At 42.5% G+C, this 72,089-nt stretch overlaps 1 protein-coding gene across 1 annotated transcript; it reads left to right on the top strand.

Annotated features, from left to right (window-relative positions):
* Positions 1 to 38,366: 38,366 nt before the first annotated feature.
* Positions 38,367 to 55,428, top strand: Prokr2 (prokineticin receptor 2). The gene is made up of 3 exons (XM_034496546.2): positions 38,367 to 38,554; positions 41,853 to 42,441; positions 49,316 to 55,428. Exons 2-3 carry the CDS (start codon positions 41,861 to 41,863, stop codon positions 50,010 to 50,012), a joined length of 1,278 nt encoding a protein of 425 aa, XP_034352437.1. The 5' UTR covers positions 38,367 to 38,554; positions 41,853 to 41,860; the 3' UTR covers positions 50,013 to 55,428.
* Positions 55,429 to 72,089: the final 16,661 nt, after the last annotated feature.

Raw genomic sequence — 72,089 nt, 5'->3', positions numbered from 1 at the left:
GGCCTAGCTGTGGCCTCCACATCCTCTTAAGACACATGATAGCGTGTCCCACCCCATCATGCTAATTGTTCATGTGTGTATTGTACAAAGCACCCAACACAACGAAGGCTTAGTTCTGCTTCTGACCCATTGTGTGTCTTTTATCAGGTTTTTTTTTTTTTTTTTTGTTGTTGTTGTTGTTGTTGTTGTTGTTTTTCAAGACAGGGTTTCTCTGTGTCGCTCTGGCTGTCCTGGAATTCACTCTGTAGACCAGGCTGGCCTCGAACTCAGAAATCCGCCTGCCTCTGCCTCCAAAGTGCTGGGATTAAAGGCGTGTGCCACAACCGCCTGGCTTTTATCAAGGTTTTTAATGACTCTTCTTCAACTTCTACATGTATAAGATGGAAATCAAAGATTATCTCCCCAAAGGCCATGGACAGGGATTAGTACAAATAAATGCTGACGTGCAGGTAAATCCCAGTTACTACCCAACCGAATTTCCTGACCGAACTCATTATTTCCACTCTACATTTTTTATCATGGGAAATTCTCAGCCCAGCGTTTGTGTGGAATAATTAGTACTCTCAAGAATTCTTTCTGTTCTCTGCCATTCTCCCATTAAGCCTTACCACAATAGGAGAATTGGTCATAATTGCTAACAGTGGGTAATTGAATATATCTACGGGAGTGCAAATTCTTATTAATAATTTCTGGTTTGGCTTCTTTTGCTCTCAGGAGACTGGAGACCTGGCTAGCAGTCAGTATCTCACAGGACCACCAAAAAGATTGGGAACAATACCAGTGAGTATGGAACGGAGGCCAGCTCATGCCTGAGGCCTGACCAGACAAAGATCGGCCGATGGGATCAGGAAACCAACTCACCCCTCACTTTAGAAGCAACTGTGAAACAGAAGGGTTGTTCACTAGGCATAATAGAAACGCTGCACTGAAGAATCACGAAAAGCAAATAGATTTATAATGCTTGTACATTGTGACATTCTGGGACTGCTGACCAGCTTCGTTCAGACAGAAGTCTTTCCATAATGGGAATGCATTTTTAGCATAATAAATGGAGCAGTATTTCTTGCCCCCCACCATGGAAGAACAAGGACCCACTAAGTTGGAAGGAAGAGCCAGAGCTCCTTCACCTCCTTAACACTAGGCTTCCCTAGATGGAGCCTCTAACGAGAGGAAAGAAGGGCAGTAGAAGACCAGCAACAGAAGAGTCCCATCCCTTACTCCTAACTCCATGGAGTCAGAGGAAATCCCAGCTAGAAAAGGAAAGAAATATGGCTTGCCATCATGTGTTCTGCATGATTATGGCTGATGGCCAGAAAGAATGTTTGATACTGAAATCTATCAGCACACTAGACATTCAAAGCATAACATCAAGCTATGATAACATTAACAGTTGCCTTTTACTGACTCCTTCCTCTGCTCAGTGCCCAGACACTAAGCTATATCCTCTAAACATTCTTTAATTCACCCAGCCCACTAGGTGGTATATTAGCTATTGTGTTGCATTATAAATTAGCCTGATATTCAACATTAAAACAACAAAGATTATCATCTCATGAGGACTCCAGGAGTCAGGAATCCTGAAGATGGTGGGGCTAATGGCTTGGGCTCAGATGCTGTAAAGATAGTAGCTTGGAGCTTCTGTCACCTGATAGAAGACCCATCCTTTCATGACTATCAAGATAGTACTGGTTCTTGGCAAGAGATCATAGTTTCTTGTCAAATGGCCTGTGAGGAAGTGGGGATACCTATTTGTTTCCACAACATGGCAGCTGGCTTTATCTAGAGGCAAGAGATCCAACTCTATACACTATCCATGTGGTGAGCTAGCCTCAGAAGCCACATTCCCTCATCTCTATATTCTGTTGCTTCCATGGGACTCTATTTGTGAAGGGAAATTCCCGAGGAAAGAGAGTCACTGGGGACTATCTAGAAGCCATAAACATTCCCATTCACAGCAGAAGAAACTGACACATGATTGAGTTGCATTGCTAAGATTCACAGCTGGTCTTAAGCAGAGCTCAGGTCCGAGACTCTGGCCTCACTGGCTCCAAAGCCAGGCAAAATGTAGTAATAACTTTTCACATCACTTTGACCAAATACCTGCAGTCACAACTTAAAGGAGGAAAGTTTCAGTGGGATTATTCTTTCAAAGGAGTCTGTCCATGGTTGCTTGACCCTATGCCTTTGAGGAGAGTATCCTAGAGGAATATGGGTATTGTGGAACATGTCCTTTCCCATTGGGCCAAAAGGAAACAGAGAAAAGGGGACTTCTTTCTCTTTTCCCTCATCATTCTATTGTAATGGTGCTTCCCTCATTTATGTTGGGTCTTCCTCCCTCAACCAATCCTATCTGGAAAACCTCTCATAGACATATCCAGAGCTGTGCTGTTTCAACGCACTAGGTGCCTTCTGAATCCAAGCATAATGACAGTGAAGATTAGTCATCACACAGAAACACTGTTGAAGCCTGAAGTGTGACTGTGCAGAAACAAGTTGGAGCTGTTTAGTCACAGTTTACTGCGCTGAGTATCTTGGGTATTGGCCTCACAATTCAACCTCAGCTTGTAACATTGCTTTCACAGTAGAAATAACACTGAAAGAGTAGACAGCATGAAACATCCGGGCTAAACAACTCAGGGCTAAAATTAATGAAAGAGAAACAAAAAGAAATACAAAGAATCAGTGATATGAAGAGTTGGTTCTTTGAGAAAATCAGCAAGATTGACAGACTCCCAGGAGAAGTAACTAAAAGATAAGAGAGAAAATCAAAATTTATAAAATTAGAAATTAAAATGGAACATTACAATAGACATCAAAGAAATTTTAAAAAATCGTAAGGAGGTACTTTAAAAACATATACTCCACCAAACTGGAAGACCTAAAGGAAATGGATGAATTTTGTGATATACACAACCTACTAAAGTTAAATCAAGATCAAATATGCAATTTAAATAGACCTAGAAACCTTAGTGATATAATTAAAAATCTTCCAACCTCCCAAATTTTAGGACCAGATGGAGTCAATGCAGAATTAGACCAGACATTCAAAGAAGAATTAACACTAATCCTCTTCAAATTATTATTCCACAAAATAGAAACTGGTGGAACATTGCTTAATTCTTTTTACAAGGCCACTATTAATCTGATTCTAAAACCATACAAGACCCAACAAAAACTACAGATAAACTGAATCCAACAAGACATCAAAAAGAAATCATCTACCATGATGAAGTGGGCTTCCTCCCAGAGATTTTGGGCTGTTTTAATATATGTAAATTGATAAATGTAACCCATCATACAAACATACTAAAAGGTAAAAAAAAAAAAAAAAAAAAAAAAAATGTGTGATCTCTGGCAAAATCTAACATCCCTTCATGATAAAAGCCCTAAAGAGAGTAGGGATACAAAGAACATACCTCAGCATAATTGCCTTAGGTACTTTTCAATTCTGTGAAGAGACATCATGCCCAAGGTCTTATAAAAGAAAGCATTTAACTGGGGGCTTGTTTATGGCTTCAGAGAGTGAGTCTATGCCCGTAATGGCAGAGAGGGAAACATGGCAGCAGGCAGTCAAACAACACTGGAGGGAGTGGTAGTTGAGAGCTTACACATTGGGACAACAACCACAAAGCAGAGAAGGAGGAGACAGCCAGAGAGAAAAGCTCACTAGGAATGGCTCTGGTTCCAGTAGACCTCAAAGTCCACCCCTAGTGACACGCCATCTCCAGCAAGGCACACTTCCTAACAAACATTCAAATGCACAAGCCTGTGGGGGTCAGTCTTGTTCAAATCACAATAATAAAGACAATTTACAGCAAACCCACAGCCAATATCAAATTAAACAGAGAAATTCAAAGCATTTCCATTAAAATCAGGGGCAAGACAAGGATCTCCACTCTTGCCATACTTATTTAACATAATGTTTGAAGTCTTAGCTAGAGTAATAAGACAACTCAAGAATATCAAAGGGAGACAGATAGGCAAGGAAGAAGTCAAAAGTATCTTTATCTGCAGATGATGTAACTTTATTCATAAAATATCCTTAAAACTTCTCCAGGAAACTTTTATATCTGATAAAGTATATCAGCATGATACAAAATCGATATGCAAAATTGTATATACAACTACATACAACTGACGAACTGAGTGAGAATTCAGAGAAATAATACTTTTCACAATAGCTTCAAAAATCATATTTGATTTCTCCTTAGGCCAATGACTTATCTAGCCTCAGATCCTCTGCCACTTTAGCGGTGTTGGGTATGACTCCATCTCACAGAGCAGACCTGACAGCCAATCAGAAAAAGCCATCACATTTGTGCCACTCTTGTTCCAATATATCTTGCAGGCAGGCCACTGTAGTAGGCTGAAGGGACTGAAGCTGGGAGATGGTGATACTTGTCTTTCTCCTCCAGTAGCCTGCAGACGACTTTCCAGGACCATGAACGTTAGTCAGCAGGAATGTACTTTCTAGTTACATACCAGCTCTGAGTCAAATTTTTTACTGGGTTATTTGTTTTCTTGATGTCCGGGTGTCTTAGCTTTTGTACATTTTAGATACTAAGCATCTGTCAAATGTAGAATTGGTAGATGTCTTTTCCCACTCTGTAGGCTGTTGCTTTGCCCTAATGCTGGTGTTCTTTGCTTTACGTACATGTTCAGCTTCATGAGGTCCCATTTACTGTTGGTCTTCGTGCCTGTGCTACTGGTGTCCTGTTCAGAAAGTCATTTTTCTGTGCCAGTGAGTTCAAGCATATTCCCCACCTTCTATTTTATGAGATTCAGGTGATCTGATCTTATGTTGATGTCCTTGGTCTATTTGTAGTTGAGTTTTGTGCAGTGGTAAATATGTATCTATTTCCATTCTACATACAGATGGGCAGTTTGACCAGCACCTTTTGTTAAAGGTGCTATCTTTTTTGGGGGTAGGAGAGTGTATAGTTTTGGATTCCTTGTTTAAAAAATGTCCGTTGGCAGGGGTGGGGGGTGGGAAACCTGTGCAGCCTCAACCCTACACAGAGAACTTCAAACGACTTGGGAATGCTGAAAGTAAGTTAGATGAAAATCTAATACGATTGTTCTGCTAAAGAAATACAGCAATGGGATGGCTCCTAACAACATTTGGAGACAGACATCCATGGATCAGGGCCTTACTCAGCTTACAAGCTTCTTCCTGAAGTAGATGGGAAAAACAGGGACCCATAACTGACAATGTGAAGAGAATGAGAGCCTTTGGAGCACCCAGACCTACCTTGTCAGTAGCTGGGAATTGAACCCAGGTCCTCTGGGAGAAAAGCTAGTGCTCTTAACCATGAGCCATCTCTCCAGTCCCTAATATCTAACTTTTTTGAAGCAGTCTTCCTATGTAGCTCTGGATGACCTGGAACTCACAGAAATCCTTCTGCCTCAGCCTCTTAAATGCTGGGATTACAGGTGTTGACTATCACATCTGGTTTGTTTTGTTTTAGCTTCAAGGAATCACAGATAGAACACTCAAGAGATAGAGAATATACATAAAAAGATGATAGAAATTATAACAGAATTGATATTTAACAACATGCTTTTAGAAAGTGGCACCTTCATTTTCCCTTAAAGGTCAAATTAAATTTTCCACTATTCATGTCTTAGGCAGAGATTGGAGCATCTGGATTAAATACAACTAAGTAATTGTTCATATGTATATGCATATATATATATATATATATATATATATATATATATTAGTTTCCAAAGCACATCAAATTCCATGTGATATTGACACAATTCTATTAGCTTTGGCAAATCAGGAAACCCCAGGTATTGTGTGTCTTGGAGTCTTTCTTATGAATGCTAATTATCATTACTTTATAGGTATGCAGAAGTGATTATTCAGATAAGCACAATGGCAGAAAAATGAATTTTTATTGTGTTCAGAATGGAGGCTGGGGAAGACTGGAAAAAACAACAAAAGTTATCTAAACCACTACAGGAGCATTTCCACCAAACCAAGGGGCGCTGTGCAGGATTCTGAAGTGCACGGAGTCCAGGGGCATTTGGAGGGTTTTCTAGTTCCAGTTTTCATGTCTTCACGTGGCTGTCTTGGTAACAAGTCACTTTGTAGATTTATAGAAAACAGAGAAGTGATGCATGACGAGATTAATGTCTAGTGACCAAAGACTTATCCAGGGGATCAAGTGCCCTCTTCTGACCTCTGCAGATACACATAACCCCATGATGCACATACACTCATGCAGGCAAAAAACAAAACACTCATATACAGAACATAAAATGGAAAACAGTTAGATATTTATTTATCACTAAAATGTAATGAGACAGAATATGAGGATAGCTGAGACTACAGACAATTTGATAAGTGCTATATTTTATAATTAAATGTGTGGTATGGAAGACACCTTAACTCATCTGTTAAGCCACCATGATGTGTATTCTCTCGGTTTGGTCCTATGCAGCTTGTACATGGAGTCTTGGACATTTTTATTATAAACTCACTAAAAATTTCAGAAAAACTCTCTCCCCTTGCTTCCATCTGGATGTGTTCTCCAAATCTCATGTCTTGAAATTTTCCCTCAGGTGAGAGTAGATCATAAGGATGAGTCCTCCTTACAAGGGGGACTCAGGCTGTCTAATTTGCATGTTTCACTATAAAAACAACACAAGAAAATAGGAATAAAAGAATGAACACTCATCACACAGAATCTTTAGAAACTTGGCTTTAAAAAGCTGTTCTTGCTGGAATATACACAATACCATATAAGAAGTATGCATGGGCTGAGCAGTGGTGGCATACACCTTTAATCCCAGCACTTGGGAGGCAGAGGCAGGTGGATTTCTGAGTTCGAGGCCAGACTGGTCTACAGAGTGAGTGAGTTCCAGGACAGCCAGGACTACACAGAGAAAAACCAAAAACAAACAAACAAAAAAAGAAGTATGCACGTGTAATAATTATTCCTGTGAATTAATATGTATGAATTTATCCACTCATCATTTGTATCCAAACTTTATATTTATAAAAGTCTAAAACTAGTAAATTCCCCCATCTCACACACACAAAACAAAACACCACCAATAATCTGTTTGTAGCCAGACATTGGCTTCTTTGTGGATTTCTGTTTTTTTCATTCTTCTCCACCTTTTCCTACCTTTTCAATCCCCTGACACTAGAAAAGAGAGAAAAGGGATAGAGAGGAAAGAAATCCCTGAATAAAGTCAGGGTTTTGAAAGGGAAAACAATGTTATCATTAGACTACTTCCTGCTGGTTTGGACATCAACTTTCCTTGGGGCAAATTTGATCTTCACAGTCAGAATATCTAATTTCTTCTTGTTGTTTCCTCTTTGCACATGACTACTTAACAAACCACAATCACCACAGCCAACAACCCACCCCACCTCTCAGGGCCCCATTTATACACCCTCTGAAAAGTCCCCCAGAGCTCCAGATGTCACACAATAGCAGAAACTATTTGCATCTGACAAAAATCACACCCCGTCCCCAGAGCAAGAGGCAAATCATAGCCCACACCTGGGATTAAAACAAAAACATATTAAAATATCCCTGTGCTTTTTAAAGAAACCAAAATTCCAAAACTGTCACTACATCTGTTCACATTGATGTGGTCCTTTGGTTTGTGAAGACCTGGACATGTTCCTGGACATTGGCCATTTTGGACATGTACCATTCAAATACTTTGCAATTTTTTGTTTGGATGCCCAGCTTTTCTTATCAATTTATAGAATTTTCTTTAAATATGTGTTCTAGACACCAGTCCTTTGGAAAACATAAACATTGAAAATAATCTTTTTATATTTTGTGGCTAATTTTTCGCTCTCTGATGTCTTTTGATGACTGGAAATTCCAAAATTTAATGTAGTCTGATTTTTTTAATATGTGACATGCTTAAGAAGGTCTTTCTAATCCCAAAGATGTAAAGATATTTCTGTGTGTTCTCCTAAAACCTTTACTGATTCACCTCTCATATTTAAGTCAGCAAATTACCTAAAGCCGATTTTTCATGTGACATGGGAAGCTAAAATGTATTCACCTTCCATTTCTGTGGGGGCAGTCAATCAACACTCTGCTCCATATTGGCCAGTGACAGCCACAGCACTGGGCTCTTCTGAAGTATGTGTGCTAGCTTCTTCGGAGTCAGAATGAGTCACAGAACTGTTGGCTTTTTTATGTCTTTCTCAGAGGCTGATATTTGGATTTTTGTCTTAGAAGACAAACAGCATTGAGTAAAGGCAACCAGTTTACTGCAGCGCTTCCCAATGTGTAGGCCTGACTCTGTAGAATATAAGCTTTGCAATTCATGAGAGCAGTTCACTGTAGAGGGCAAGTTAATGGCCACCAATGGCCAGTATAGCAATGATGACCAAACCTCTACCTGCCAATCATAGGCAGACTGTTAACCTCTCTGAACTTGTCATTAGGGCAATGACCTCCTCTCTCCTGACATTGTCTACAGGGTTTCATCCCTCGGCTACATAGGAGAAACTGTAGGTCTATACATTATACAAGATAAGGGGGCTGATGGAGGCATGAAAGAGCTCTGGTGCACAAAGCATGAGACCCTGACTCTAGCTCTTCTGTGTCCATACCAACCATAAGACCTTGAGCAAGTCATGGGCTTTCTGACTTGTTTTCTCTTGATTTTGAAACAAGTTGGCTGGGAAATCTCAACAGATCTTCCCATATTGTCTGATTCTGTGAAATTCAAAACAACACTGAATTCACACAGTAATTATGAAAAAAAAAATGTGTCTTAAAATAGCAACAGGACTTTGGAGAAGGCCTTCAGAGCATGATGGTTGCTTTTTCTCAAATCAGCAAGATAATTACAACATAGGATTTAAGGTAATAAGAGTGTCTAATGCCCACACAGAAATACCATGTTCAATTCTTTTTAAGTAAAGAAACTCGGGTCCAGAGAAATCATAGGCTAATTTGTGAGTGAACCCTTGTCCTCTGGGTGCTCCAGACTCTTTGAGCTCACCCAGCTGCATTTAGTTAGTCTCCCAAATGGGCAACTTGGAGGATGTGAGATCTAAACTTGTCTCTCTTAGTAAGAGGCACTGATGATGTGGCCTCTGACAGCCTTAGTCATCTCTGTATGGAGCTTCCACGTTATTTCTGAAATTCCGGAGAATGCCCTGTATTTTACTCCTTTGTAGCTACCCTTTCCTGGAAGGATTTGAGGAAAGCAGCCAGCTGATGAGTTTTCGAGCTCCTTACCCATCTCAGACTTGAAGCCAAGAAAGTGGGGACATAGTTGGAATGAAAGTTTCCACCTTTTACTGGTGAGAAATTGGATGGTATGGTAGTAAGAAAAATGAGATGGAAAAGCAGACAGACTGATATCAGTAGACTGAGACTGCTTTATTGGGAGAGTGAGGACCCCAACTTTTCCATGGGATGAAGGGATTCACTTAGAGGGGCTGGGGGACATTATATATACATATGTATATATATGTATGTATGTATGTATGTATATATATATATATATATATATATATATATATATGCAGCTACCAGGAAGTTACAGGTATTTATTGTAGTTTGCCTGGAAGCATGGTGGGTTGTTTTCAATATCCAGGGATATTGTTTCTGCTGATGACTGGTGAGGCTCAGCCTGAGCCATTTGTTTTGGATTCAATACAGCCTGATTCAATTCCTCATGACCCAAAGTATCCCAACTCTGGAAGAGTAAAAAGAAGAGGGGAAAAAGGACATAGTTTCAGGGAGTCTACTCCCTGCTGGAAAGAGGCCAATAGTCCCAGTGGTGCAGTCGGCATGTAGAAGTCCCTTCTAGATGGGGTTAGGGGCTGGTAGGTTTTGGCCATGAAGAACTCAGTGACCCTCTGAGCTATGAAAGCCTGTAGTCTTTGTTGGAGGAACTTGCTGAGACAGCTGAAAAGGCAGGGACCACAGAGTAAAATTAGTACAATCATAATGACTGAGATTGCCGAGAGGGCAGTATGCATCTCCACGCAGTCAGATTTCCTTCCAGGAAGTGTTGGCCCTTCCTCTGTTTTTAATTCGCTCTAATAATCATTTAGCATTTTCCTGTACTAGGCCAGATTAGTTTGTGTAATAACAGAGCAAGCATCAAGGCTAGTCCTCAGAGGACCACAACAACCAGGGAATCCACTCGATTTTGTAGGGTGATTATGATTAGAAAGGTCAGGTTCTTCCTAATCTGATTGGTCAGTTGGCTGTACTGTACCTTTTGGAGCCCTAGTGCTTTTGCATGGGTGGCTGTTGTAGGGTGAAAGCCATTTAGAAGGCTTATGTGCAACCTTTTGCTTGTCTATAAGGAGAAGCTCAGTACTTAAAAGGCAAGGTAAATTTGCCTGTCAACTCCCCTGAAAACACACCCAACAATGGTTAACTGCATTTAACACTCTGTGCTCCATTTCCTGCCCCGTAACTCTGCCTGCTTTCCCAGAGGCCATGCAGACACCATGAACTCTAGTCCATGCTGGTAATACGGACCCCAGGAGACAAGTTTAGCACACAAAACTTTGGAGCCCTCACAAGCCACAAGAATTCAGCGGATTCATCCTACTGGACCTGAAGACTCACTTGTCACCAGAACCCCAGGCCACTCAGGTCAGAAGACACAGAGGAAACAGCAAAGGGGGAAAAAATCCAACAAAGATAAACTCATAAAATCATCACCTGAACCTATAATAATCATGAAACCCAGATGACCAGAGGCCAGCATAACAATACAATCAAGGATGTTAAACTGATCAGAGATTTCTCTAAGGCTTTTGAGCACTGGTGAGACAGGAAGGTTAACTGACATAGAAAAGGCTTCGGTGTGCTTGTTTTAGTTTTGAGATCCAAAACCAATGTCCAGAGTGGCAAAAGGGGGGATGAGTTGGATGGAGTGGGATTCCCCAAACTATAGGCTATTAAGATACCATAGGAAACTCATATTAGGGTTCAAACATTTTAAAACTACCACTAGTAGTTTTTAAATTTTTATGGAACTATAGGGGCATAAATAGAGAAAAGCACACAAATGTACAACCTGGTGCACTTTTCTTTTCTTAATTTTATTTTGTTATTTTCTGTGTTAGTTTTTTGCTGTATGTCTGTGTACCACGTGCATGCAGTGCCCAGGAAGCCAAAAGAAGGTATTGGATCCCCTGGGACTGAAGTTACAGATGGTTGTGAGCTGTTATGTGGATGCAGGGGTTCAAACTTGGGTCTTCTGAAAGAGCAGCCAGTGCTCTTAACTGCTAAACCATACCTCCAACCATGTATTATATGGCTTTTATATATTTTTTTATTTGGTTTTGATGTGTATGAGTATTTTCTCTGCATGTATGTCTGTGTATCAGGTGTATGTTTGGTATCCATAGAGGTCAGACAAGGATATTAGATCCCCAAGAATTGGAATTAAGGATGGTTGTGAGCCACCATGTGGGTCCTGGGAATTGAACCTGGGTCCTCTGAAAGAGCAACAAGTGCTCTTAACCACCAAGTCATCTCTTCAACCACCCAACCCTATATATATTTTAATAAAATGGATATATCACTGTCACAAGCATCCATAGCAATATTAATCAGCTTCTACTTTCCTGGACGCACAACTCTCACTAGGTGACATATGAAACGAGTTGACAAGGACTTAAAAGTTACAGTTAAGGCGAGAGTGAAATCTAGACAGAAACAAAGTCAGACCGTGAAAGGGACGGCGTCCTTGAGAGGTGAAATATCTCCTGCAAAGCCTGACTAACTCACCAAGCTTTGTGCTCCAGATAAGGAATTTCATGCCTGTCCCTTTTCATTCAACATTTTGCCTGTAGCTGTAAATCCTTCACTCTCATGGCTATGTCCCTGCTGTGAATGTCCTTTCTACACTGTGTTTACCATTCTTTGTCAGATTGATACTATTCCCAGTAGAGCTGCCCCACAAGTGTTTTTTTTTTACCAAAGGATTACATTTGGCATGCCAGAGATGTTTGCCCAGTAGTTTTGAAGATAAATCAGTGGCACATAACCAATAAACGAGAGCACTAGTCCTCGAATGTCAGTGTGCACTGAGAGCCCGTGGAAGACTTGCTGGAAGAGAGATTTTTAGACTTGCCCCAAGAATGCTTGGTTCAGTGGGTCTGTGGTGAGCTTGAGAACCCTCGTTCCTAACAAGTTCCCTGAGGACCATCAAAACGGCTTGTTCAGTGGCCACAATTTTTCCTTCTTTGGTGCTTATCAGTGTTGATTAATGCATAAAATGGCAGGCTTCATTAATTTTTGTTGGGAGCCGACTTTAGTAGAAAGCGGCTAGATCAACTTTGCAGCCATCTGGAACCATATACCCTGATGAAAGACTTGGTTGTCAAAAGCCTGTAACAGCTGAAGCACACTCTGATAAATATATTGTTTATCCCACATAGCTTGTTTTGCTGTTTAGTGACCTCAGCTGTATGGTGCACGTGGTAAAGTGTTTTCACCTGTGTTCTCCTGCTTGCGTATATAAATACTTTAGAATTCCCTTCAATAAGAGAGACTTGAGAAAATAGCAGAGAGACTTGAGAAAATAGAAGAGAGACTTAATCACACCCTGTCTTGTCTCTATTCTTCGCATCTCCTGCCCCAAGAGCCCCACTCTCTCTCTCTCTTTCTTGACCAGAGCACTTAGCTCAACCAAAGCGTTGAGGCAAACCGTTGAGGAAGAATAAAGGCTGCAACAAATTTTCATCCATGTGATGAGGGTACATTGATTGTATTTTACCTTCTCTATCACCCAGGTTATCCTCCCATTCTCCAGTCCCCTTCCCACCTTCCTGTTCCTAGTAATCTTCTTCTATTTCTATGCCATTGTCCCTTTTTATATTCTACATGAGAAAAATTCATGCAATATCAGTCTTTTCTCATCTGTTCACACACACTCACACACACACACTCACACACACGCACTCACACAAACAGACATGACATATGTTCTCTATCGTTCGTTCACTGGTGGGCACACAGATTGGTTTTGTGACTTGGGCTTTGTGAATAAATACAATAAAGATGAGTGTGCACATTTCTTTGAGAATCACGTAACTAGAAAGATGCACAAAGAACCGCTTCTGTAGAATTAGCTACGATGGAAGCGTGCTAGCCGTAATGAGTCGCACCAGTGGCCTCCAGCAGCCTTCAATCACCAAAGTCATTCTCAAAAGCTCTGCAGCTTTGTAGGGCTTTTAGATAGAAATTATTCCTTCCCTTTGGGAAGAAGAGAGAGGTTTTTTTTCAGATTGCAAGAAGCAGGTGCCAGCCAGGTTTCCTCAGGTGAACTGGCGGAGAGAGACTAGAAAGGTAGGCAAACTTACCAGAGGCTCTCTCTCACCGAGGCCTGCTGCATGTCTGCTTGCCTTGCCTAGTAACTGAGTTGCCCAAGAATCTTGTGAAAATGTAGTTTCTGAGTCTGGAAATTGAAGGTGGAACTCAATCCCCTGTAATTTTTTTCTATTTTTAATTCGTTTTACTTATTTATTTATTAGCATACAAAGTAATGGATTTCACCACCATGTCTTCATATTTTGTTCTCATGCACTCTTTTCCCTTTTGCCCTCCTTCTCCCCTCACCCCCCTCTATCTGGTTCCCTTTCCTCCACCAGGAGGTTCAAACGTCTGCATTCCTGCTCCATGTTCTTGACTATTACAACTTCTACCCACATTAAGATCTCTTCCTCCCACCTTATAACCTCTTTTCTAGTTTCATGATATCTACACAGAGACAGACAGACAGACAGACAGACACACAGACAAGGACACAGACACCACAGACACATGAACATGGATACACAAACAAAGACACACACACGGGGACAGACAGAAGGATGGAAAGATGAACAAACAGACATTTTTAAAATGTGGATAATATACATGAAAGCAAACACAGTATCTGTCTTTCTGAGTGTGATTTATTTTGTTGACATCATGATCTCCAGTTCCATCCATTTTCCTGCTAGGAGAAAACCAAATACTATTGTCCTACAAAAGGAACACAGCAATAAAGTGACTCCTAGTGACATTCTGCTACACCCATAGCAGTGTCTTGCTCTGCCATCATCAAAGAAGTTTCCTCTTGCAGTAGATGAGAACCAATACAGAGTCCAACAGCTGGACAATGAGCAGAAAGTGAGAGATTTTGGATAACTGAGTCCTAAATTGGATGTCTTCACCAAACTCCTCCCTTCAGAGCTCAGGGAACTATATGGAAGAGAGGGCAGAGCAACTGTAAAAGCCAGAGGGAATGGAGGTACCAAGGAAAGCATGTCTCCAGACACAGCAGGACTGACACACACAAACTCAAGAGACTGTGGCAGCAAGCACAGGGCCTGTGCATGTTCAAGCAAGACAGTGTCCCAGTACTGAGAAAGAGAGAAGTGACCAGGCTCTCCCAAACCAGGAAGCCACCTCCAACTGACAGCTGCTTATAAATGAAAAGATAGTTTTTTCCTATGGAGTCTCACTGGGTATACAAAACATCCTTAATGGAGGTCCCATGCCCAGCAGTAGATGGCTGGGCATCTACTCAAAACAAACTCAGTGTCATTTTTGGAGATGTTTTGTCTCATGATGCTTTGTTTGGGCATTTTTATTGGTCCTTTGCGTGTGTGTGTGTGTGTGTGTGTGTGTGTGTGTGTGTGTGTGTGTGTGAGAGAGAGAGAGAGAGAGAGAGAGAGAGAGAGAGAGAGAGAGTTGTACTTTCTCATTGTTGTGGTTTATTATCTATTTTATTCTGGTTTGTTTGACTTTTATTTGCCTCTTTGTTTTTTTAAAACAAGAAATAAAGAAGGTATGGTGTTGGATGGTCGGTGAATGCAGAGGGTCTAGGAGGAGAAGAGAAAGGGGCAATAATGACCAGATATATTATATGAATTTTCTCTACTCCCCTCTATATTTCTTTTTTTTTTTAATTCTTTTCTCATACAATACATCTCAACTGCAGCCTCCCCTCCCTCTACTCCTCCCAGCTTCCCAACACATACCTCCCCTCTCCCCCAGACTGAGTTCTCCTCAGTTTCCCTTCAGAAAAGAGCAGGCCTCCTAGGGACACCAATTTGGTCATGGCATATGTTCTTCTTAATGTGTCCTTGATCAATTTGTAGGAATTTACTGAGATGTTTTGCAGCTCTGTTCATCAGGAAAACGGGCCTATACTTTTCTCTCTTTGCTGTGTTCTTGCTTCATTTTGGTATCAGAGTGATGCAATTTCTGTAGAATTAGTGTAATGGTTCTTCCCATTACACCTCATGGAATGGGTTGAGCAGAACTGACATTAGCTCTTGTTTAAAGATTTGGTGATATTCATCAGTAAATTCATTTGGTCTTGGGCCTTTCTTGCTTTCAGACATTTCTTTCTTGTGTTATGCCCAGATCTCTAGGTCCCCACAGATCACCAGAGACCATCAGGAGTCCAACTCATATGTAAAAGCAAAGAGTCTTTATTCAAGCTTGAGCTCTGACCCTCCAACCTCTCCAGCACAGTAGAAGGTGTGGAAGGTGCTGAGCTGGTACAAGCCTTGCCTATTTATCATGGTAGCAAGGTGAGGGACTTTCCAGCTTGGAAGTTACAGGATTGGTTGATATTTGCTTGGTGCACTTCTGTTGGCTAGTAATAATTTTAGCTTGGCATGAACAATGGATGCCAACTTAACCTACTTTAGTCATTAGGTACTTTGCTCTTAAGAACTCATTGATTGTTGCTAGGAGTGGAGTGGCTATTTGCCCAGGGAAATTGTGATTGTTACCAGGGTGACATGGCTCATGGAACAAGTCGGTGTTTTTCCAGTGGCTGAGTTCATTCGGAGGGCAAGTTAATCATAAAATGGAGTCTTAAAGCAAAATGGAGTTCGTAATGTTAAGCTGGGAGGTTCATTTGTTACTACTCCAGTCATCGACTGCCATGGGTGTTTGAGTTCTCTACGTCATCTCAATTTAACTCTGCTAAGTCCTGTGGCCAGGAATTTATCTATTTATTCAAATTGTTTCCATTTTTCTAGAATATAGGCTTTTAATTACTCCCAGATGATCCTCTGTAGTTCTTTGGAATCCAAGAGAACATCTATTTGCTTGTCTCTGATTTTCCTACTTTGAGGGCCTCTCCCTTTCTTTTGGGTAGTTTTTCTGGGACTTTGTCAAACTTTAATTTTTCAAAGAAACAAATCTTTCATTGTCAATGTTGTCAATTTCTGCTCTGAGCTTTATCATCTCATGTCATCTACTGCTGCAGGGTTTGAATTGTTCTTGTTATTCTGGGACTGTAAAGTACAACATTATGAGAGACGGTTCTGGTTGTTAAGGTGAGCACTCATAGCTCTAAGGTTTCCCCTTAGAACTTGCCTTAGCCATGCATTAGTCAGACTTCTTTCAAAGAGCAGAAATGGTTCTGGGGGTTAGGTGGGTGTGGGTGGGTGGGGGGATGGGGGAGTACACTCTCAGAGGTAGAGGACTGAGGTAAAAAAAAATTCTTGAAGGGGTTACCAGGAAAGGAGGAAACATTTGGAATGTAATAAATAAAACAATTTTTTAAAAGAAATGATTCTATCATTATCTATATGTATATACTAAGGGGCATTCATGAGTGTAGCTGTGGTCTGGGTGATCCAACAATGTCTGTCTGCCAACAGAAAGGCCAAGAACATTGTAGTTGTTCAGTCCATGAGACTGGATGTCTCAGCAGTCCTGATCTAGTGCTGGAGTCCCAGGGAATCCCTAGAGAGATATTGGTCTATATGTTGAAATCCCAGAAAAGTGGGTTCTAATACCAGCAAAGGAATGACTCGACAACATAGTAAATAAACTTGCCAATGGGAGTGAAGACAAGCACTCAAAAAGAAAAAGCCTCCTTCCATGTCCTCTCTCAGCTGCCATCAGTGGCAGCCCAGATACAGAGTGGGTTTTCCAATCAAAAACTCCCTCACAGGTGTGCCCAGCTGCTTGAATCCAAATGTAGTTAAGTCAACGACCAAGATCAGCCACCACACCCAAATTCTAAAGCTTCTAGTAAATTATATTTTCATCTTCCTTTGATTCTAGAAACCTTCATATTTCTTCCCTGATGTTTCAATAACCTAGTGGTCATTCCAGAAGGAATTGTTGAGAATCCATGTATCTGTGTAGCTTCTACAGTTTTTCTTGCTATAGATTTCTAGTTTTGTTCACTATAGTGTGATAAAATACAAGAGATTGTTTTGATGGTTTTGTATTTGGTAGAATTTAATTTGTAGCCTTGATGGGTTTTAGAGACAATTCCATGGGATTCTGAGAAGAAGGTGTATTCTATTTCTGTGGGAAGAAATATTTCGTACATATGTTATTATCCATTTGTACTGTGTTTTAGCTGAGGTTTCTTTTTTGATTCTTATGTTGAACAGCATATCTAGAGATGAGACTGGGATATTGAAATCACCCATTGTTATTATGTTAGGATCTGTTTGGCTTTTATACACAGTAGTGTTTGCTTTGTAACATTGAGAATTCCATTATGTATTGAATGTATATGTATGGTTATTAAATATTTTTATGACTTATTCTTTCTTACTATGCAGTGGCCTTCTTATGTCTTCTGCCTAGCCTTTGGTCTGATATCTAGTCTATCAGATATTAAACTAACAATGACTGCAGTTTTCAGCTTAGTTTCACTTGATAGGTTGATCTCTTTCCTTTGACTTTCAGTAAATTGTTCTCTTTACCAGTAAAGGATGGTTTGAGGGGAGAAAACATATTATTGTATCTAGTTTTTAGTCCAGCCAGCCAGTTTGTGTCTTCTCATTAGTGAATTGAAGTCACTTACATTCAAGATTATTATTGAGACATATTTGCTTATTCCTCTAATTCTGCTGGTTGTTTTCTAGTTGATTAGATTCTTGAGCTGTAGTTTTATTATCAACCATTTGCTGGCCTATCGTGTTGGACATAACAGTTTCCCTTCAGCTTTCTTTGCTTAGCCATTCCTATTCTGAAATATATTTCTTCTTGAGCCTTTGATAATGTCTTTCTTCTTTCTTAGTGTATATGGTTCCTTTAAGCATCATCTGCAGCACTGGCTTCATAGTCAGGAGCTGCCTTAGCTCAGCTGCCCTAGAAAAACCCCTATTTATTCATCTGTCTTAAAGGCTAATTGTATTGGCTCTGTCACTCTTTTTTGGTGTTGGGAGCCAACTTTTAGCAGAGAGCGGCTAGATCATCTTTGCAGCCATCTGGAACCATATACCCTGATAGAGACTTGTTTTTCAAAAGCCTACAACAGCTGAAGCACACTCTGATAAATATATTGTTTATCCCACATAGCTTGTTTTGCTGTTTAGTGACCCCAGCTGCATGGTGCACGTGGTAAAATGTCTTCACCTGTGTTCCCCTGCTTGTGCTTATAAATACCCAGGATTTCCTTGCAATAGGGTAAATAGGAGAAGTCAATATGACCCCGACCTGCAGAACAGAGCGGGCTGCAACAGTTTGGCAGGGCTCAAAATATAGTCACACTCTCTCCAGGTTTCGAGGGTCGCCAGTGAGAGATCTGTTACTATTCTGTTGTTTTCTGTCTTTGTAGGTACATTTGTACTTATTTTCCTTACAGCTTTTTATGTTGTTTACACTCTTTATATTTTTGACATCTTGACTGTAATGTCATGGAGGCATTCTTCTCTGGTCATATCTGTTTGGGGTTCTGCTGTATGAATGGCCATTTCTCTCCCTAGATTTGGGGCATTTTCTTCTATAATTTCATTGAGTAAGTTCTCTGCATTCTTGTCGTTTACCTCAACCCCCCTCATGCCTTCGGACTTGTGATTTGGTCTTTCAGTCATACCTAGAATTTCTTAGATGCTGTGGCCCTGATCATTTTTTTTTCTTTATTGACATTTGAATGCAATGTAGTCAACCTCCTCCACCAGCCCTGATATTGTTTTGCTTGGTTGCATCTTTGGCTGTGCTCTCCATTCAGTTTCTAATTTTTTTTTTTTAGGCATTGTGTTTTCCATTTCTAGTTTGTTTTTATCAAAATCCCAGTTTCCATGCTGAATTCTTCTTCTGTGTTGCCTACCTTTTCATCCATACTGATTATTTCCTTGTCCATTTTGCTGACTTTTCCCTCTGTATTATTGACTTTTACCTGCTTGTGCATGTCCTTTTTTGAGTCATTGATCCTTTAGAAAATGACTCTGAAAGTTTGTGCTGGCATCTTACTTGCTTTAGCATCTTTGAGTTCAGTTGCTAAGGAGCTAAATCTTCTATAGGAGTGGTGTTGCCTGACCTGTTCATGTTTCTTGTGCTTTTGTGTGTGGTCTCTTTGCATATCTCTTGGTTTAAACATCTCTTTAGGGTTTAGGTTCTTACTGAGCAGCATCCATTCAAAGGTTCAACTCTGAGTACCAGTTGGTGAGGAGGAAACAAACTTCTGTAGCACCATCACCATCAAACAATAAATGACCCAGACATATGCACAAATCAGTTAAAGCTACCAACGCGTCATCAATAAGTTGAACATATCAAGATTGGAGGATGTGCTATCAACATATGTGTGGAAATAATAGATGAAGTAAAAGAGAGAAGAAGGGGAGAAGCAAGGCTTAATAAATGAAAGGCAAGACAAAGAGTGGATAAGAGCACTATGAAAGGGAAAGACCAAGAGATTAGAAACAATAAAAAAGCAAAAATAAACCAAAAAACTTTCCCAGTGGGGGGTGGGCTTTGAGATTTCAAAAACCCCATCCCAAGCCTCTCTCTCTCCCACTCTTCCTTCTGCCTGCAGATCCAGATGTAGAGCTCTCAACTACTTCTCCAGCAATAGGACATTAACCAAGATACCTACATTCACATGGGACTGCCAAAGGCCCTGAACAGCCAAGACCATCTTTAACAGCAGGAAGGATACTAACAGTATCACAACACCTGATCTCAAATGGTATTACTCAGCCATGGTAACAAAAACACCATTGTGCTGACACAAAAACACCATCCCTTGTGCGTGGCCACACAGGACTTGAGTATCCTGGGTTCATAAGGCTGCTTTAACAAAATACCAGAAGTCTAAAATCAAAGCACTGCCTAAGGCCATGCTACTGGCCTCTAAGAGAAAATTTTCATTACCTCACTTGGTTTCCCTTCATGCAGTGCAGTCCTTGATTTCTGGGGCTGGTGTGATGGCTTAGCAGATAAAGTACCTGATGAACAAGCACGAAAACCTGGTCCAGATCCCCAGCACCCACATAAAAATCCAGGTGTGGTTTATAACCCTAACACAGAGATGGCAGACACCTTGACATCACTGGCCAGATAGTCTAGTCAGTGAATGCCAGACTCACTGAGAGTCCCTGCCTCAAAAGGTGAAGAAGAGGACACCTAATAACAGCCTCTTCACACCCATATTGCACACACACGCACATACACTCACTCTCATGCACACACATGCACACACACACACACACACAATTTATAAATTATTTTTATCCAGTCCATGAGACTTTTTTCCTTTCAAATATATAGACTAGTTTTCTTAAAGATCAAAAGTGGAGACTATTTTTCTTTGAGACAGAAGGTATCTACCTCATTTTTCTAAAATAAGACCTGAACATGATGTCTCCACCTGAAATCTCTGCCCTGAAATTAGATTCAGTAGAGAGGGTAAGTAGGAAGACATCCAGGTTCCAGTCACACCCTCATCCTAACCTTGATTATGTTTGAAAGTTCTATTTACAGTTCAGATTGCAAAGAACAGTAGGGTGGGTAGCAGTTCAGTTGACCTGCCTGTAGGAGACAGGAGTGATGGCTTAGCATGTTAGAGTGTTCACAATGTGTCATTGTCATGACTGTCACCTTGAACGACCTTCCTACTTCCAGATACCTTAACATGAAGCCACTTTGGAAACTGGTGATCTCAGTTTTCCCATTTGACTTTGAGAAAGTCACTTATCGGCTTCCTCTAAACACAGTGTTCAAGGAAGCCAAACTCATAGAGATGGCATCCACATTGGAAAGTGGTCACCCTCAACACCCTAATTTATCTCAGGACTTATTTACAAAATTACAAAGAGAGAGCATTTGGCTACTATCATGTAATTTTTACCACATAGTGTGTGTTGTAGTAATTATTTTAAAAGAGGCCGCCAGACAAGTTGACTATCTAAGCTGCAGCGTCTCTGCCTAGCTCAGCTCTGGCCACGTAAGCACTGCAGCTAGAAAGGGCCAGCTAGAGACACCAGCCCTGCCACCCACAAGACGCCAGCATGGGAGATGGCTCTGCCAATCTTCCACTATGTCTCTGCAAGGCTGGGCAGTGCCCAGACCATCCCACCAACCACACAGGCTCGGTACAGATGAGACTCTAAAGCTTAGATTATCCAAAGGCTTATATATTTGGTAATGATCAATAACAAGATGCCCATACAATCAGAAATGTAACCCAATACCCAACCTAGATATACCAACTACCTTTGACTGGCGGAGACACATGAACATCCTCCTCCATGTTTGCCTTTCTCGTTCTCTGTCTCTCTCCTAGCTCTTCCTCTTCCTTCTCCTCCTCCTCCCTTACTCCTCTTCCTCTCTTTACCCCTCCCACCTTAGCTCCTCCCACAAGTGTGTTCGAAAATTCCAACTCTGAAATGCCAGAAAAAGTAAATCAAGCGAAAGTGAAACATTTATGATCAGAGAAATCTGGGCATAGCTTTGGAATTTGTCCCATAAATAATAAGGCATTTTTGGAAAAATATTGGAGTTTGGAAGAAATTGTGACTCTTCCCTAAAGTATAAGCATGGTTTTTGCTGGTGCTTTTGCACAGCAAATGGTTGAAACATTTGTGAACTACCTGAGCAGTACTCGAACGTTCCAAGATTCTCATAGAACTGTATGAGTAATACTTCAGATGTGAACACATCCAGTACCCACACTTGTAAGGGATCAGTCATGCAAGTAATAACAGAGAGATCTTCCAATGCTTCTGTTCGGGTTTAGAGCTGACCACAGAAATCAACACTTATAAGAGAAAAGCAAGCTTTAGCTGGGGCACTTGCTTAACAGCACATTCTAAATGTTCAGAAGTTGCTAAGCAACCAGTCCTTGGGTATACCACTATTGCCTTTGAGAATCCTTTTTAATATGGTGGTTATTGGGTGCATCTTGAAGTCAGCCAGACCAGTTCAGCTCAGTTGTCCCCACCTGAATGCCTTCAAGAACATCACTTTCTGCCCTGAGCCCCAGTGTCCTACCATTTCCCCCAAAGCAAAGTTCAGCGCATGTACTAAAGTGCCTAACACAGGGGCTGTCACGCAATAGACAATAAAGATATGCTGTTCTTAAGGATTGAGACTTTGTGCCCCCCCCCCGCCTCCAGATTCATATTTAGAGGTAGAGGTAGATAGATCTGTAATTTTAGCATTCAGTTGTCTTGAGCAAGAGAACTGCCAGTTTTGGGTCAGCTTGTGTGCCAAGGGTGAGGGGAGAGGGAGAGAGGGAGAAAGGGAGAGAGTTGTGCTCATAACCATTAGTGCAATGGTGTTGGTGGAGAGCCTTTAAAGATAGAATCCACAGCCTTAGCATCAGCCTTTTATGTGGGAGCTTGGGATCTGAACCCAGGTCCTCATACTGGCAAACACTACTGACTGAGCCATCTCCTCGGCCCTAAGTATATACCTCTTAATAGCATTCTCCCACACAATCACAGTGTCATGAGTGGAAAATACGTAAAATGCCAAACAAATATTCTACATTTAAATGGGCATATTTTCCAAACATCCTTAAACTTCCTTTTCAATCCGGAAACCCTTGTAATTCACCCAGTACATTTGATCTCTCTCTCTCTCTCTCTCTCTCTCTCTCTCTCTCTCTCTCTCTCTCTCTCTCTCTCCCTCTGCCAGCTTTCTTAAGACAGGGTTTCCCTGTGTAGCCTTGGCTATCCAGGAATTCTATGTGTAGACCAGGCTGGCCCAGAACTCAGAAATATACTTGCCTCTGGCTTCCAAGTGATAGGATTAAAGGCGTGCACCGCCATCACCCAGTGATCTTTTACATCTCTTTAGTCTTATCTTATCCCAAATAATTCTACCATTTCTTGTCTTGTGACACGAAGTACAAATGAGGAGCAGGGGCAACCTCTGGGGTTGGTTCTCACAGACCCATAGGATGGCAGGAGCAGAGATGCAAAAGCAGAGAGTCTTTGTGCATTGGGTATGCCTTCTTGAAACCTTAAAAGTTTGTATGAGTGATCCCAGGTTAGCCTGCTAGAGGATGAGATCACATGACCCCTCCCTGTTACCTCTACAGCTGAAAAGACAAGAGATGTAAGGAAAGCCAGCATAAACTCAACCCACACTTAGCTTACACACTGACCTTAGTTATGTGAGAAAGTACAGCCAAGATCCCACAAGACCCACTCACATCAGCAACCTAACACAACTCACCCATAGACTGATAAAAAAGAAAAAAAAAAAGAAAAAAGAGTAGTTACAATTTTAAACCGTTAAGTTTAGGGACAATTTGTTATACATCACAACCTAACTGATAAAACTATTCTACCGCATCAAATTTCATCCACAATGTGAACCATAGCCTGTTTTTAAAACCAAATTATAGATTATAACCTTTATCAAAACAAAATGTATACTCAGGCCTTTTCAGCATTTACAAAACCCTTATGGTTTTAAATTATTTCAGAAAATTACATTCAATTAAATTGAGGATCAATGTTTTACAAATTTCTATACACATACCTACTTTCTCACATGGTGGAATTCCTTGCAGTGTTCTAACATGCTTTTGTTGGGTTGTTAGCACAAACACACTGTTCAGTACAAATGCCAGCTCTCAGTGATCAGCCCAAACTCAACGAGCCACCTTGCTTTTCAAAGTTAAAAGTAGTAAGAAAATCCACAAGGAGGGTCCTCAGACTTTTCTGTTTTAGAATCATCTAGAAAAGCTTTCAAAACTCCCAAACCCAGGCCCCACTCCAGACCTCTACATCTGAACCTGTGAGGTTGGACCCTGGTATCATTTTCTTTGTCTTACAGTAAAGTCAAAGAACCATAGGCACTGTGTGCCTGCTCATGGCTGCACCTGCAGATGGAATAGCTTTGTCTCCTCCTCAGTCACTGAGAGAACCTAAAATACTGTGTGTGACTTCCTCACTGATCTGGACTCTGTAGCATCCCTGAAGCACAGGCAGCACCTTCTCTGCAGAATCCCTAAAGCACAGGCAAGCATCTTGACTCACTACAGCTTCTACTTATAATAACTTTATACCCTGCTGAGGACAATGCAAAGTGACCTGATGGCTGGATACCACAATCCCCCAATAATGCTGAAAATATGTGTTCTTTCATTCTTTTTTTTCTCTTATATGTGTGTCTCCTAAATCCTGGAGACTTACCAACACCCCAAAAGGTTTCCAGCTATTAATCAGAGACATAAATAACACATCATTTTCTCAATAGCCCACTCCACTCAGCCTTTTCCACTCTGTCTCTTCCTGCCTGATGGGAAGCACTTTTAAAACCCTTTGCAAAGATTGCACTTGGCTTGCTGTTCCGAGTTCCCCAGCCCCGCCCCCCCCCGCCCCCAGGCCCTTAGTTTTATAGCTCATCAAAAAGATTCCTAACTGTACACAAAGTCACTGAATCTACCATGACCTTCCATGAGGATCTTTTGGTATCTTGCGATTTTTATCTGTATTTAACAAGTTGGCCCCACAAATTCCCAGCAGTTTCTCTAACCAAGAGATCTCTCAAAGGAGCCAAACCATTTTTCATTCTAGATTTTAAACTTTCTAAGATACCACAAAATAGTTGCCTAAATCAACACACACACACACACACACACACACACACACACACACACACAGAGGGGGTGGGGGGGAGAGAATAAAGAAACCAGTAATCTCTGAGGGGGGAAACTAGCACCCTGATGTTGGACATGGCTAGAAGAAATCAAGACAGTCCTTGCCCCAGAGGAGACTTCAATTATTCACGCCCAACTTGTGCACACATCCATCCACCCTCTTGCCAAGAATGACCATCGAATTTGAACCTTGGATTAATCAAGCTGCATTTATTTCATATCAGAATATAGATAATAAAATATGAAGCAAAAAACCCACCCAATGTCCCCAAAAGTAGTCTAAGGTCAATTACAAACATTTGCCTTCAGCTATAAGAAGAGAAAAATGTCTTGTCACTTCTAATGAAATGATATTTGAGCTGTGTGCCCACCTATGTATAAAGTGCTGGAAAGAGCAGTCAAGGGAACTGGGTCAAAGGAACTCTGAGAAGGAAGAGAAGCCAGAGGGAACACAGATCTGTCAGGCAATCAGTCCTTCCTTGCAGGAAAAGATGGGGCTCAGGGGGCCGTTGGACTTTCCTCCAGAGCAGGAGAGTCAAGGACTAAGGAGAAAAATCAGATGCAGGGGAGACCCGAGGTACTCTAGAAATGCAGATGGAGTTTTATGTCTAACACGAGAACCAAGTTGACAATTACAAACAGATTTCAGAAAACCACAAACCAGTTTGTAGAGAAAGGGTTCGAGTAGAGTTCAAGGAGGAAAACCATGTTTGCTTTCCGAACAGACAGAACCCCTGCCAGCCAGATATTTCCAAGAGTCTAACGTAGAAATTCCACAAGGAAGAACTCTTCCTTCTTTCAGTCGTTTAACAAGCCATCGATTGCCCCAGAGTAAGTCCTTTCAAACTACTGTAGTTACATCTTAGCATGGAGGCGTCAGACTGAGCGCTAACTTCTATGTTCTTCCATATCTATACACAGAACCACATCACTGCGCTTGCCAAACCAGCAAACAAGGGCTCCAAGCTTTTTAATTGAATGTGCCCAGGTGGTAGCTCCAGCCCACCTGGTGCATGATCTGCTTGAGAAAGATAAGGCAATGGTTCAGAAGAGAGGAGTGCTGTCACCCCGCTCACCTGGAGGTTCATCATATGTGGCTGATGTCCCAACTCTAGCCACAACTGGCTGGATCAGGGTATACGTGGGCTGCTGTGTATTGTCTGCTTGTGCCATCCCTGCACATGGAGGGAAGTGAGTGGGTACAAGAGAAGCCTGGGTTGGATCCTGGCTTTGAGTTACATGTATCTGGAAGGAAGGTACTTTTCCAAATATCACAGATTCTCACTATAGGCTGGTGGCCATCAGGGTAAATGTTTGGCCCAGGCTGATCTAGTTAAATTCTTCTTCTTTCCAAGGTTTATGAGATTTATAGACTTTGAAACTGGAGAGGTCTGGCCCAGTCGGGAGAGGACTCTGTATGAAGCAGAAAGAAAGCACAAAAGAGAGGGGGGCGTAAGAAACCAAGTAGAGCCCCAACAGAGTGGGCACACAACTGCAACGATGCCTTCTGTGTATCTGCCCTCTGGAGTCATGACTTGGGATCTGTGAGACAAGCCAGGTTGTGTCCAGGTTCCCTTCCTCTGATTGGCTGATTCAAGCATGTTTCTCAAGGTGCATCAAGAGCTGTGCCAGCTCCCAAGGGTGGGGAGAGAGAACTCAGCACATGCTGTGGTTACACAGGAAGAGTTCAGTTCTCAGTACCCACATCAGGCAGCTGTAACCCCAGCTTCTGTGGAAATGGACTTTTCTGGCCTCTACAGGCACCTGTGCTTGCATACACATATCTACACACAGATATACACACATGCCCATAATTTAAAATAATTTTTAAAACTTTTAAAAGCTGCACCCAGGAGCCTTTAAGGCTCCAAGTGATGTGCCCGGTCAGCCAATGTTGTTTCCTCTTACACTCCCTCACTGATGGAGACTCCAGACGTGAGGAAGTTATCAATGTAACCCCTCAAGCAAACCCTCCAATTAGTTTGATCAGATGGCTTTTAACCAGCTGTTTGGTTATTAGAAAACATCTGTGGAGTATTCAGTAAGCAGAATCTCACAGCCTGGTGGAACAACACTAGCCTGGCATGTGGAAAACCCTGGGTTCCACCCTCAGCTCACAAAGAGCAGTGCACGAAAGAAAACACTGGGACAGAACCATTTTATCAGCTTAGTTCATACTCCAATTAGCTTCTCAAAAGCACTCAATGTGTCAAAACAAAGTGCTGGGTTTTTTTCTGTGTTGTCAAATATCTACATAACTTTTTGTTAGCATGAGTGTGCCCGTGTTCTTTGTTACACACATAATATGTGTCTCCTGTGTCAACTTCAAAATATACACACTTACGATTCTTCCATGATGCCAGCACCTGGGGATAATTGCTCCAACATATGGTAATTTCTACTTCCAGTTTTTTTATTCACATGTCCAAAAAAATCTGGATGCTAACCAGGTTTTTGTTACAAGAACTGCCTTCGTGCAGAGCCTGCCTGCCTTGATAGGCCACTTGTGTTAATAACAGTTATTTAAAGCGAGGCTAAAAGCACTTAGGGAGAAATCATAACTTGGGTAACAGATTTGAGTAATTGTCAGCTGCTAGAAGGCACTGCTGTGGCCTTGGTGGTGAGGGTATGACGCTCCAGTCTAGTTACCCATGTTTCCCTGGAGTATTAAACTCCTGCTGGCAAAAGAAAGAAGCAGGAAACAGTTGTCTCTTTTAGGAGCTAATTCAGCTTCAAGAAAAACAAGCAAGAAGGCGGAGTATGGTGGTGCATGCCTTTAATCCAGCATTCAAGAGCCAGAGCCAGAGGCAGGTGGATCTCTTACTCTGGTCGTTCAAGGACAGCCTGGTTTATGTAGTCATAAAGCAGGCCTCAACAGATACAAAAAAATTGAAATAGTCTCATTCCTCCTATCAGATCACCAGGGACTAAGGCTGGTCTTTAATAATGTCAAAAACAATGGAAAGCTCACATTCATGTGGAAACTAAACAACACTCTACTCAATGATAATGTGGTCAAGGAAGAAAGAAAGACATTAAAGACTTTTTAGAATTTAATGAAAATGAAGACACATCATACCAAAACTTATGGGACACAATGAAAGCAGTGCTAAAAGGAAAACTTAGAGCTCTAAGTGCTTACAAAAAGAAACTGGAGAGAGCATACACTAGCAGCTTGACAACACACTTGAAAGCTCTAGAACAAAAAGAAGCAAACACACCCGATAGGAGTAGACCACAGGAAATAGTCAAACTCAGGGCTGAAATCAACCAAGTAGAAACAAAAAGAACTATACAAAAATCAATAAAGCCAGGAGATGGTTCTTTGAGAAAATCAACAAGACAGATAAACCCTTAGCCAAACTAATCAGAGGGCAGAGAAACAGCATCCAAATTAATAAAATCAGAACTGAAAAGGGTGACATAACAACAAAAACTGAGGAAATTCAAAAAAAATCATCAGATCCTACTACAAAAGCCTATACTCAACAAAATTGGAAAATCTGGATGAAATGGACAATTTTCTAGACAAATACCAGGTACCAATGTTAAAGCAGGAGCAGACAAACCATCTAAACAGTCCCATAACCCCAAAAGAAATAGAAGCAGTCATTAAAAGTCTCCCCACCAAAAAAGTCCGGGACCAGGTGGTTTTAGTGCAGAGTTCTATCAGACCTTCAAAGACCTAATACCAATTCTCTATAAACTGTTCCATGAAATAGAAACAGAAGGAACACTACTCAATTCATTCTATGAAGCCACAACTACACTCATACCTAAACCACACAAAGACACAACAAAGAAAGAGAATGTCAGACCAATCTCCCTTATGAACATGGATGCAAAAATACTCAATAAAATTCTCACTAACTGAATCCAAGAACACATCAAAACAATTATCCATCATGATCAAGTAGGAATCCTAGGAATGCAGGGTTGGTTCAATATACAGAAATCTATCAATGTAATCCACTGTATAAACAAACTCAAAGGAAAAAAATCACATGAACATATAACTAGATGCTGAGAAAGCATTTGACAAAATTCAACATCCCTTCATGTTAAAATTCTTGGAAAGATCAGGAATCCAAGGCCCATACCTAAATATAGTAAAAGCAATATACAGCAAACCAGTAGCCAACATCAAATTAAATGGAGAGAAACTCTTGAAGCAATCCCACTAAGATCAGGCACTAGACAAGGCAGCCCACTCTCTCCCTATGTATTCAATATAGTACTGGAAGTCCTAGCCAGATCAATTAGGCAACAAAAGGAGGTCAAAGTTACACAAATTAGAAAGGAAGAAGTCAAAATTTCACTATTTGCAGATGATATGATAGTATACTTAAGTGACCCTGAAACTTCTACCAGAGAACTCCTAAACCTGATAAACAACTTCAGCAAAGTGGCTGGATATAAAATCAACTCAAACAAATCAGTAGCTTTCCTCTATTCAAAGGATAAACAGGCTGAGAAAGAAATTAGGAAAATGACACCCTTCACAATAGTCACAAGTAATATAAAATATCTTGAGGTGAATCTAACTAAGCAAGTGAAAGATCTGTATGACAAGAACTTCAAGTCCCTGAAGAAAGAAATCGAAGCAGATCTCAGAAGATGGAAAGATCTCCCATGCTCCTGGATTGGCAGGATTAACTTAGTAAAAATGGCTATCTTTCGGAGAGCAATCTACAGATTCAATGCAATACCCATCAAAATTCCAAATCAATTCTTCACAGAGATAGAAAGAGCAATCCTCAAATTGATTTGGAATAACAAAAAACCCAGGATAGCGAAAACTATTCTCAACAATAAAAGAACTTCTGGGGGAATCACCATCCCTGACTTCAAGCTGTATTACAGAGCATTAGTGATGAAAACTGCATGGTATTGGTACAGAGACGGGCAGGAGGATCAATGGAATAGAATTGAAGATCCAGAAATGAACCCACACACCTATGGTCACTTGATCTTTGACAAAGGAGCTAAAACCATCCAGTGGAAAAAAGACAGCATTTTCAACAAATGGTGCTGGTTCAACTGGAGGTCAGCATGTAGAAGAATGCAAATTGATCCATACTTATCTCCTTGTACAAAGCTCAATTCCAAGTGGATCAAGGACCGCCACATAAAACCAGCTACACTGAAACTAATAGAAGAGGAAAACGGGGAAAGTCTCGAACACATGGGCACAGGGGAAAAGTTCCTGAAATGAACACCAATGACTTATGCTCTAAGATCAAGAATTGACAACTGGGACCTCATAAAACTGCAAAGCTTCTGTAAAGCAAAGGACACCGTCAATAGGACAAAGTGGCAATCAACAGATTGGGAAAAGATCTTTGCCAATCCTACTTCTGATAGAGGACTGATATCCAAGGTGTGCAAAGAACTAAAGAAATTAAACTCTAGACAATCAAATTACCCTTTTAAAAAATAGGGTACAGAGCTAAACAAAGAATTGTCAACTGAGGAAACTCGAATGGCTGACAAGCACCCAAAGAAATGTTCAACATCCTTAGTCATCAGGGAAATGCAAATCAAAACAACCCTGAGATTCCACCTCACACCAGTCAGAATGGCTAAGATCAAAAACACAGGTGACAGCAGATGCTGACGAGGATATGGAGAAAGAGGAACACTCCTCCATTGTTTGTGGAATTGTAAGCTGGTACAACCACTATGGAAAGCAGTCTGGTGGTTCCTCAGAAAATTGAACATAGTGTTACCTGAAGAGCCAGCTATACCACTCCTGGACATATACTCAAAAGATGTTTCAACATACAACAGGGACATATGCTCCACTATGTTCATAGAAGCCTTATTTATAATAGCCAGAAGCTGGAAAGAACCCAGATGTCCTTCAACAGAGGAATGAATACAGAAAATGTGGTACATTTACACAATGGAGTACTACTCAGCTATTAAAAACAATGATTTCATGAAATTCTTAAGCAAATGGATGGAACTGGAAAATATCATCCTGAGTGAGGTAACCCAATTACAAAAGAACACACATGGTATGCACTCACTGATAAGTGAATATTAGCCCAAAAGCTCACAATATCTAAGATACAATGCATAGACCACATGAAGCACAAGAAGAAGAAGGAAGACCAAAGTTTGGGTGCTTTGGTCCTTCTTAGAAGGAGTATCAAAATACTCAACCAGAGCTCCCAGGGTCTAAACCTCCAGCCTGAGAACACAAAGGGAGGGACTCATGGCTCCACCTATATAGGTAGTTGAGGGTGGCCTTGTCAGGCATCAGTGGAAGTGGAGGGCCTTGGTCCCTGAAAGTTTGGATTCCCTAGGGTTTGGGGAATTCGAGAGCAAGGAGGCAGGAATGGGAGGATGATGGGAGCACACCCTCATAGAAGTAGAAGAAGGGGGGGGCTGGGATAAGGGTTTTGCGGGGATGGGAGAGAGGATAACATTGAAAGGTAAATAAATAAAATATCCAATAAAAAAAAAACACAGAAAAAAAAAAAAAAAACAAGACTCACTAACTAAGAGAAGATTAGTCCTTTGCTTGGAAAACTGGGGACCACCAAATGGCCTCAGACAGATCATGGTGTTAACCACCTTGGGAAGTAAACAGAAGATGACCACTTCAGAACTCTTTGCAGCTCAATCGCAAATGCAGATTGAATTCCCTGGCCTTGAATAGGACGAAGTTCCTGTTTGGGTGCCAGCTTTGTAGGTTACGAAGCAAAAAGCACTTTATATAAATGGACACACCATAGGGAAAACTATTAACACCAAGGAGAACGTTTGCCATTGGGGGTTGGGAGGGCTAGAAAGGGGAGTATGGCACCTGCAATTAAGATGCGGACTTCGTTCCCGGTGTTCTGCCTTACCATATATATGCCCAGAAACATACGACCAGCTGACTGAAGAAACGAAGTCTCTGAAGCTAGGGCTCAAAATAAGTCTTACAAGTTCTTTCTGTCAGGTGAGTTTTACCAAGAAAGAAATGAATGCCTGGTGTAGTCCCTCTCTACTTTCTCTAAACAAAAGATTCTGATCCATGTGAGCTGGCTACTTTGGGACTTGTCTGACACCTTCACGGTTCTCAGTCAAGGGCTCAACTTCGCCCTCTGCTGGCAGAGCAAGGAAGTTCTGTTCTGTGCTGTGACTCAGAGCTTCCCAAAGCACCTGAGCTCTCCTTATCTCCTTAACCCTAGCACCCGCTTTCTTTATCTTTTTCTTGACAACCTCCCCGTCTCCATCTTATCCTTCCATTCCCTGAAGCGCCCCCCACGATCAATTCCCTAGCAAGCACAGTGCGCTCAATGCTTTGTCTCCAGATGTTTTAAGAAACCCAACCAAAGGCCACAGTTCACTTTAGAAATGCAAACCAAGGTCATATTCTTTTAATATTCAGGTTAACCCAGATCCTTATCCCATTCACCACGAAAATGGCTTGCACTCCCTCTTAAAATGAGCCCAAATATCCTTATGCTTGCTTGATTGGCATTTTTGCACATATCTAAGAAAGCCCAGGCAAACAGGGGTCAACGCCCAGGGAGCAGATCATGAAGATGGGACAGAGAAAGAGTTTGGCCTTTCCACATATGTGCATCATACAATTTTTTCCTCACACTTGTACACAACCTCAGAACTCCTGTGGTATGTGGTATGCCTGCATCCTTTCCTGAGATCAGCAAAGAGTGACATGAACACCTGAACCGGGAGGAGAAAGAGCCAGAGACATAGAGGCACAAAGTGGATTAATACTTAAGTGCCTCTTTATTAAGAAAGGAAGAAAGAAAGAAAGAAAGAAAGAAAGAAAGAAAGAAAGAAAGAAAAAAGAAATCTTTTCCAAGCTCAGTCAGCAGGCCTGGAAAGCCTTTGGTGTTTCTTCGTAGAACACTGTCCTCTCTAGCTCTCATCCCAGCAAAAGAAGGTTCTAATCGTGAAGGAGATTGTATTAGCTAAACTCTCTTATGGAGTCCAGTCCCCCACCACCTTTTAAGTGCTGGACACCAAACTCAGAGCCTTATATACACTAGGAAAGCATTCTACCAATTCTACTAAGCTTACTCCCTGGGGTCGGGGGCCGGGGGTGGGTGGGTGGGTGGGGGAAAGCCCAGGTTCTCACTGTGTGTTCCTGGCTGGGCTTGAACTACTGATCCTCTGACTTCAACCTCCCAGAGTGCTGGGATTACAGGTGAGCATGTGTGCACCCAGCTGGAATTTGCTTTGAGTCTGGTGATCAGCTCCATCCTTTGAGGAGTCCACTCTCTCATCCCACCTCTCCTACTTCTGCTTCCTCTGGGGACTTCAAAACTTCTGAAACAGTTTTAATGGCAATGCCAAAATCTGACCAAAATGTCTCTCAGGCTTTTGTCCACAGACAGGAAGTGTGGCTAGTGGCCATACAATCTGATACTCTTCATTCTCCGGCCATCCCTTGGTACTGTCCTCAGAGCAGATGAAGCCAGAGAGGCAGTCTGAGTTCTACTTAGTCAAGCCAGCCCACCAGTGTCTTACACGGCCGCTCTACAGAACCCTAGAAAAGCAGGTGGGTTGGGTGAAAGGTGGAACCTGGGACACCGTGAACCTCCACTGAGGAGTCCCTATCTGCCTAACTACAGTAATTCACAGAGCTAAATGACATTTAATTTCAACAGCCTTATAAATGTGTCAATAACAACGGCACAGTCTTAATTTGATTTCTAACTACTTCACACACAGAGACACACAGTCATAGAAAAATGATGGAAGGGATTTGTTTTTTAAGAACGGAGCCCACTCCCTCCCATAATTTGAAAGACTAAAGGGACACCATGTCTACAGGACTGAGGGCAAGAAGCATTGCTGAGAAATCTTGCTCTGGAATACTGCTTCTCCCATCTCAACAAACGTGTGTTCATCAGTCTCATGTGTGACCTTGACCTCTGCCCCACAGACAGCTTAATAGAGCCCCATGGAGCTTTTTGTGACAGGACCCACCCCAAAGCCTTGTGAAATGCTTTTATGCTTTGACTCAGCAATACTACTTCTGGGAATTTGTCACACAGATATCCTTGCACGTGCACCAAAAGTTGCTCTGTATACTCATTCACTGATGAACTGGTGAATGCACACACCATTCAGTACCACAACACTCTAAGAAGGAAAACTTGGAAATGACTTATTTTGTAATTTTATAAATATCTTGAAACTATTAAACCAACATATCCAGCAACCTGGATTTTAAAAGATAACAACTGTGTATCCTCACAATAGACTATATTATAGTGGAAAGATGAAGAAGCCATATATATATATATATATATATATATATATATATATATATATATATATATATGAAGAATGTAAAGATACCCCTAGGAAAAACAGGGGTACACCAGGTGAATGGGGAGGAATGCTACTTTACATGATATCATTTTATGTGCTTTAATTTTTGAATTGTGTTGAGTTTGCTATTGACTGAGAAACTGTCCTGCAGTATGACACTTCATAAGGCCATTGGTACCACAATCAAGCTGTGTGTCCCAGTTCCTCATAACCAGTAACTTTGTAGTGGAATCTTTACCTCTGCGATCCATTGTTTCCAGGGGATGTGATGGTGGGAAACCTTATTCAGGAAAAGAATCACTTTCAAGATGAAAACTAACTTAAAAGAAGTTATTGGCCTGTGGTTGTGTCTCTGAGAGATTGTCTTCCTGTGGGAGGGCCCAGCCCACTGTGGGTGGCACCATCCCTAGGAAGGTGGACCTAGGCTGCACAAGAAAGCAAGCTGAGGGAGCTGAAGCCTATGAATGAGACAGGAAGCAGTGTTCCCTGTGGTTTCTGCTTCAAGCTTCCGCCTTGAGCTCCTCTCTAACTTCTCTCAAAGATGAACTGTAATTAGGAAACATTGGTCAAATTAAACCTTTCTTCCCCAGTTTGCTTTTGGTCATAGTGTTTTATCACAGCAACAGAATAAACTAGGACAGACCCTATGCTTTTTCTCCTCTGCACGCACTGACCAATATTCAAGTACTGTGGTGGTAGGAAGGAGTGACTTAATGGAGTTCGATATGGCAGCCTCAGGCTCACCAACAATTCAACGTTGACCTTTAGAAACCAAGTATCTTTGAAAGATGTTATTCTGTGCCAGCATTAACCCACTCCAATGTCCTGAATAATAATGGCATGTCTTCCAGGGAACATACTTTGTGGTAGAGTGTGTGTGTGGCATGGGGGTTGCTATGGTTTCATCTCCTAAGACTTCTCATGTTTGAAATTCACTCTGTGGTGATAAGAGATGATGTAACCTTTAAGAGGTGGCCCTGTTGTGAGGTCTTAGGTCACTTGGAACATGCCTTGTCATATGACTCCTTTCTCTCAAGAGCTCCATCATGACATGAAAATATGTGCCAAGAGCTAAGGCTGGCATAGTGCCCTTGAACCTCCAAATCTGTACCCTAAATAAACACTCTTTTGTTTGTAAAGCACCCAGTCCTGGGTATTTTGTTACAGTTAAATAAATAAATAAATAAATAAATAGATAGATAGATAGATAGATAGATAAATAGATAAATAAATAAATAAATAAATAAATAAATAAATAAATAGGACTGACCAATCCAGGCATAATATTTTTGAAGTGTTACAACTGTTGAATTTTATTATGTCTCTCAAGTGGATTTAAACACACAACCTCCTGGCCCCAAATTAAAAAGTCTCCTTCTTCATCTATCCATTTCCTCCACACCCATTTCACCTACTGAGGCCTCTACTCAAGGATAGGCATCAAGTTCAGCCTGCACAGTGTTTCACATTCCTCTTGCCTTTCCTCCCCTTAGAACCGTTTTATAGAGTTCAGCTAAGCCTCTACCACCTAGATGTTGGGAACCGCACTAGTCCCTGTTCAGGCACCAAAAATGTTGAGGCCCTTTCCACTCCACGCTTGGAGGCCACTGTTTCCCGGCCCAAGCTGCTGCTCTGGTCTTCGGGTCAGGGTTCAGCAAGAGAGAGAGTGAGGACGGAAGAATGGAGACCAGACAGAGTGTGATTCAATCCCGTTTGTTCTTCAGTCTCTCTTCCTAGTCCAAGTCTCAAGTCTTGAGTTCCTAGTTCCTAGTTCCTAGTTGTACTCTTTCTAGTTCCTAGTTGTACTCCTCGTGTTCTCTTCCGAGTGTCTAATGTCTACTCCTACTCCTAGTGTCTGAATCTCTGTTACTCCAAATTGTTCTCTAAGTTGTACTCTCTAAAGTGTCTGATTCTCTCATCTCTCTTCTGTCTGCCTCTCGCCTTTATATGTCTCACTTCTAAGCCATGCCTTTTGGTCACACCTTTAGTCATGCCCTTAGGTCTTGTCTCTAAATCTGATCTCTAAGTCACACTCTTAAGTTACACACCTTTAATCTCACACACCTTTAATCTCACACACCCAAGGAAAGTCCTGGGTACCTAAAGCAAGATGTTATCAGAGTGTGCTGAGCTGTTGTAGGCTATTGTAATACAAGTCTCATATCAGGGTATATGGCTCAAGATGGCTGCAAAGCTGATAGCCACTTTCTGCTAAAAGTCGGCTCCCAGCACCTAGAAAGACTTCAGAGAAAAGATTATTTTTACTGACAGCTTGAGAATCTGCTCTGACTAGGGGGGGGGGGTGTTCATTAATTATTAGCATCTTATCTGACTAAGGAATCTCCACTTCCAGACTTGTAAACATATGCACCAAAGTTAGGACACAAAGTTGTCTCCAACTGTATACTGAGAAATCTCCAACCTTTCAACCCCCTATTCATCCAAGATTCATGGCTTCACCTCATCTCAGTATCCATGCCACAGGTAAGGCTCCTCATCCAGGGGAATACTCCCTGCCCCTCTAGTTGCCTTGCCACCCACATGACCAGCCTCATGGTCCGCTGTGTACCTGACCCCACCAGGGTGTAACTCTTGCCAGCCGACACCTCCCACTCAAGTCTTGAAGTTCTCTCCTTTTCAGCCTTAGGCTTTCTCCATCACATGAGGACTTCCATGGCTCAGATGGAAGGGCAATTATCACTCTCAAGAAAACTGTCCAGAAAAGGAAAAAGAAAAGAAAAAGAAACTGTCTATAGGTGCTGGGGGTTGGGGCCATGGCTGCATGTTCTAGCTGCTCTGTGCTTCCACAGACAACCACAAGGCGCATTCTCCGTGCTTTTGCAGGAGATGTGAGCTCCCGTTGGCCTCCCTTGCACACAATGCATTGGCTCTCTTCACCCCATACCACTTCCTGCACACCCTACTCTTCCTACTTCCCATAAACCACCTGCACTCAAATTTGTTTGGGGGTCTTTTTGAGGATCCTGAATTAAGACAACTACTTCAATACTCTAAGGTGCTGTCATTGTCTCCTGGGGAACTGCCTGTGGGTCCCCTGACAAATCTATTATGCTGAGGTCAGGACTTCGAATTGCTAGGATGACAACTATGGGTTTCTGGATCTGTGTGAAGGAGGCCCTGACCTAACCTACCTTGGAGAATGCTGTGAGTACACCAGAGGGCCCTAAGGGTCTGTTTGTCCCATATGTGAGCTGATAGACACGGGCAGGGAAGGTTGAAGCCAATAGCTGAAGTTGATAAGCACGCAGCTTTGAAAGAATGCCCTAAGGAGTATGTTCAGCTATCTGGCTCAGCGTCAGTCTACTCATATGAAACCAAAGCAAAACAACCAAGCCTTTTCTCCAGTCTGGAAGCTGTTCTTTCCAGCCACAGCACCAACCAAACCACAGCCTTGTCGTGGAAGGAAAGAAGCCAGGACTCCCGCCTTCATCATACCAGTGAAAGGGATAGGAAGGCAGGACAGCGGGTTAGTTTCACATAAGTTAGGACAGGCAGAACCCAATTCCAAATACTTTCCAAGTCCTCTACATGGGAAGTTTAAATTGTCAGCTTATTGGCCCCGCCCCATCTAGAAAAGTTCTCTGTGACCAACATACAATTACTGCTTTAGTGGGGGTACTTTATAAATCCCTCCGTTTCTGGGAGAAATAAAATAACTCCTCTAGAAACAAAGCAGGGGCCCTTGGGTCTCCTCGTATAGGCTGGAAGTTAGACGCAGATTGTTTTTGAATAGGCAAGGCTACTACAGGAAAGATCATCATAGTTTGGACCAGAACCTGGGAACCGAGGTTTTGTGCAGGGCAAGCCATGCCACCACCATAATTTCCAGCTTTGTCTCTTAAGGTCTGGATTGCAGTATGGGGGCCTCTCCTGCACCATTTCTAACGGAAGACTGGGCTTCACCCCTTACTTGCTGTCTCTGGGAACTTGAGACACACACACACACACACACACACACACACACACACACTCCAACTCTGAACACCAGTGGAAGCTAGAGCTGTTTGCAGAGGACAGTGCTCTGTCTCAAGGATGGCCAGCTGCTGAGGTCTCACCGGGTTCAAGAACTTACAGAGCTCATAGAAGGACCGGCCCGGAAGTCTGAGACCCTAATTCACCCTAGCTGGGTTGCAGGCGAGTCCCGGGGGCGGAGTCGGGCGCCGGGAGAGGCGGGACACCTGGGCCGGGACCCAGGCTGTGAGATGAGCTTCAGAGCAAAGCAGCAACTCCAGACCGATGAGCCTTTAGAAGCGCGAAGACAGCAGGACCGAGCGACACACGCCCACCAAGTAAGCAAGCCTCAGCCAGCTCTAGTTAGTGTCACCAGAGCCTGAGCAGCGCCCACCTACGGCAGCGCCACAGGCCAGGGGGTGCGCCCCTGGAAGCACCAAGGCAAGTGAGTGCCGGGTAGCCGCGGGCGGACTTGGGGCACCACGCGTCTGTTTCAGGAGGTCCCCTCCTGCCTCCGGACCCTGGGATTGGGGACTAGGGGACTTGGGTACAGCCCGGGAACCGCGGACTCAGTGGAAGGCGTGCGGACAAGGGAGGGGATGTGTGAGCGATTCCTGAGCCCTGCCTTGCAGGGAGCTCCGGTGCACCGCTTTGTTTCTTGGGTTTGAATTCCCCACTGGATACCTAATCCTGAGCCAGTGTCGCGCTGAAGCGAGTGAGAGACGCGGGGACCTGCAAACGGGCTCCCTCTTCCCACAGTCTACAGGCTGGTGCTGAGAAGCCGGCTGGAACTCCCGCTTATTTGTTCCCGGTGGCGATCTTTGGGAGACCAATAGATGCCCCAGAGGGTGGACACTGGGATCCAGACTCCACTGGAACACCCGCTGGTCAGGTAGGGTGGAGCGCGCAGCTGATTCGTGTGTAGCAAGTCGGGGTTTCACTAACGCCCGTGACTGCTGTTCCTGGCTAGAGTGGCGATTCCCGTCACCCGGGCTCTCTCCCGACCCTCGTAAGGCTGGGCAGACCTCGCTATCCAGTTTGATAGCTTCTTGCTACCCTTACACGTAGCTCCTGCACTGGCAGGTGTGCTGAGGTGGGAGAGGAAAGCCAAGCCGTTCATTGAGACAAACCAAGTGAAGTTGGAGTCCTCTCGCTTGCCCCATAGCAGCTACCTCCTGGGAGCTAACACTTTGGAGGCTCTTTCCTCTCCCTCCTGTGGACGCCTCGAGACACCAAGAATACAAAGTAGTTCTCAAGCAATGGACAGCCCCTAGACTCCCTGGTCGTCCCCATCCGATCTTACGAGGCTGCTATCAGTTCAATTTGGTCTCCAGCAGCCACCACTTCAGAAGACACAGACCGTGACAAGGCTCAGTTCCTCCTTAGTCGGGGTTGGCTGTGACTGGGAATCTGGGAACCTAGGGAAGGGGGTCCAGGAACTGAACCAGAGTCGTGGCCATCAACCTGGAGAGAAAGGATTTATCCTAGAACCGGGCTTCTTAAATTTTTCCATTCAGAAGGACCTCATTCACCAGAGAATTTCTTACATGTCCCTGGGTTTGTAAGTGTATAAAGTAGGAATATAATTCAAACACTTACTAATAATAAATCATTAATGTATTTAAAAACAATTCTTTGATATGCATACAATTTACCATTTATGAACAAGGAAAACAAATTTGCATAGCATTGAGATGGATTGCGCATTTTCACATACAGAAATCTTGTTTGAATATTTGGTACAGCATCTAGAACATTTTTCAGAGTTGAATGATACTTTGATTTTATAATTGTCAATGCTGGTGGGAATGCCTCTTCATAGAAATACATGGTACAAATGGCAAGCTTGCTTCAGGGCCGTTTCAGACACTGTTGGAAATTCTGTCCTAATTCCAAGCCAAATTTCATTTAATGATTTTTTTTTTTAATGAAACTCCAGTCAACTGCTCAAACAGCAATTCTTAAATTTTTATTTTATGTGTGTGCATATGTGTGCACATGTGTTTCTGTGTGCATTGTGTGTACATGTGTGTATGTGCATGTTTGTGTAAAGTGAGGGGGGTTACTGTCTGAGGCCAGAAGAGAGTATCAGTTCCCCAGAACTTGGAATTACAGGCAGTTATGAGCAACTCAGTGTTGGTGCTGAGAACTGAATTCCAAACTCTGGTCTTATTTAAGAGAGCTCCTTACAAGAACGACAAGCCCCTGTGACCACTAAGCCATCTCTCAGTTCTTCAAATAGAAATTTTTATTTTTTTCACCATTAATTTATTTATTCACTTGACATCCAGATCGCTGCTCACTCTCCTCCCAGTTCCTCCCTCACATATTCCCTCCCCTCTCCCCACTTCCTCTTCTCTGAGAATAGGACTATCCCCCCACCCTGGCACATCAAGTCTCTACACAGCTGGGCACATCCTCTCCCACTGAGGCCAAACAGGATAGCCCAGTTAGAGGAACAAATTGCACAGACAGACAACAGCTTTAGGGACGACCCCTGCTCCAGTTGTTGGGGACCCACATAAAGACCGAGCTGCACATTTGCTGCATATGTGGGGGGAGTCTAGCCCTTGTATGTTCTTTGACTGGTGGTTCTCTCTCTGAAAGCCAGCAAGGGTCCAGGTTAGTTGACTCTGTTGGTCTTCCTGTGGAGTTCCTATCCCCTTCGGGGCCCTCAGTCCTTCCCCCAACTCTTCTGTAAGAGTCTCCAAGCTCTATTCAACATTTGGCTGTGGGTCTCTGCATCCCTTTCAGTCAGTTGCTGGGTGGAGCTTCTCAGAGGACAGTTATGCTAGGCTCCTGTCTGCAAGCATAACAGAGTATCATTAATAGTGTCATGATTGGTGTTTGCCATGGAATTCAGAATTCTGGTCTTATTCAAGAGAGCCCCCTATAAGAGCAGCAAACCCCTGTGACCATTAAGCCATCTCTCAGACCTTCAAATAGAAATTTTTAAATCAAAACCTTTCAGTACAATAAATCCAAGGATACACTAATTTGTAGCTAAATGCAACAATATATAACATCCACTCTGTAGCATCCACTGTGTAGTCTTTGTTTTCCATAATTAGACTGTTATGTTTCGATGAGGACAAAAAGCTTTGTGTGTACAATAATTGTACAATTCACAGCACTCGAATTTGAGGCAAGGAGTTTCAGGCCCTGTTCGTGGGCACTGCAAAGCATGCTAGCACGTAAGGCAAAGTACACATGTGTGTTCAGAAGCAAGGCTACAATGAAATGTCCTGATACAACTTGGTTGAAGCTTGCCAGACACTGCCTGGATTCATTGTGTCTAATTTTGCTTTTTGAATTGATTTTTGTTCACTCAGAAACCATTTACGGTCACCTTTTTTTTTTTTTCAGTGCCGCATTCAGTTATGCAAGCCTCATAGTTTAAGAGTCTGGCTTCTAGAGCTCCTAAGCAAAGAACAGGAGAGTAGCAGGAAAACCACTCCCAGCCCCCACCAATACATTCCTGTCCAGCCCCTGCCTTGTGCCATTGTCTGATATGCTGTTGAGAGTAACAACAGTCAAACCAGCACTGTTGCTGGAAGAAGGGCAAGGGTACACATTCTTCTTGGGTTTCTATGGAGATTCCAGCTCATTCTGTGGCCAGCAAGCAGATGGCTTCCCATCTCCTTGGCCCTGGGTGGGTCTGGTTGAACTGTACCTAGGGGACTCTTAGGGAAATAGTACCAGATCTGATGTTTGCTGACCACTGGTTGTATCTCCCCCCCCAGAATCCTGGATGGTATCAGTTCTCCCCAAGGATTCCAACAGGGACCTGCACACGCTGACCCCAGCTGAAGTGCTGAACTCCACGTGGGCATATCTCCCTGATACACACCAGCCTATCTGTTGCATCATCAACATGGGAGACCAGAACAGAAACACTAGCTTTGCACCAGACTTGAATTCACCCCAAGACCATGTCTCCTTGCTCCCCTTAAACTACAGTTATAGTGATTATGACCTTCCCCTGGATGAGAATGAGGACGTGACCAAGACACAAACCTTCTACGCAGCCAAAATTGTTATTGGCGTGGCGCTGGCAGGCATCATGCTAGTCTGCGGCATTGGCAATTTTGTCTTCATCGCTGCCCTCGCCCGCTACAAGAAGCTGCGCAACCTTACCAACCTCCTCATCGCTAACTTGGCCATCTCCGACTTCCTGGTGGCGATCGTCTGCTGCCCCTTTGAGATGGACTATTATGTAGTACGGCAGCTTTCCTGGGAGCATGGTCACGTGCTCTGTGCCTCTGTCAACTACCTTCGTACTGTCTCCCTGTACGTCTCCACCAATGCTCTGCTGGCCATCGCTATTGACAGGTGAGGTTCAACTTCAGTTCTCACAGACTGGCATGGCTCCAGATGTGACGGCTCAGTGATTGGTCAAGGGGCTAGAGGAGACATTCTCCCGATGTGTTCTGTTCACTGACATTTGCACAAGTTGGAAGCTTCTGAGTCTCATAGTTCTTCTGGTCATGCTCTGAGATGTTGTCTCTGCTTCAGATACAGGTAGCACATGCCCTACAACACAGAGACAAAAAAAACAGAAAACTCAGGCAGCAACTATTGAAAAGCCATAGGAGAGTTAGCCAGAGCAGCTTCTAGTCAACACAATGGGTACCAAGTTTTTCACTGTAGCCAGATCCAGCTACAAAGCGTTCCATTGCTTAGGAAGCTTCCGGTGTCCCTGGTGATTTCCTCTGCCAGTCTTAGTAGTCAGTCTCTGCCAACGCAATTCAGTTCTGTACGTTCTTTAATCACTTTGTTAGAAGCGTGGAGCATGGAACATCCCTTCTGGTGTTTTTTGTTGCAGAGCTGATTTGAAAATAAGATGGCAGAATTGGCTTACAGGAAAGAGAGAAGGACATGTTTGCTTTTGCGGTTTTGCAAGTATCGGACAGGTTATTTACATATATTTGCATGAGCTGTCCCAGAAGTCCTTGCTCTGCTATAAATTTGTGGGTACAAATTGTAACAGCAGCAAATGAGAAATCTTGTGTGTTTCATTTATGTTCATAGTTTCAGGTCAGCATTGTCACCGGTGGTAGGGTGGGGGATTGGAGAGAATTTTGATGTACCCGCCCTTTTGAGCTGCTCTGAGATGCATTCTGAAGATGAGCTTCCTGGCCTCCCCTTTTGTCTCCTTCAGCTCTTCAGTTTCTCCCTTTTTCTGGGTGCTGTTTAGTGTTTTTTAATATGCCAGTTAGTTTGTTTTTTTTTTTTTTTTAGTTATATTAATAAAAGGCACAGAGGCAAGATACCTCTCCCTTTGTATAGCAAGATGCCCATGGAGAAAGCACCTTTATTACAACCCCGAGGCAACGCAGTCCAGAAACCAGCCTATGAAATGCATACATGCCAGCCAACTGCACAAAACTCCTCAGGAAAATCACAGACTAGCACTTGCTACAGTGGTAGAGTCTGCTTCCTGAGCCCCACCCACCCAAGTCGCCTGAATAGGAATCCCTTGAGCTGGGAGTTGCAAAAATCTGTGGTTTTATTCACTTTCCTGAGTGAGTCTAATGTTTGCTGAAATGAGAGTGATTGTTGTGTTCACGCCTCATCCTGTGTAAGCTGTGTCTGTGACATCAATCTTTCCGTCTTGTGGTGTGTCACCCTGGCGCAGACAGCAGAGGTTCCATTTCACCCTAGCCACCTCTTCTCCATGCAGCCTTCACACCCCATCAGCCATGCCTTGTCCCCCGACCCTGTATGACCATCATTCTCTGCCTTTCTTCCTGTCCCTCACCCACTGACCCCATCCCTTATGTTCAGCTCTAACTAAATCCAGTACCTGCCACTTGGCAACTTACGGTGGACACTCTGATGCTCTGTTGACCTGTCTCTTGCTCCCCAGGAGTTTCTATCTGCACTCTAAAACCCATGTTCATCCATATGAAGTGTCTGAGAATAAATCACTATTGCTGGCTTTTCCTAAGATATTCCTTTGCTTATGAAATCTCCAGAAGTCCCAATGTCACAGGATATAAATCCTGAGTCTAGCATGACCCTCCAATTCATATTGTGTATGGAGATATAGAAGTCCCCATCTATGTATTTTAAAAGAATCTTCATGTCTTTGGGCTTACCCTGCCTCTACACTAAGGTACCTATATCTTAGTTTGTGTTTTCCCCCCAAACCCTCTGACATGTGCAGGGATCCATGTGCAGGCGACACCAGGAAGTACTGTGTGGGAAATGAGAAGCGAGGATAGTAAATGCACCACTAAAGCTCTGTGGGTGATTGCTGCTAAGACACCCTTGGATATGAGTCACAGCGCAGAGTTCTCCCTGGCGTGGGAGGAGGGAGTTGAATTGTTTGTATATGGCTCTTACAAGTCATTGCAGAGGGCGTCTCTAAAATACTGCACAGGTAGCCATAAGGACTCTGAAAGCCAGAGAAAACCCCCGGACAAACAAAGAGGCAAGCATTGCTGTGCTAGAGTGCACACACATGCCGAAGCAGCAAAACAGAGAGGAGTGAGGGAGTATATACCAAAGTGGTGAGAACGGAGGAGGATGGGAGAGCACATGCTGCCATGGTAAAGGGGGCGGGGCGGGGCGGGCTATGGAGGGAATATACTGAAGGATAAGATCGATCGAGAGGGATGGCAGCATCTGCCAGGACCGCTGCAGGTTTGTGGCTATGCTGACTCCCGTTTATGAAACACAGAAATACAAGCAATAGAAGATGTAGATTTTGAACTCAAGAAGCTTTTTTTTTCCATGTAAAAACTGGGAATTATCAAACATTGAGAATAATAATAAAAATACAGTGACTTGTAAATGCTAGCTTTTCAACAGAGGCAAGAGTCTCTCGCCTCTATATTCCAGAATGACGTTGAACTCTAATTTTCCCGCCTTAGGCTACTGAGCACTGGAATAACCCTTAAATCTAGACCTAGCTCCTCAGGAAGCATATACTTGCCATGGCTGACAGAGGAGCTAGATGGAGGGGAGGGGCAGCTTCCTGAGGTTCCTAAAGCCTCCCAGTGGAGCACATCTGACAAGCACAGAGGAGCTCCTGGGTAGGTGCGGGGGTTCTGTGAGGCCCACAGATTAAAGCAGCACGCGGAACCTCCGGCCTTAGAGCAAAGTATTAATAAGTAGCACCTACTGCCATCATCAGCTTCGAAAATAATCAGAAAAATGGATCAGACATCCCTACCCTTCCCTGATGGTGCTGATTTTAGAAAATAGGTCTTTTTACTGGGGCCATGTTGGGTGGCCATGTTGTTTCCTGGGATCCTCTTTTTAGTCACCTCAGATATGGAAACAACGTAAGTTTCTTGTGAGTTAGAAGAGACTCAGTAGTCACTGCTTTCCCACCACACAGGTTCTCTCCTAAGAGCCTCTAGAAGGACTACCACCTGCCGGCCCCCACCTTGTTGGACTTCTGACCTCCAACACTGCATTCTCTCTATGGTATCATTTCAAGCTAGGGCGTTTATTATCAGGGCTACAGGAAACAGCCACCCAGTGAGTGGAGCTTAAGCACCAGTCCATGCTCAACCTGGGCTCCTGCAGAAGCACCAGTCTCATTTCTTCAAACATGCCTGTTCTGCTGTGCAGAAACTCCAGAAGGGCCACCGCATGTTGTGTTTGGAAGCTGAGCCCGGAGACTATGCTCATGCAGAGGAGGTGCTATTTCTAGTGGCAGAGAGTTGAAGGAATCCAATGACCTCAAAAGCATACACACACACTCACACTCAGGCAGACAGTTGGCAACAGAGACCTTGCAGATGTCTCTCTTGCCAACAAATGACTCATAGGAAACAACCAGCATACGCAAAGTACTATAACTCCGTCATACATTATGGATGTTTACTTTCTTGGAAGCTGACACAAATTCTGACAGATTGTCAATTAAGCCATTATTATCTCCACTTCACAGATGCAGAGACTGAGTCTCAGGAGCGTAAGTTATTTATCCAAGTGCGCAGTTTGGAAACAGACCTGCCTAACACCTTCCGAGTCAGTGCTCTTGCCTTTCTGATTCACTTGAAGTTAGTAATGAATTTTGGAATGTCCTTCTTTTTTTTTTTTTTCATTTTATTTTATTTACATTTAAGATGCCATCCCCTTTCCCCATTTCCCCTCCCTAGAAAACCCCTGTCCCATGCCCCCCTTTCCTTTTTGCTTTTATACAATTTTTTTAAATGTTAATCAAAGGATTTATAAGTTTGGTAATGCTCCGGAATGTCCTTCTGACTAAGAAAGATGTGTTGGATGACAAAGTATTTAAGTGTAAGAATTGAGGATAGCCAGGCAGCGTGTGTGTGTGTGTGTGTGTGTGTGTGTGTGTGTGTTTGTTTAATACTAGCCTGATCTACAATTAAGTTCCAGGCCACCCAGGAGGAAGGTGGTGGGGAAATGACAATAAAATAAGCAGAAATGTGAAGGTTTTTGCATTAGTTATTGATATACTGTGAGTTATTGGTACACTGTGAGTTATTGATAACTGTGAGTTATTGATATACTGTGAGTTATTGATATACTGTGAGTTATGGATATACTGTGAGTTATGGATATACTGTGAGTTATGGATATACTGTGAGTTATGGATATACTGTGAGTTATTGATATACTGTGAGTTATTGATATACTGTGAGTTATTGATATACTGTGAGTTATTGATATACTGTGAGTTACTGATATACTATGAGTTATTGGTACACTGTGAGTTATTGGTACACTGTGAGTTATTGACATATTATGAGTTATTGATACACCAGGAGTGGTGACAGGACCAGATTGAGAGCAGTTTTAAGTCATAAATTTGTTTTCTAGTCTCTAAGGACTTTGGATTTAGTACAGTACACAAAGTAATGAATGCCCGACAAAGGTATTTGTTACAAATCCCTCAGACCGTGACTGTGCTGCACTGCATGCTAAGGAGGAGCAAAGTAATTCGAGGGGCTGTGGCTGCTGATCCTTAAAATAGAGGCTGTACTTGGTAAGGTGGAGCCAATGGATGGCAAAGGTTCTTACCTGAAGGAGGCAGCAGTGTCATAATAGGCCTACGTGAGGAAGACCCCACTGGCCACTGCTGGCTTTGAAGGGAGGAGAGGCTATGAACCAAGAAATATAGGCAGTTCTTGAAAGGTTAGAGACCCAAACAACCCAACCCAAACAAAAGCTCCTCCCACCAGGTTGTCCTTGAGAATCCCTAAAAAGTGCCACCTGCTGGCACCCAAGATTACCCAGTGAAACCATGTCAGACTTCTGACCCCAACACTGCACTAGCACAGTGATGCCATTTCAAGTATCACTTTTATTGGAAAGGCAACAGGAAACAGTTTGTCCAGTTATCACAGAGAGAGAGACAGCGACTGTGAGATGTCTTGGTCAGGTGGAGAGGGTGCCTATCTGTTCACCTCCCCAGCCCTGTAATGCTCGTCCTCCTAGCCTGGTCACACAGATAGGTAGAAAGCTCCAGAAGTTGCTGTGGTTAACACCCAGCAGGGGCCCCATGGTTGGGATGGATCCAGCTGTCTCCTCCACATCCAGAAGCCTCGGGTATGGAATCCATTGGAGAGTCACCAGCAAGCAGGTACAGATTGGACAAAATAGCAGAAATACGGCAAGGGACAGACAATAGTAACATGGCAGAGGGATTCTAAGTCATGTCAGGGTTTTGGAAAGGTGGCCAAAGGGTTTGGTCAGAAAAAAAAGTCAGAATTTTCTCCTGCTCTTGGCCCACACCGTTTGTGAACATCAGACATGGCAAAGATGTACTTGTGAGATTTTCAGTAGATACTTCCTGCTCTTGGCCCACACTCTCGCTTCCAGGATGATTTGTCTCTTATCTACTTCTCATGCCTCTTCTCTTTCTTCACCCTTCCTACCACCCTTCCTGCCCCCCACCACACCCCACATAATACACAGAAATCATTCCAGGACCCAAATATCTAAATCGTTATCATGCCATCTCTCTGGAAGCAAACCACACAAGTGAGCTCATTTCCCACGAAGGCTCCAGGCTGTCTGCCTTGAGCAGTGTGACTCCTTTGCGGTACTCCATCGAGATGCCTTCGTCACACTCTCTTGAGTGTGAAGTGGCAAGGGGAGGTGCATGTGCACGCTTCGCAACAGGAGGCTTTGTTCTGGTATCTGCTGGCCACGAACCTGGGCATGTTGCTTATTTCTTACTAGAGTCCTGAATCCCACTTAATCCCACCACCTCCAGAGTGCAGGCTGATGTCTAGCAGGAGGGGGAGGAAGCCCGAGCAGTGTCCACACCTCGATCTGAGCTACACAGCTCTTCTTTCACCTTAAATCATGAGGGATTTGGAATAAGATCTTTAGGAGTCCCGTGTTCATGCCAGGATGGTAAGATTGAAAACTCAAAAGGTATACAGCATCCTGAACAGATGAGCATGAGTGTCTACTGGAAACTACTCACGCAGGTACATCCTTACTGTGTTTAATGTTCACCGACTGTTGAGGTTTGGTTTGTTGCTGTGTACTATCATGCTAAGTTATAATGCTAGACCTGAAGGTCTAGGCCGGGAGTGAATTCTCGCTGTTACCAGCTTTTGTTGTGCAAACCTTGTTCCTAAATTGAAAACTATTGCTTAAATAAAAAATGTCTATAACCAATTACTGAAGGGATTAGAGATGGGCAGGTTGAGTTACCTGCTGAGCAGGGCAGGAAGAGAAAGAGAAGGATGCAGGAGAGAGGAGGAAGCCATCATGGCCAGGAGAAACAACGAGTGTTTGGGATACATTGCTGAGGTTGTAGCCAGGTCAGTGGTTAGAAAAATAGATTAGGGGTTACCACCTGCCCCTCCCACAGCATTGTTAAAGACAAATAAATTGACCATTGTCTGAGTCTCATTCATTCATAAGCTAGACAGGGATAAGATCAAATTGGCTGTACTATAACAAACATTCTGTAAGGTAAATACCATTTGTCTCGGGTTGTATTCAGGGAAATAAATCTCAGAGAGAAAGGTAAACTCCCTGATCCCTATGTCAGGCAAGGGAGAAAAGCCGGGTTGCTTTAACCCATTAGCTGTCCATTAAATCCTTGCTCTAAAAGCCAAGTGGGGCTGTTAATGAGCTAATGCTGCTTAAACCTGGGTCCGAGGCACCTGGGGATTCATTGTGCTGTTCCAGCTCTCTGGGCTGGTTAAAAAAACGATCGCGCTTCAAAGTATAACCGTCATTGCTGGCTTCCCTCTCCCTTCAGATATCTCGCTATTGTCCACCCCTTGAAACCACGGATGAATTATCAGACCGCCTCCTTCCTGATCGCTTTGGTCTGGATGGTCTCCATCCTCATCGCCATCCCCTCTGCCTACTTCACCACAGAAACCACCCTCGTTATCGTCAAGAATCAGGAAAAGATCTTCTGTGGTCAGATCTGGCCGGTGGACCAGCAGCTCCGCTACAAATCCTACTTCCTCTTCGTCTTCGGGCTTGAGTTTGTGGTTCCCGTGATCACTATGACCCTGTGCTATGCAAGGATCTCCCAGGAGCTCTGGTTCAAGGCTGTACCTGGCTTCCAGACGGAGCAGATCCGCAAGCGGCTGCGTTGCCGCCGCAAGACAGTGCTGTTACTCATGGGTATCCTCACAGCCTACGTGCTGTGCTGGGCGCCTTTCTATGGCTTTACCATAGTGCGAGACTTCTTCCCCACGGTGGTTGTGAAGGAGAAGCACTACCTCACCGCCTTCTATGTCGTAGAGTGCATTGCCATGAGCAACAGCATGATCAATACTATATGCTTCGTGACGGTCAAGAACAACACCATGAAGTATTTCAAGAAGATGCTGCTGCTCCACTGGAGGCCCTCTCACTACGGGAGTAAGTCCAGCGCTGACCTCGACCTCAAAGCCAGTGGAGTGCCTGCCACAGAAGAGGTGGATTGTATCAGACTGAAGTAGCCTGCAGGTGTTGCCCAAGGAAAAACTCAACATTCGATACTCAGTGTATCACACGCTATCAACCACTCACAAGCTACATGGAAAGATACAGCTGTATTCATGCTCTCCTGCTTTAGTGTATCGGATGCTTCTATGTCATAACATACAGCACAACTGATGTCTGCACAACACCTCAAGAGACTGGACACAAATAGTAACAAGTGACATGGACTGAGGGCTTCTGTCTGCAAACCACACCAACAGATTATTCAAGGACAAGAGCTGACATTTGAGGATTACCTGCAAAGTGCAGATATATATATATATATATATATCCATCCAGGTCACTAGGAAGAGATCACAAATGATTAGCCAGGATCATGCTCCATATTCTTTCATTCTGTATCTTTTCTGCACAGAACTGTCAAAGGCAATAGAATAAAAGCACTTAGGCATACTAGAAATGTAAGGATAACTCCATCAATATGGAGACCACAGCTTCATAGGAAGAGGGTCCAAACAGCATACTGACTTTCTCCACTCAGCTTCAGTTATCTCCTTAGATATTCTGTACTTATCTGCAATGTTGTAATTTCAAATGAGAGGGGGGAAAAAGGCTTTACCATGGATGTATCGAATCTCATCAGCCTATAGGGTGAAGATGAGAGCTCCTGAGACAAGAAATGTATCCAGTTCTGGATACTTTAATGCCAAGGATTTCAGGGCTCTGGGGTCATGGAGGAAGAGAACACAGAAAGAACAGAGGTTTCCAGTGGCAATGGTATAATCTGTCCACTTGCTATGATTCGGACAATTTTTTAGAACATACTCTGACTTACAAAAGGAGCTCTACTTGAGATCCAAAGATCCGAGTAAAAGTCCTAACTCCAGGACTCATCTCTGTGTGTCTCCACTTTAATGAAATGGGAATAATGAACACGGATCATTAGGAACATCAGCCCTGAAGTCATGGTGTGGATGTGATTTTCACCGATTCCCTTGTTAAGAGTGTGATACCGAAGAGCTCATTAGAGGGAGTTTGGAACGGAGAAACAGCTCCACAGTTTTCACCCCTCTTCTTTGGATCAGAGACCACTGAACTCATTTTGAAGTAGCATATCTATAGTGGGGCATAAAGGTCTCCCCGTCACAGAGTGCAATCAAGAAGATACAGTCAAGGCCCATAACCCCTGTAGTCTTAGACAGTCTTCCCAACATAGCACTGGTGGACCCCAGGACTGAATCCACTTGTATTATTACATCATCTACTGAACACTAGGGTTGATCAGGTTGGCTAGATGGGTATTTCCTTCCTCCTTCACAGCCCCATATGTTTCCTTCCCTTAAACTGCACACTCAGTTACCAAGGAAGACCTCCTTAAACACAGGAGGACCATTATTCTGCCCAGGACACAGGAGTGTCATGCTTCCCTGATAAACCTCTAAATAACCTCTCCAGTAGACACTGCACCCTTCGCGTGTCAACAGAATTTACCTCTTTCTTGTATTTAAACATATCATCCTCCTTTTGTTTAGATTTAACTAGAAAGCATTCCTGTAAACATCAATGTGTTTGTTATATCGCAGTGAAAAGGGGTATGTTGTTATCATATGGAATAAATAACATACAGAATTATAATCACAATGCCCAAAAGGTTACCTACTAGTGTTTTATGCTATGTTTATATGTTTGATGTAAATGAAGCTGTGGAACTGTCTGAGCAACTCGAGCCTGAAATGAGGGAATTCCCAAAGGGGTTCTTAGAGCAGGGCCATCTCAGACTAGCAGCTGGCCTCATGTCTGTGCTCTCTTGGGAGTGTGTTCTTGAATGTGAGTTAGAAGGAAACCATTATCCTATGTGCCCCTTGTTTATAAGTGATTTTTAAAATGCGGGCTTCTTTTCACTTAAAGAATATTTATGCGTCTGGTTAGAACTAAGGTAATAAGTTAATTACATTTGTGTTCAGTCTTCCCAAGACTAATTAAAGGCAAGCTTAAGACACTTTTAACATGTCAAGATAAGTACACACTTATGCCTACTATTTCATGTAGAAAGTTAATCTCATCTAGCAAAGCCAAATAGATCTATTTTCTTGGCCACAGTTCGAGAAAAGATGGTTATATGATGAAGCTGTTACAGATTTTTGTTAAGCATCCAACATTTAAAATGAGTTACTTCTAAATTTGGAGAAATCAAAAAATGCTTCAGGCCCTGAGGCCTGACAAACAACTCCAGACTTCACAAGGAACAATGTGACATGTGGGAGGTAATTGGAAATCTTGACACAAGTTCTGTTTCTACTTAAAAATGGTGACTCCAAAACCCATCTCTGCAACTGGCTGTATGCTCCCTTGGCTGCAAAAAGACACACACACACACACACACACACACACACACACAAACACACACACACATCACTAGGACACCAGACCAAGAAGTGCCTTGAGAACATAACATTTAGCTCCTTTCTTTGGTGGATCTGAATTCAAAGAAGGAAATGACGTATAACAGGTTTACAGTTAATTTCCTACTAGAGCTAAAACCTTGTCCTAGGATTTTATCTCCAGGACGATGAGCAGCTTTCAGTGACTGCCTACACCTTAGTCCAAAGGACCTGGCACACTGTGGTGGCAGCTTCCAGAATATGTAGAATCTTAAGTCTCTAGGTCACTTTGCTTGTTCATTAAAAAGAAGTTAAATCCCCATTCTGGATGCCCTGCAGCATATAAACTAAGATCAAGAGACAAAGTGTGGGTTTGTACACAAAGATTCCTTGTAGATAGCTGTTGGAAGTTCATGGTACCCAGTTCTAGCCAGAAGATATTCAAAAAAATAACATCCAGTTCTTGTAAATGAGCATTTCTCTAAAAGGTTTCCCATTGTGCATTTTAATTAATATTAATTTTAACATATACTCCCTTTTCTACATACAGTTGAAAGTAGTATGTATATGTATCCTCTTGAGTTGTTACGATACATATGTATATGCATAGTCTCGTTGTTGTAGGATTGCATGTTTGTAAGTTTGTTTACAATCTACAATGTATTTGTAATCCCCAAATCAGAACTCGTGATGCTTTATTGACATGTGTACAGGCATACAAAATAGCGACTTTTGACTGATCCAATGCATGTGTTTCCAGTAGAGGCTGAACAAGCTGAGACTCTGCCTTCTTATTTCAGCTGTAAACAAGTATTTGGTACAGGACAGGAGGGACATTTACCTTACAGTGCAAGAGTCCCACTTGTACTTCATACTGTATAAAGAAGGGCCTGCACATACACACTGCTAACAGCTTGTTTGTTCTGAGCTAACCTTTAGCCTATATGTGATCAAAATGGTGGCTCAGGAGGAGTAGGAGACTTGTCCACTAAGATACTCCTTTCTCCACTCCCCCTCCCAATCTCCATCCCTTGGCTACATAGAAAAGTACAGGAGGAGACAAGGAGAGAGCCACCAACACTTAGGATCTCAGAAACTAGGCTGACCACCACCTGGCCAGAGGGCAATCTCAAATGTGGGAATAATTGGTGTCCTTTGTGCTGGTTCACTATAAAATTATGCTAACCAGAGTGGACCAAAGCAGACGGATCTCTCTCTGACTTCTCAGAAGCTGGCTCTCTGGATACAACAGTCTATAGATTCTACTCCTGTCTCTGATCACTGGTTTCTGTGATGGCGGGCAACATGGACTTTAGTATCCTGTCACATATGCCTTCAAAGTACATTTAAGTCATGTGTTAACATTTGAGGGCCTTTTCTCATCTGTCTCATTGTTTATAGGACCCCAAAATGGTGCTTCCGTGATCTCTGGTGTTCCCAAGTACAAAGCAGCTATGACATATCTTACATAAAAAATAAATATGTTAGAGTTTTGTTTTAGTGGCATTGGCCATGAACTCAATGTCAAGGAAGCTAGTATGTGTTAAATAAAGTTATATTTAAATGGAAGCATGCATTTAAAAGATTGTATGGTGACCAGTTGACAGAATGTGACCAGTGGCCTCAGGGGTGTGACCCTAAGCTTTCCTTATGAGCAACTGATTAGTATTTGCTAATTCTTTCATATGTATAATATTTTCTAATTCTACATTTAATAACTTTATTGGACATTCTTGTGAAGAATAAGGATTAAGTCCTGTCTCTTGAGTTCAAGCTTTGTTTGACATAACACATAATTTGGGACTCTAGCTAAATGAAACCTGAAGGCTTAAGATTTTAATTAATCAAACTGTCATTTTCTCACAGCATCCTTGCCACCACCTCCTTCCAAGTCTGCCACTGTGATGCAAATTGAAACCCTTGAAGAGAGAGCCCTGTAATGGAAATGTACACACTTACACAAGACACAGTCCAGACTTTTTGCAGACCACATGTCCTAAAAAGAAGCTTTCTCCCCATTAAAAATCTGAGAGCTAAAGGCTGGCAGTTCTGTAGTGCTGTTATAGACAGAGAAGAAGACAATTGCACACACACACACACACACACACACACACACACACACACCTCTTTATCCCACAGTGGAAAGGAGGATAGCACTGTGGAAGACTTTAACTGAGTGTTTATGTGGCATTTCAAAAGAAAGAGGCTGATCTTTGTAAATCCGTGGTGAGAGACTGTTGTTAATAGACAATGTTATTTCTTTTCTGTTCTTTTTGTTGTTTGGGGGTCTTTTTGTTCTGTTTGTTTTTGACACAGGATATTTCTATGTAGCTCTGGCTGTCCTGGATCTTCCTAGGTAGACCAGGTTGGCTTCTAACTCACAGAGATCCACCTACCTCTGTCTCCTGAGTGCCGAGATTAAAGTGTGCACCACCACACTTGGCTGCAATGCTATGTCTTCCAACAGACCCAGGAACACAAGATGTAAACGTCTGAGACGAAAGAAAGAATCCCTTCAATACAAATGATGTTTAGCTCCACCTAGGAGATGTGGTCTCAAAGATCATGGTGAAAATTATAAAAGAAAACCTGCTTCTGTGTGTCTCAGCTGTCTCTGACAATTACTACTGTCCTTGAATAGAGGAATATCGAAGTCACATGGCCTTCCACCCAATTCAACATCCCTACCTGAGAAATATAAAGGAGGAAGAAGCTTGTCTGCAAATATACAGATTGCAGACCTTGAAGAAACAGCTTGTTCTGGGCTGCCCTGTGGAATTGAGAATGGCAAAAGGCCATCTCTTAACTGCTGGAAGCATCTTAATGAAAGCTGCGAACCTTCCTACTTATACTTCTGTAGGGGCACTGAAAGGGATAAGGCATAACAGGTAAGGAAAGTTAGGCCAGCCTCACTCCAGCCCAGTGACAAACACTAGAGATGGGCAGTAATGACCAGGGAATGGAGAGAGTTAGTTACAGGTGTCTCTAGATCACCAGCAGCAAAAAGAACACAGAAGTGATCTAGGAGCCATGATACCCTGGTTTCTCACTCATTCACAGACATAAAATACTTTAAAAGAAACTATTGCCCTATTAATTAAGGTCAAAGTCTACAACTGTCCGGATAACCTTCTGGTGCTTGAGGCAATATAGAGGATTGACTCACTGCAATGGCAGGGCTTCTGTCTGGGAAGTTCAACCCCACTCCTACACCTCTACCTGCAGAATGTCACATAGCCTTGGTTAAGATTACAGGATCAGCTTCCTTTCTCCCAATAAGAATCCATTCTGCTTACATCTGTACATCTGAGATTCCTGAAATGCTTCCCCATGCTAATGAAGCATTTCACTACTTTACACCTTCAGCCAGTGACATTTGCCCATTCTGGATGTTCCTAACCCCAGTCCCCAAAACTATATAAGCCTTGAATCACCCCAAGTAAAGTTAGTTGATCTGTCTCCTTGCAGCTGGTCCTGGTGTCATCATTCAGCTTAAATACTCAGAGCTTTCAAACCCCCATCTGTCATTTCTACTCCCTTTGCCCTCGTAGACTGATATCAACCAATGATCCCCAAGGGCAGGAAGGGTCACATGGCCAAGAGGCTGGGCCATCAGAAATTCTTCTCAAATATAGTGAAATGTTCTGCTTTAGTCCATTTTCTGTGGCTATAACTGAGTACCTGAAACTGAGTATGTTATGAAGAAGTTTCTTTATAAGAGTTCTAGAGATTGTAATGTCCAAGGTTGGGGATGGGTATAGTTGATGTGGGCTTCTTGCAGAGGCTTTGGTAAGGACTGTCTGCAGAGTTCTAAGACAGCATGTGACAGAACATGGTGTGTACTCGAGACAAAGCTGATCTGGACTTTCTAATGTACTTCTCTTAAGACAACCTATCAACCAGTGAACCCACACAGAAGCAGAGTTTAGGTCACCTCCCAAAGACCACACGGCTCACAGAGACCACCCCTGTCTCCACAGGAAGATGTCTGCAGCTTTCAGCACGAGTCACACCAGAGGCAAGGAGCACCAGGTAGACCACTGAGACAAAGCTCCACTTTGGGGCTTGATTTCCCACTGATCCTGTATCTCCCAGCTTATTCCTGTTTCCTTTCCTCTCCTCAACCTAATATCCTTTCTGCCTCAGAAAACCAAGCTCACCTATGTCAGGATCCTTGCTGCCCACCCTCTTTCTTCCTGCACCAAGCAGTATCTTGATAACAAGTGACTTCAAGTCAGTTGGTTCAAATGAGAGAACTTGGATGAAAGTGGCATTTGTACCAGTGGAGTGGGAATCAGGAGGATGGGTGTGGCTCCCAGAGACCAGCAGCAGGCAACCTCTTCCCCTAGGACAAAAGACAAGTGTAGGAAAGGGGCATGGGAGTCAGCTTGGAAGGGTCAGTCTGGAAGAAAGGAGTTCTGTCTAGCATGCAGCTATCTCCCTGCTATCTGCCCTTGAGTCTCAGTAACTCCTTTCATTGGTCAATTCTAGCCGAAATCTAGAATGTAAGAGGATCTAAAAAGTATCATCCATATTTAAAGTCAACTTCTGAGGTACAGATCAAAGCACAGAATGCTTCTAAGGAAGAAGTAGCAAGCATAACAGTGGGTACCCTGAGGCAAGCATAACAGTGGGTACCCTGAGGCAGTACCTTCATTTGTTTAGCAATGGTGAAGGCTTCAGCCTTATTAATCCCAGACATTAACATTAAGCTACTGAAGCCTTCTGACCCAATTGCCATTCTTTGGAAGGAAAAGAAGGCTCTCTTGGCTTCCTGTCAAACCATTTCTCTTACATCTTCACAAGATGCTAGCCAGCATAAAGGTGCCCAGAATTGGTGTTCTGTCTACTCAGGTGTGAGGGAGGTGAGACTGTGACTCTAACTTCTTCCCATGTCTAAGAGTGGTGGGCCAAGTATTGGGATCTGATGTTAGAGTCACTGGGGACTTAGGGGAAGAGGTTGGGGCCAAGCCTACCCCAAGGGCTCTCAGTGGAGAACACAGGTAAGCGGGAAGAAACAAAAGTGAAGAACATGCAAGGAGTAATACAACAGAGGGGACTTCTGGTCCAACCACCAGGCAAAGTAGAGAGAGGAAGGCCCTCCTTTCCTTCAAAAGGATGGCAATAGGGTCAGAAGGTTGCGACAGCCACAACCCTGCAGCAATGCCATTCCAGGCTCACAACTCTCACTCACTCTGCCCGTATCATGAGACCTCTCTCATTCCCAAACTGCCACATACAATAATCCTCTGCTGAATTTCCTCAAACTGAATTACTTCCTGCGAGAGACAGGAGGGAGGTCCCCAAGACTCAGAAAGCAAATGAAGCTTATAATCCTCAGGAGGCTCCTTGGAGCTTCTTAAAGGAAGCTTCATAAAGCCCACTACAAGGTTATATGTGCAGTAACAACTGCCAGGGTGATCGGGCTCTAGAGTCACCCATGATTCCATAAGTACTACACTAGTCTTGGATCTGTCATTGGTGTCCTATCTGGGGTTCACATCTCCCCAGAAAAGCTCACTCAAATGTCTGCCCTTAGTGGGTGCTTCTGTACCTACTGTATGTTCTTCTTGGTTTTCTCTTTGTGTGTGTGTGTGTGTGTGTGTGTGTGTGTGTTATCCTTATCTCTTATTATTGTCACATAGCTCCAATGTCATGTTCATTGCCAAGTTAGTAACTTAAAAATATAGTTGCCATAACAACTTTTGCAAAAATCACAGGCTGACTGCTTCGTTAAGCAGCTGGCAAGTCTTCCTAGAAGTGTGCCTGGGGAAACAGGGAGGAGGGTTTCTCTTTTGTAATGACTCAGTACCACAGTCACCACACTCACTGTCAGGCACATATATTAACTCATACAACCTTCTCATCAAGCCTCTTAGTCCATTTCATAGATAAGGAAGCTAAGGCTCATAGCAGCTGAGGTACTCATAATATTAATAAGGTCCAAGCGTGGGACATACATGTATATAGAAATGGGTGGAATGTGGATTATCAGGGACAATGAGGAGAGAAATGAAGGCCAATATGTCAAAAGGCACAAAACTGTAGTTGGATAAGACATATAAGTCTACAGATCTAATAAATGCAAGATGACTGCAATTTACAATATTGTATTTGTCTTAGTTAGGGTTTTACTGCTGTGAACAGACACCATGACCAAGCCAACTCTTATAAGGACATTTAAATTGTGGCTGGCTTACAGGTTCAGAGGTTCAGTGCATTATCATCACAGTGGGAGCATGGCAATGTCCAGGCAGGCATGGTGCAGGAGGAGCTAAGAGTTCTACATCTTCATCTGAAGGCTGCTAGCAGAATACTTGACTTCCAGGCAGCTAGGACTAGGGTGTTAAAGTCCACTACCACAGTGACACATCTACTCCAACAAGGCCACACCTCCAAATAGTGTCACTCCCTGGACCAAGCCTATACAGTATTGAATGCTAACATTTTTTCAAGAGAGAGATGTCAGGTGCTCATCACACACACACACACACACACACACACACACACACACATACACACACACACACTCACTCACATACACGTGCTCATGCTCACACACAGGCACAGGCACAGGCACATGCAAACTCCCCAAGACTAAACTTAAAGTAGTATCTAGATGATCCCAAACCAGCCAACCTAGGGTAACAGCTAGCAAAGATCAAAACACCCACTCAGCACAGAGGGTTATAAATGGTTATAAATTCATACCAAAATCCATAAACAATGTACTAGCTCCAGATGTGTAAGTCTCAACAAAAATACAAACATGAAAACTAAAACAATAGGAGTCCTCCCAAAACTACCAATACCATGGTAATGGTCCCCTATTGGGAAACTTAGATGAGCCTGCAAACAAAGAATTCAAACAGGCTATCATAAACCTGTTCAAAGACTTCAAAGAAGATACAGATAAATTTCTGAATGATGTTAAAGAGAACAGGGATAAACTCCTCATTGAAGAGAACATAATCAAATAGCTGAATGCAATAAGAAAGACATGAAAATAGAATTCAATAAAGTGAAAACAGTGACGAAAAGCCAAACTGAAACAAGGCTGTACATCAAAGACTCACAAAGAAAAAACTCAGTGGAAAACCTTACCAGTAGAATGAATCATGAGGAAGACAGAATGTTAGAGCTTCAAGACAAGGTAAAGGAATTGGATCAAAGAAAAATACCATGACTTGAACATATGAGATCTTTCAGAAACCGTGAAAAGACCAAATCTTCAAATTATGTAGATACAGAGAATTCCATATTAAAAACATAGAAAATACTTTCAATAAAGTAAAAAATAAATTTAAAAAATCCAAATCTAGAATAAAAGTCGCTACTCTAGGTACTGGAGGCATATGATATTCTAGTTAAAACATTAAAGCTACAGAACAAAGAAAGTGAAAGGGGCAAGTGAGAAGGAACAAGTCATATATAAAGATAGATTCACCAAAATAACAGTTGACTTTCCAATTGAAACTGTAAAAGACCTGGGGGTGAACCACAATTCCCCAATCAAAAGACAGCAGCAGGAGTGCTGGCCCACTGCTTGCCTGGGCAACATGGGAGAGCTGGGCCTGGTGGCATTGGTGCAGGAGAGCTGGCCCCCAATGGAATGAGTGTGGGAGAGCAGGTCCCACACCTTGCCAGCAGTGGCACTTAGGAGAATTGGCCCTACCCCTCACTGGCTGCAGCACTCAGGAGACCAGGCCCTGCACCTTGCCTATACAACACAGTAGAGCTGGCCTTGGAGGTATGGGCATAGAAGACCTGGCCCTGGGGCTGGAGAGTGGTTTCGCTGGCCCACCCCCTTCCTGAGCAACATGGGAGAGATGTGGGCCTGGAGGCATGGGTGCAAGAGAACTGGTGGGCTGACAAACTCAGTTTCTACCCAGGCCCAGACTCAGGGCTCTGAGTTGGCCCACCCCAACACCTATCCTATCTATGGATTGCCTGAGTGCATGAAGGCCAGTCCTGCAGATCCAAAGCTGCAGGATCTCCATGACACAGAGCACAATGACAATCCTAGAGGAGGCCCAGTGGGCATCCAGTATTGATAGAGTAGCAGAAGCCAGAGGCCTCAAACCGGACCAAGGACTCATTGCAATGAACATTTTCAAGTAAAGCTGCTTGGCAAAAAGGCTTATTGTGTGACACACTGTGACACACTGCAGCTTCCACAGTGAGATTTTTTTCCTTTTCTTTTTTCTTTTTTTCTTTTTCTTTTTTGTTTTCTTTGGGGAGGGGAGGTTACAGGGCAGAGGACAGATATGAAGAAACAGGGAAATGAATAGGTTTGGGGTGATTGATGTGAAATTCACAAAGAATCATAAAAAGTTTTTTAAATGAATATTTTATTTAAACACACATTCTTTTCAGTATCCCATAGACCATTCATGAAAGTAAACCACATGCTGAAACACAAAGCAAGTCTTCACAAATATAGAAAAATTGAAATATATTCTTGTATCCTATCTGACTCCAATCAAATAAAGCTAGAAACCAACAACAAGAGAAATTGCAGAAAATATACAAAATTATGGAGGTTAAACAAAATTTAAAAAGGAAAAGGGAGACATTACAACAGGTTACAATAAAAGTCAGAAAATCCTAAGGATATACTTTTTAAAACCCGTATTTCAGTGACTCATAAAACCTAAAAGAAGTGGACGACTTTCTTGATTTCTGTGATCTACCAAAGTTAAGCCAAGATTAGATCAATACTTTAAAGGAACCTGTAACAAGGAAAGAGAAACAGTGATTTTAAAAAATGACTTCAAAGCCCAGTGCGTCTCACCAGTGAATATTTTTCAATCTTCAAAGAACTTCAAAGCCAATGTTTCTCAAGTTAGTCCATCAAGCAGAAAAACAAACATTTTTAACAAAGCCAATAGTACTCCACAACCAGAACTAGATAAAGATACGACAGCAAAGAAAACTTGATGAATATTTCCAATGAACATATGCACAAACATTCTCAACCAAATACTTGAAAGCTGAATATAGAAACACATTAAAAAGGTCATTTATTACCATGATCAAGTTTGCTTTAGTCCAGGGATTCAGATATAATTCAATATTGGCAAAGAGATAAATATATAAATGGACTCAAAGAAAAATATCATGTTATCATCTCTAGAAATGTAGGATTGAACCATTGGCAAAATACAACATCCCTTCATGAAAAAAAGCTCTGGGGGGAATAGGGATATAGGGAACATATTTGAGTTGTTACTTTATAACAGTAATAATGATTATATGTAACAAACCTATAGTCAACACCAAAATAAATGGACAAATATTTAAGTATTCCATTAAAAACAGGATCAAAACTAGAGTGTCCAATCTCTTTACTCCTGTTCACATGCTAAAAAATCTTATCTAAAGTAGTTTTTTAAAAGATGAGGAAATAAAAGGAAACAGGAAAGGAAGAAGTCAAAGTATCTTTATTTGTAGATTTGGCTCTAAAAGGAGATTCTCTAGACACCAGACAAGTCCCAAAACTGATGGACACTTTCAACAAAGTGGAAGGATAAAAAATTAATACACAAAAATCAGTAGCTTTTCTGTGTACCAATAACAAATATACTGCAAAAAAAATCAGAGAAATAACCCCTATACAATAGTCTTTTTAAAAGTCTTGAAATAAACCTAAGCAGGTTTACTGCATGGTATTGGTACAGAGACAGACAGGAAGATCAATGGAATAGAATTGAAGATCCAGAAATGAACCCACACACCTATGGTCACTTGATCTTTGACAAAAGAGCTAAAACCATCTAGTGGAAAAAGGACAGCATTTTCAACAAATGGTGCTGGATCAACTGGAGGTCAGCATGTAGAAGGATGCAAATCAATCCATTCTTATCCCCTTGTACAAAGCTCAAATCCAAGTGGATAAAGGACCTTCACATAAAACCAGATACACTGAAACTAATAGAAAAGAGGGTGGGGAAGACCCTTGAATACTTAGGCACAGGGGAAAAGTTCCTGAACAGAACACCAATGGCTTGTGCTCTAAGACCAAGAATTGACAAATGGGACTTTATAAAATTGCAAAGCTTCCGTAAGGCAAAATACACTGTCAATAAGACAAAACAGCAACCAACAGATTGGGAAAAGATCATTACCAATCCTAGATCCAATAGAGGGCTAATATCCAATATATACAAAGAACTCAAGAAATTAGACTCCAGACAACCAAATAACCCTATTTTAAAAAATGGGGTACAGAGCTAAACAAAGAATTCTCAACTGAGGAAATTTGAATGGCCGAGAAGCACCTTAAGAAATGCTCAACATCCTTAGTCATCAGGGAAATGCAAATCAAAACAACCCTGAGATACCACCTCACACCAGTCAGAATGGCTAAGATCAAAAATTCAAGTTATGGTAGATGCTGGTGAGGATGTGGAGAAAGAGGAACGCTCCTCCATTGTTGGTGGGAATGCAAGCTGGTACAACCACTCTGGAAATCAGTCTGGCGGTTCCTCAGAAAATTGGACATAGCACTACCTGAGGACCCAGCTATACCACTCCTTGGCATATACTCAGAAGATGCTCCAACATATAACAAGGACATATGCTCCACTATGTTCATAGCAGCCTTATTTATAATAGCCAGAAGCTGGAAAGAACCCAGATGTCCTTCAACAGAGGAATAGATACAAAAAAATGTGGTACATTTACACAATGGAGTACTACTCAGCTATTAAAAATAATGAGTTCAAGAAATTCTTAGGTAAATGGATGGAACTAGAAAATATCATCCTGAGTGAGGTAAGCCGCCGATCACAAAAAAAAAAAAAAAAAAAAAAAAAAAAAAAAAAAAAACACACACACACACACACACACATGGTATTTACTCACTGATATGCGGATATTAGCCCAAAAGCTTGAAATAGCCAAGATTCAACTAACTGACCACATGAAGCTCATGAAGAAGGAAAACCAAGTGTGGATGCCTCAGTCCTACTTGGAAGGAGTGACAGAAGCTCAAGGGAGCAAATATGGCGACAAAGTGTGGGACAGAAAGTCAAGGAGGGGCCGTCAGGTGACCACTCTACCTTGATATCCGTCCCATGTGCAGTCACCAAAGATAGACGCCAATATGGATGTCAGAAAGTGCATGCTGACAGGAACCTGATGTAGCTGTCTCCTCAGAGGTCTGCCAGAGTCTGACATATCCAGAGGCGGATGCTCGCAGCTACCCATTGATTTGATCAAGGGTTCCCAATGGAGAAGTTAGAGGACTGAAGGAGCTGAAAGGGTTGGTGGCCCCAAGAGGAGAGCAACAGTGCCAGCCAACCAGAGCTCCTCAGGGTCTAAACCACCAGCTTGGGAGCACAAAGGGAGGCACCCATGACTTCAGCTGTATACTTAAGGGAGGATGGCCTTGTCAGGCATGGGTGGGAGAGGAGATCCTTGGTCCCATGAAGGCTGAACACTGAGTGGGGAGGAATTTGAGGGTGGGGAGGTGGGAGGGGGGTAGGTGGGGGCACACCCTTGTGGAGGCAAGAGGTGGGGATGGGATAGGGGGTTCCTGGGTGGTGGGGGGAATGGGGTGAGGGGATAAAATCTGAAATGTATTTAAAGAATAATAAATAAATAAATAAATAAATAAATAAATAAATAAATCACAAAAATCAGTAGCCTTTCTGTATACCAATAACAAATATACTGCAAAAAAATCAGAGAAATAACCCGTATACAATAGTCTTCTTTAAAGTCTTGAAATAAACCTAAGCAGAGACATGAAAGATCTTTATAATGAAAGCCTTAAAATACCAAAGAAAGAAGTCAAGAAAGACAGTAGAAAATGAACAGACACTGCCATGTTCATGGATTAAAAGAATTAGTATTTTGAAAATGAACACCTGATCAACATCAATCTGTAGATTCAATACAGTCCCATTCAAAATCTTTGTGCTACCTCTTACAGAAATAGAAAAGCAAATCTTATAAAATTCACATGGAAACACAAAGACCTAAATAATCAAAAAGAACAGTGCTGGAGATATTGCCATGCATAATTTCACTTTATATTACAGAAACATAGTAACAAAAACAGTGTGGTACTGGCACAAAACAGACCTGGAACAGAACAGAAAATCCAGGTATAAGTCCATGCAACTAGAGTGACCTGCTATTTTACAAAGATGTCAAAAGCAGACAGTTAACATAAACATCATCAACAAATGACGCTGGGAGAACCCGATGTCTATGTGTAGAAAAATGAAAACAGGGTCCTCTATCCGCTACCCCACACAAAAGCCAACTCCAAAATGGATCAAGCATCTCAAGACCTAAAATTATGAACTTACTGACTTTATTAATTTGTTACATTGTAATTTAGTAAATACGTTAAATATATAGGTATAGGTGGCACTTAACGGACAGCTTGGTGGTTAAGACACTTACTGCTCTTCCAGAGGACCTAAGTTCAGTTCCCAGCACCCACATTGGGCAGCTCACACTGAGCTGTAAGTCCACTACCAGAGACCTGAACGTCCATGTTTATGGCTGCTGTGTTTCCTCTAGGACATGGACACATCCCAGGTGTCCATCAACTGCTGAGTGGATGATGAAAATAGGGCATATGTGTACAGTTGACTTCTACTCAGCTAAGCTAAAAGGAAATTCTGATGTTTTCCAGAAAATGGGTGGGATTGGAAAATATTATACTGAGTAAGATACCCTGAAAGTATCATGAAGACAAACACTTTCTGTCCCCTCCTATGCAGATCTTAGACTCAAATCTTTAGATTAAGTAGGGGGAGTCCACGGGGACCATGAAGTAAAAAGAGGAGCCATTGGAGGTGGAGAAGTGAAAAAAAGGGTCTGAAAGGGGGATAGTAATGATTTTAGAAAGGGATGCTAGAGTGGGGAATGATGGTAAGATGTTGTTGTTATTGGCGATGACGGTAATGATGATGTTGAGATAGGATTGCACTGTGTAGCCATGGTAGACCGAAACTCAGAGAGATCCGCCTGCCTCTGCCTCCTGAGTGCTGGGATTAAAGATACATATTACTATGACTTTAGAGTTGGAAATGTTTAAACAGAGTTTTGGACTGACAGGTAGAGGAAAGATAGGAAAGGAGAATGGTTAATCAAACCCATGTATGAAAAGGCACACAGAGCCTAGAACTTTATAAGCCAACTAAAATGCATAACGTTTGTTTTGCTTTGCTTTGGTTTTGACAGGGTCTCCCTATGTATCCCTGGCTGGCCTGGACTCATTGTGTAGACTGCTAACTCAAATTCACCTTCTGCCTCCTGAATGCTGGGATTAAAGACATTAGCCACCACACCTGGAATAGCAGAATCTTTTAAAGGAGCTTTATTGGAGGTTCTCCACATGAGTGGACCATCCTGATCACTTAAGCCAAAGTTCTAACCAACAGCCTCTTTCCCGTGAGTTTTGGCCAAGGAAGTGCCAGAGGCTCCCAATAGAATGCAAGCTATTGCTACTTCTCTTTGTTGCCTGTCATAAGTAGATACTAAGACTTATTGCTGAAGGCACCACTAAATTTGGAGTCAAGACACAGAGAAATTGGGCTGTAACGGAGGGGAAGCTTCGTCTTCACTGGCTGGTGTTCAAAGTGCCAAAAGTGCTATGCGTGCAGTCGGGAGAGAAAAATCATCAGCAATCCACCCAGATGTGGCCCCTGTGTGCTATGATACTGAACTGCTGGACAAGACATGCCAACCAATATAGCCACGGCATGAATGTTCCAGAAATAACCAACAGCTTCTTGGTTACACTTCAAGCTTGCTGCATAGAAGGAAAGCACGGCTGATGCTGTTGACCTGATCAGAAGGCTATGGCTAGTCATAGGGAGGCCACAGGCTGCAGGGGAGAACACACTGCTTGTGTTTCTCTAAATGGACGCATAGTAGACTACCTTCTAAATATTTATGTTTAAACCCATAGACTAGTGCTGCTCTCAGCCTTGGTTGGAAAGTATTTCTGGCAGTGGGCAATAGTCAAAGTATGGATACATAACTGAGCAAAGTTCTGGTAATAGGTGACTACAGAGTACTTGTTCCTAAGCAGGACATCTATGTCATCCCCTCTGAAACCCCTGGAACACCTAGAGTAGGGCACAGAAGGACGTGGGAGCTGGAGGATGACGAAGAGTGCCTTACATGCTGTTTTTTGGGAACAGCATGGCCACTACTGTCATAAACACAGCAGCTATGACCACTTGCTCAAAGTAGGAAAGAAAGAAGGCAGAAAGGAGGGAAGGAGGGAGAAAAGGAAGGGAGGAGAGAGGGAAAGGAAGGAAGGAAGGAAGGAAGGAAGGAAGGAAGGAAGGAAGGAAGAAAGAAGGAAGGAAGGAAGAAGGTAGGGAGTTGTTGGGAACAGAGGGGTCTGGGAGGGAGTAGAGTGTGGATGTGACTACAGTACATGGTAAACAACATGAAACTCAGAATAAACTATTGCAGGGCATTTTGAAATATATCATTTATGGGTCATTTCTATTTCTTCTTCTGAGTACTGTTTGGTTCACAGGCCCACTTACTGACTGGTTGTTTGGTTTTAATTTGGCACTTACTTTTTGCAGGCCTGGATTATCACAGATATTGACCTCTTTTATGAAGCCTGGCAGCTGGCAAAGGATCCTCCCATTCTGTAGTCAAACACGTGATCGACTCTTTCCTTTCCTGTATGGAAGTTTTTTAATTTTGCATAATCCTATTTGTCGATTCCTGGTGCTATTTCTTGTGCTGTTGGGGCCTGTTCAGAAAGTTCTTGTCTATACCAATTGCCAGTCACTGCTGTTGCTTCCCACCCACTTCCTACACGGTAAGACCCTTATTGCTCAAGACTGATAGAAGAATGGCAGGTCTGCTATGGAGTAACCAGTGCCCTCTGGTTGGATTTGTTATGGGATAACCAGTGTCTTCCTTTCACAAAAAGGAATCTGTGCCTGATACCATAAATCTACTCAATGGGGGAGCTCATAGACCCCAGTGTGGAAACCACTGCTGTTTGTTTTGCTAAACAGGAGTCATATATCCATTAAACAGCTTTCTAAATAACTCTCTTTATACCAGTGGATTATTGCTACTGACAGCTTTGGCTAGAGAAGCATCCATTTGCAGTAGTCAGCTATGACCACAAAGGTTCAATAACTGATCTGAGTATAGAGAGTGTGGGACTGTTGAATGCTCAGCCAAGCCATAAAGGGAACATTTATAAGCCACCCATCCCAAGGCTCCTGGAACATCACAGAGGAACAGAGAGACTAGAAGAGCCAGAGGAAGGCAGGGAATGTTATAGGTAGGACACTGACTTCTGGGAATGGCATGCCTCTTGAACTCTTGCACTCACAGCAGCTGGGATTCCTGCATCTACAGACTTGTCCGTCAATATCCTGTCATGAACAGGAAGGGGACTTACAGGCCCCCAACCCTCCCAGAACATTTATACACCATTAATGTTATTAGGGAAGAGAAAAAGACATTTTCTTCAGTAGTGTAGCCACTGTTAAAGGTGCCCATGCTCCTGTGAGCAACCCTAATGAAATATATTCAGTGATAGATAGATAGATAGATAGATAGATAGATAGATAGATAGATAGATAGATAATAGATGATTAATAGATAGATAGATGATAGATAGATTGATAGATAGCTAGATAGATGATATATGATTGATAGATAGATGATAGGTAGATGATAGATAGATAGGTAGATGATAGATAGATAGATGATTGAGAGATAGATGATAGATAGATGATAGATAGATGATAGATAGATAGATAGATAGATGATATATGATTGATAGATAGATGATAGGTAGATGATTGATAGATAGATAGATAGATAGATAGATAGATAGATAGATGATTGAGAGATAGATGATAGATGATTGATAGATAGATGATAGGTAGATGATTGATAGATAGATAGATGATAGATAGATAGATGATTGAGAGATAGATGATAGATAGATGATAGATAGATAGATGATAGATAGATAGATGATAGATAGATGATAGATGGTAGATAGATAGATAGATAGATAGATAGTAGGTAGATAGATAGAGATAGATGGATGTGGAAGACGGATCAGCTGGGAAGAGGAGGTGAATAAGAGCAGAAAGACGAGAGGATAACGAGGAGTGATGATCTAAATACATGATATACATATATAGAACTGTCATAGTCACACAAACTATTCTATAAAATTAACATATACTAATAAAAGCAGGTGAGAAAAAGAAGACTCTTGCCTCTCTGTGCCTATATCCCGAAGCTCTCTCTTTTGACAGCTTCAGTGTTTCTGGTTCTAAGTTGAGGTCTTTGATCCATTTTTAACTGAGGGTTGGAAAACCTTTTTCCAGTGTAAGATTCTTATGCATTTGGATTTATGGTTTGCTTCTGTTCTGTGACTTTAAAGGTCCATGTAACCACTTCCATGTACAAACATGTTATTCAGACCATCTGAGCCCATGTTCTCAGACACGGCCACTCAAATTTGGTTCAGACTACATTACTTGATTCCTTTTAAAATGAAAGCTACATTTTTCTCGACAGTTTTAGGGTCTGAAGTTTGGCCCCAAGAATGATCCATTTACACCAGCTGAGTCACCCAAAGTGACACCATGTGTCAACATGGGCCTTTATACTCAACTGACTGTGCTGACTCGGGTAAAGTTGGGAGTTCTTTCTGGGGCCTGGACCATCTTTTCATTTGGTCAATATCCATTAGGTTTGGGGGGGGAGTGTTTTTGTTTTGTTTTGTTTTGAGTTATTAGAAATTCTCTCTCCCTTTCTCCCTTTCTCCCTCTCTCCCTCTCTCCCTCTTTTCCCCTCTCCCTCTCCCTCTCCCCCTCTCTTACCCTTCCCCTTCCCTCCTGTTCTCCCTCCCTCCCTCTCTCTGTATCGCATACATATGTATTTGCTAGCATTTGCCTATTTTCTCCTGCCACTCCTTCAGTATCTCATCGTGCATTTCTGTCCAGCTCCTCTCCTGCCTATTGAAAGTTAATTCTTTTTGTCTAGAAACGCTGAAAGTGTCTACTCATAAGTATGCTGAAGAGGCATTCATTCCCTCAAGCCCAACAGGGTGGGGGTATCAGACGGGACTTCCCAGGATGTGCAAGGGCCTCATGGGAAAACCCAAAACAGCATGCCTAGATTACAAGGAATCTGATTGGCTCAGCCAGATAGATACACGTAGGAGGTGGTCACCTGATATCTAAAGCCCTGCACATGCATTCCTGCAAACATACAGGATAAACCAGGGCGACTGTGAGAGTAAGCAACCAAGAGGCAAGATCTGAGGGGGCCGCTCTCATACACAGCACCTGAATCTGATCCATGCAATTCCCTCCAGCTGACAGACTGGAGGGAGGGAGGGAGGGAGGGAGGGAGGGAGGGAGGGAGGGAGGGAGGGAGGGAAGCTGCAACTTCCAGGGAAAAGGAAAGACATAAAATGGGAAACAAATAAAGAGGTGCTTGGAAAACAGCCCACATTCGGCACTCCAGTTTATATTATGTTTGACAATTATGATCATTTAAATTGCAGATATCCTGAAATGAGCAATATCGCCAAACTGGTTTTGTTTTATGTTTTACACACCAAAATAAAATCCCAGGCAATGGAACTAAAGATCATAAATGGGCAGACTACTTTAACTGGAATTTAAAGTATCTTTTTTAAAAAGGACAGTAAAATTGTTGGTTCACTTTTTTAAAAGAATTAAGAGTTTTGAAAACTGAAGAGAAGAGAGGGGGCGAGAGAGGTTGAGATTAAAGGACAGGAAATTAATAAGAATGTTTATAGGTGTATCAGAGCTAAACCAAGTAATTCTTGGGACTCTAAATTCTCAGTTCAGCACTCCTCTGCTTCCCTGGCCTTTTGTATCATGTCCTTTCCCCCACACCTCTCTCTCTCTCTCTCTCTCTCTCTCTCTCTCTCTCTCTCTCTCTCTCTCTCTCTCTCTCTCTCTCCTGTCTTCTCTAGGAACCTCTAAGCAGAACATGTTTCTGCACTTGTATAAAAGATTGACTTCCCATAGAATTTCAGGCCCCACTTACTTTGGATTTTCCAATTTTATTAGGATGTCACTCTGATGACTAGCTCCCAAAACAGAAAAAAGAAACTAACTAGAATATTAGCCAAAATCTGCATAAGAAGCTTCATCCTTCGGTCCCTTACCAGCCACTATTACAGCTTAGAGACAGAGCGATGTTTGGGTTTAGCTTTAGTTTTATGTGGTTCCATTTTTGCCTCTCCTCTTGGGGTGTCCAGACACCACCAGTATACATCTCCCTGGCCTGGAGAGAGAACTTGGCAAAGTCCAAAACAGGTGGGGTCCACAGTGTGCCTCTTCCCCTCAGGATATCAGATGCTGTTGCACACCAGGCTGGAGGGGGAAGAGCAGTCTGTGATGAATACTTTAGCTTGTAGTATATTCAGGGTGGGTTTAAACATATGCCCTTTATTTGAAGTAAACCAAGTATTATTACATAGTTTTGTGGAAGGGTGTGGGGATATCCAGGGAGGAAAAAAGATCATTGGCTTCAAGCTAAGGTACTGAGATGCCCCATTAGCATGGGGAGACCTTCCAGGTGCTGTGTTACCTGGTGACCACCTAGTTGAGGGTCACCTGGTTGCTTGCTCAGAGGCAGGCACCAAAATAGTTCCACTCCTGCCAGTCTCAAGTGTTGAGATTTCCTGGTTTGAACATGCGCCACCTCTCCAGTTACATTCCAGTTCTTCCTGTGGCATAGTCCACATGCCCCACAGTTTTACTGAGACTGGACTCTGATTAGTGAAATCTTTAATTCTATAGTTAGTGTTCATCAGAATTGTTGATTGCACAAATTATTTGTGTTGTGTTCTGTGTTAGCCTGTTAGTCTATATAGTAGCTATTCTTGGTTGTCAACTTGACTATATCTGGAATGAACTACAAATTAGGAGATCATCTTTATTTCATCATAACTTACATTCCTACAATTTATCTTATGACTAAATATTAACATGAAAGTTATTTCATCTTGGTATATCAGTGTACATATATGCTAATGTGAGATTGTCTGAGGTATGCTTACATAGCAAGGCTTTCTACCCCATATGTCTGTATACATGCCTGCTATCATGAGATATATGTTCTGTGGTATTCTTACATTCCACCCTGTGTGTCAGTATACATGTATGCTATCATGAGATATATGTCTGTGATATGCATACATAGTAAAACCTCCCACTCAAATGATTTACTAAAACTGGCTTATAAGTAAGAACTCATATAAAGTTAGTTCAATCCCCTGGTCTACAGAGTGAGTTCCAGGACAGCCAGGGCTACACAGAGAAACCCTGTCTCAAAAAAAAAAAAAAAAAAAAAAAAAAAAAAAAAAAAAAAAAAAGGTTAGTTCAATCCCTTTTTGTTCCTAATATAAAAGGAATTTGAGGGCAAAGTTCTCAGCTCCAGCAGTCACCAGAAAACTAGGTTTGACCACCTATCTCAAGCAAAAAGAAAAGAAACAGCAAGAGACAAAGAGAATAACTTTGGCTGATGTGGCCACATCAGGAAGACCAGATAAAGGTCCCAGAGACCCCTGTCTGTCCTTAGAAGATGACATGGCTTTCTCCTGTTTCCTCCTTCACTGCTCTGTACCTCCCTGATGCTTCTGCTGGCTCGTTTTGGTGCAGCACTCTTTGGCAATGGGACTAATTACTGTTGCCCTAAATCAAC

Source organism: Arvicanthis niloticus, chromosome 2 (genome assembly GCF_011762505.2).
Source record: "Arvicanthis niloticus isolate mArvNil1 chromosome 2, mArvNil1.pat.X, whole genome shotgun sequence".
In the NCBI taxonomy this organism is placed as follows: Eukaryota; Metazoa; Chordata; class Mammalia; order Rodentia; family Muridae; genus Arvicanthis; species Arvicanthis niloticus.
The sequence above is the reverse complement of the archived record's forward strand: the minus strand, read 5'-3'. Positions and strand labels throughout refer to the sequence as shown.

Excerpts from the sequence above, each read along its gene's own strand:
- Prokr2 (XM_034496546.2), top strand. The coding sequence starts at position 41,861 with ATGGTATCAGTTCTCCCCAAGGATTCCAACAGGGACCTGCACACGCTG. Across the intron at positions 42,442-49,315 it reads CTGGCCATCGCTATTGACAG|ATATCTCGCTATTGTCCACC; the intron begins GTGAGGTTCAAC and ends CTCTCCCTTCAG.